This window comes from Castanea sativa, chromosome 1, assembly GCF_040712315.1.
Source record: "Castanea sativa cultivar Marrone di Chiusa Pesio chromosome 1, ASM4071231v1".
In the NCBI taxonomy this organism is placed as follows: Eukaryota; Viridiplantae; Streptophyta; class Magnoliopsida; order Fagales; family Fagaceae; genus Castanea; species Castanea sativa.
The window spans coordinates 38811628-38883716 of record NC_134013.1 but is presented as its reverse complement, the minus strand read 5'-3'; the positions used below and the strand labels follow the sequence as shown (position 1 = coordinate 38883716).

The 72089-nt window shown below is 36.0% G+C and overlaps 4 protein-coding genes across 9 annotated transcripts; 2 read left to right on the top strand and 2 right to left on the bottom strand.

Annotated features, from left to right (window-relative positions):
• The first annotated feature begins 13913 nt into the window (after window positions 1-13913).
• Window positions 13914-19557, top strand: LOC142622478 (putative glutamate carboxypeptidase LAMP1). Of its 3 annotated transcripts, none has more exons than XR_012841915.1 (12): window positions 13914-14962; window positions 15087-15154; window positions 15610-15691; window positions 15772-15864; window positions 15965-16117; window positions 16408-16476; window positions 16744-16831; window positions 18023-18106; window positions 18457-18545; window positions 18663-18779; window positions 18869-19002; window positions 19227-19557. XR_012841915.1 is itself a non-coding variant. In XM_075795951.1 (12 exons), coding segments are annotated over exons 1-12 (1851 nt in total). In that variant the 5' UTR covers window positions 13914-14011; the 3' UTR covers window positions 19228-19557. The 3 variants fall into 3 exon arrangements, 2 of the variants coding, with proteins under 2 accessions (XP_075652066.1, XP_075652065.1); XM_075795951.1 differs by having other exon boundaries at window positions 18947-19002; XM_075795950.1 differs by having other exon boundaries at window positions 18859-19002.
• Window positions 19558-23654: 4097 nt separating this feature from the next.
• Window positions 23655-33893, bottom strand: LOC142613041 (serine/threonine-protein kinase VPS15). The gene is made up of 11 exons (XM_075785225.1): window positions 33473-33893; window positions 33132-33254; window positions 32616-32661; window positions 32355-32515; window positions 30508-30587; window positions 29308-29413; window positions 28878-29054; window positions 25608-28766; window positions 24585-24832; window positions 24407-24506; window positions 23655-24054 (listed from the first exon to the last, which is right to left on the bottom strand). Exons 1-11 carry the CDS (start codon window positions 33743-33745, stop codon window positions 23878-23880), a joined length of 4650 nt encoding a protein of 1549 aa, XP_075641340.1. The 5' UTR covers window positions 33746-33893; the 3' UTR covers window positions 23655-23877.
• Window positions 33894-46141: 12248 nt separating this feature from the next.
• LOC142622488 (arginine--tRNA ligase, chloroplastic/mitochondrial-like) lies at window positions 46142-63341 on the top strand. 4 transcript variants are annotated; one of them, XM_075795964.1, is made up of 18 exons: window positions 46142-46330; window positions 46678-46752; window positions 46907-47034; window positions 47210-47285; window positions 47427-47528; window positions 48216-48431; window positions 49047-49127; window positions 49615-49698; window positions 49854-49958; window positions 50262-50440; window positions 51664-51748; window positions 51961-52147; window positions 52371-52440; window positions 54701-54770; window positions 58174-58263; window positions 62228-62296; window positions 62411-62509; window positions 62770-63341. In XM_075795964.1, the coding sequence occupies exons 2-18, from the start codon at window positions 46744-46746 to the stop codon at window positions 62878-62880; spliced, it is 1761 nt and encodes a 586-aa protein (XP_075652079.1). In that variant the 5' UTR covers window positions 46142-46330; window positions 46678-46743; the 3' UTR covers window positions 62881-63341. The 4 variants fall into 4 exon arrangements, with proteins under 4 accessions (XP_075652079.1, XP_075652080.1, XP_075652078.1 ...); XM_075795962.1 differs by having other exon boundaries at window positions 46151-46330; window positions 46682-46752; XM_075795965.1 differs by lacking the exon at window positions 58174-58263.
• A 2846-nt stretch (window positions 63342-66187) lies between these two features.
• Window positions 66188-67269, bottom strand: LOC142621613 (uncharacterized). Its single transcript, XM_075794910.1, has 2 exons — window positions 66731-67269; window positions 66188-66580 (listed from the first exon to the last, which is right to left on the bottom strand). The coding sequence occupies exons 1-2, from the start codon at window positions 67027-67029 to the stop codon at window positions 66298-66300; spliced, it is 582 nt and encodes a 193-aa protein (XP_075651025.1). The 5' UTR covers window positions 67030-67269; the 3' UTR covers window positions 66188-66297.
• Window positions 67270-72089: the final 4820 nt, after the last annotated feature.

Here is a 72089-nt window from a genome sequence, read left to right as displayed (position 1 = left end):
ATACACTAGATGCACAGTGCGAAAGCACTGTAGCAACATTGCCGCTTTTATTATATATATATATATATAATCCAGTTAATGTATGCCCTTCGAGCATATATTAACAATTTCATTTTTTGAAAAATTTTATCAAGAATGAAAAAATTGTCAAGACTTTTTCAATTTCCAAATCCCGATAAAACTTTTTTTTAAAATGGTATACTATTATGTACCCTTAGGCACACGTTAGTAAAATCCATATATATATATATATATATATATATATATATATATATATATATATATATATATATTAATCTTTAAAGTTTCAAACCGAAATCATTGCAAAATTAAGCTTTTTTTTTTTTTACATTCAACCACTTTAAATTTATTGTAAAAAGATTATAGACATAACATTTCCTTATATATTATATCAATCAGACTTGTGTTGCATGATTTAAGAGCACTCTTATCAGGTGTGCCAAATGCCAAATATTTGGTATTTGGCACACCAAACACTACTATTCAAGCTTCATGAGGTGTTCCAAATATGCTAAAAATTTGCAACATGCTACAGTACCGTCTCAAATATGAGACGGTACAGTACCGTCTCAAATATGAGACGGTACGGACACATGTGCCAAACCAAACAACTAATTTTTTATTCAACCTTTTCTCTCTCCTCTCAATATTTTATTCAACGTTTTCTCTCTCTTTACACTAATTCGTCTCTCTCCAACCCATGTTCTCTCTCTCTTTCTTCTTCAGATCAGATTCCTCACCCTCAAATCAACGGTATGACGGCCTCACCGATCAAGCCGCCGCCATCACTTCTTGTTTGAAGACTCCATCGCCACTGATCTGAAGACGCCATCGTCGCTAGTGAGAAGCCACCATTGCCACCTCGGTCTGGAGCAACCATGTCGCCTTGATCTGAACCCATCTCAGCCACGGCTTGAAGCTGCAGCATTGCTCATCTGATGCGCATCTCAGCCACAGCGCGAAGCTAATCTTAGCCACTACCGCCGATCTAAAGCCACCACCACCAACAAAGAAAGCCACCACTGCCGGATCTCTCTACCTTTCTTACCTGTTTGTTTTTGTTTTTAATCTGATTTGTGGTGGTTATGGTTGTGGATCTGTTGTGGGTATTTGGTTGGAATTTATTTGGTTTGTTTTGAGTTGTGTTTTGGGTTGTGGAGGATGCGGTGGTTGTTGGTTGGTGGCTACCAGTTGTGGCAGTGGTTATTGGTCTTTGGGTGGAGGCACTGCCACTATTTGTGTTTGGTATATTGGTAGAGTTTTGTGTTACAAATATATTATTTTAATATTTGTACACATTATTTTAATGTTTAGAATCAAAGAATAGAAGATGTGATAAATGGTGAATTGTAAAATGGTGTGTTAAAATAATAAAGTAATGTTAAAACGACATTTTTTTTAAAGAAAGCTTATGAGAATGCTCTAAGGGAATAGCACATTCTACTTTCTAGATATATAATAACTCTTCGGGGTGTAACCATCTAGCTCCTACTTTCACGAGAAATATTCTATTTTCTAATTTTCTTGTGTTTATTTTTTTTCCCTGGTATAAGCTTTTTTTTCCCTATCCGTTTTATTAATTCTTGGTATTTACCATCACTATTAATCTCTCTCTCTCTCTCTCTCTCTCTCTCTCTCTCTCTCTCTCTCTCTCTCTGTAACTTATAGATTTATAACACTACCAGTACGAGAGGACCAGAGGTGGCCTCCTTTGGGTGCAGCTAGAGCAGACTAGTGGTCACCAGGGTCTGGGGCAGCAAGGCTGCGGGAGAGTCTGTTTCAGATTTTTTTTTTTTTTAAGACTTTGATATGGAATTTATTTTCTTTTAAACTGACGTGTATTTTAGGTTTATTAAAATCTGACATGAACCATTTTACATCTACACGTTGAAAAAAAATTTGTAAAATAATCTATATATGTAGCATTACTCTATAATATAACTAGCCTCCCAACATTAAACGTTTTCTTTTTCTCCGAACAACGAATTTTTTAGGAATTTTTTAGAAAACTAGGAAAAATTACACTTTTATCACCCTAAACTATGTCCCAGAATATTCTTTGTATCCTATCTATGCTATTATTTAAGGGACTTCTCCTGTTTGGATTCCTCATTTTTTAGTTCAAAAATGTCTCTGCACCCTTATATTTAAGTAGAAACAAAACTAAAGGATAATCTGGTAAAAATGCAATTCTAACTTCCACTAAAATATTACCTAAAAAATAGGACCACTCTCTAGTTAATTTTCAGATTACTTTATCCATTTATAAATTAGATTCACAAAAGAAAAATTATATATAAAAAATAAAAACATAGAGTTTTTTTTCTAAAGAAAAACATTCTCCTTTTAATTTTCAATTTACTTTATCCACTTATAAATTATATTCACAAAATAAAAATTATATATATAATAAAAACACACAGTTTCTCTTTTTCTTTTTTTCTTTTTTTGTGCGATGAGGTTAGTAAACTATGACATTTGTTACACTTTGCTTCCCAAAGTTGAATTATATTGGATGGAAAACTCAATCACGTGACTAACACATTACTATTGCTTAAATAACATCAAGTCAAAAGACCTAAATGCCCTCTTCCAAGTCAAAACTCAAAAGACACGTCTTTTACATAGTCCGGTCTCAGGCATTCCCTCTCACCCATGACTTGGTGTTTTGGGCCTCTTGCATGCACAAATTGATGGAGATGGAAGGGGGTACGATGCCTGGGTCGCAGATGGTAGTGGGTGATGGTGGCTAGGTCCAATTTAGGTTTTGTTTTGGTCACAATTCAAATCTAATTTGGGTTTTGTTTGGGTCCTGATTCAGATCCAATTTGGGTTTTGGCTGTGTATGATTTAGCTTCTCTCTCTCTCTCTCGGCAAATCTTGATGATGGATTGGTTGAGATTTGTGTTTGTGGATCTTCTATGGGTCGGTCTGAATTTGTGTTTGTGATCTAGTTTTTGGTTGTGAGACGGCCGACAGTTTGTGTGTTTTGATTGCAAATCTCATGCCTAAAAATTGGTGGTTGTGCAACGGTGTGTGCGGCCAACAACAGTGGAAGAGTTTGGAGAGAGAAAGTGGCTTGCTGTTGGGTTGGAAGAGGGGCATTTAGGTCTTTGGCCTATGTTCCACTTAAGCAAGAGTCACATGCAACTCATATGACTGAGTTTTCCGTCCAATATAATAGAAAATTTAAATTGGGGTGTAAAAAGTGTAACCAAAGTTAAAGAGTGCAAAGTGTAATTTGAGGTACACTCTAAAGTGCTAAAGTGTAATTTTCTCAAAAAGTTAACAGTCATTTGTATTCCTTTTGGTTTTTAATATTCAATTTAGCCAAAAAGTTTTGAAAAACAAAAACGGCAACTATAAGAATTAAAATGACTAGCTTCTCAAAATAGCACACGCATGTCTCCAAGACATAAAATAATGACCTCAATAATATGGTCCCGTGACCGGTTGGTTGAGAGTTGAGACACGAAACATTACCTAATGCCAGATTGTCAATTCAACAAAACTGGACTAGCGATTCACAAGAATTGTTGAGTATTGGCAATTGTTTACCTTGCACCCATTTTTATTTTAAATACTTTTTATTTGAGCAATATTATGGATATTAAAAAAATTATCTTTTTTTTTCAATTATTAACATAACAAGAAATGATTGGATGTGTCTGGTTATACCTTTTTTTTTAATTGAGTTTTACTAACCTATGACTTTAGGGTATACATTAGTAAATCATTTTTTAAAAATTTTATATAGAAAAATGAAAAGTAGCTAACATTTTGACAACATTTTCAATTTTTAATAAAAACTTTCTTTAAATAAATGATTAATATATGTCATTAACTGAACCCTTTTTTAATTTTGTATCTCAGGAATATACAATATCTCACTCATATATGTGAGTAGAGTGTTGTATAGTTCTAATAAGAACAAAGTTTTAGTCCCAAAATTTTAGATTTGGCTATTCCATCTAAACTCATACTTTCTGTTACTTTTTAATTGACATGTCCTTATTTTATTACTTCTACTAATGTGATTTTAGGTCTTACTCTACATTTTTATTTTTCCGTTTTCTTAACTTAGATAAACTCACTCTTTGTTACCAGTGCACGAGTCACTCTCCTCTGAACATAACCAAACTATATCAAGCAACTCTCCCTCAACAATAAGTATTACACCTATTGTTAAATCAATTGTCTCATTTTGAATATTATCTTTATATTTATTTCCACTTATTCTCATCTTAACATTCTCTTTTCAGCTACACTCATTTTACAAATGTGATGCTTCTTAACAACCCAACATTCAGTACCATAGAGTATAGCTAGGCATACAACGATCTTATAAAATTTTCCATTTTAACTTAGTAGGCATTCAATGAACGCATAATATTCTTAATGCGCTTATCAACTTTATACACCCTACTTTTATCCTATAATTCACATTCTAGGGTGTTATATACTTTCATTATACAAAATTCCACCTCTATATAGACACTCCAAAAATATAAATGATAACTATTATTGGATGGAAATAATGAGGATGATATGCTGTGAAAGAAACACTTTGAAAATAATATTGGTGTCAAGAGAATATATAATCTATTTATCTATTAAAATGTTTTTTTTTTTTTTTTGCTAAAATGCAAAACACACCCTCTAAGTTTCACCATTTTTCATTTTAGTCCTATAAGTTTGGGTTTTGTCATTTCAATCCTCTAAGTTTTATTCCATTCTAATTAAGTCTTTCATTAATGTTCCGTTAATGTACTGCCATTAACTTTTTTTTTTAAATCTTTACTTTTCTTAAAGAAGTTAATTAAAAAAAAAAGATAGAAAGGAAATTTTTTTTTTTTTTAGCAAAATAGAAAGGCAATTAGACTAATGTTCCCTCCCACACCTGAATAATAAAAATGAGAAGGAGAAAGAGGAGGAAGAGAGAGAGTGTGAGAGAGTAGAGGGGGAAAGAAAAGAAAAACAAAAGTGATATTTGTTCATTTAGACCCCTTAAACCAGATTGTTTAATTAACCTAATTAATTAACCAAGCTGATTATTAGGTTTATTATTCAGATCTTAGTTAGACAAGCATATATCATATTATGCATAAAACCGAAAAAGTAAATACATCATGATATGATAACTTAGGAAAACCGATGAAATGAACTGTTTCAAGGTAAAATCCTAGGGAGGATTTTACCTTGACTATCCTCAAGGTAAAGTAAATCCACTATAAGAGAATTGAAGTTTTTACAATCAAATTTAACCCTAAATCTGTTGCTACCTCATGTAGTAACTTACTGATACGACCGTGTGCAAGCTCCGAATTCACGACTCCTTCTCTTCTTAGATTTACACCAACACAAGCACCCTTGCTTGTGACTTTGAGATCTCACTCAAAGGTTTTAGATCACCTTCAATAATAATCTCGATGCAGCAACTATGTACTACCAACGCTTACTTCTGGCTCTGGTAAATTCTTGTGTAGTTAGAATGTACAAAACCTCTCAGATCTCACAAGGAGTAACACACAAGTCTTCCAAAAGTCTGGAAAACGTAGCTAGAGTTTCCCTTTTATATGTGGAGAAGTTGGAATGAAACCCTAAACGTTTTCGTTGGCTTGGGCTTGGTTTAAAAATTCTGTAGAATTTTATTCCTACAATTTTCAATCGACCAAGCCTAATTTCTCGATCGGTCAAACAAGGCAGAAACACATTTCCTTTTTCTACAATCAGCTGGATTTGAACCATGAAACAAACACTTTTAAGCATTCCCTAACACCTAGACTAGACCAGTTTTGTTCTCGGTTTGCCAATACAATAAAAACATGATTCTGAACATTTAAACCTAAATCTTTAGAATCTAACAGGTGACAAAGGTGAAATCGTTCTCATGGATGCTCACGGAAAGTGCCTTCTCACTGTTCACCGAAAGGTGTGGACTTGCTCTAGCTTTTCATGGTTATTATCTTCTTCTTTTCTTCTTGGGACGAGTTGACTCACCGAATCTAGTTTGGGCTTCAGTTTATTAACAAATATTTGTGGAATTTGAGGGAGAAATTAAATTTCTGTTCAGTTTTTCATTTGTATGGATACAGATTTGAATCTCGTTTTCCTTATGCAACTATGCTACATTAGTAAATCATTAACCTTCAAAATTACGAGTCAACTCAGCGAGTCATTGATCCAATCCACTACTTTGCTGAATTCAGTTTAGAAATGTATAAACATGAAATCAACCTAAATGAGTTGTCTCTATTTTATTTTCATATCTTTTATTGGGAACCGATTTGATCTGAGTTTACTCGAGTATTTATTACTCATGTTGGGGAAACGTTCAGGTGTGGGAGGGAACGTTCCTCTAAATGGATTTCTGGTTTTTTTTTTAATTAATTTTTTTTCTAAAATTAAAAAAATAAATAAAAGTTAACGATAAAAACTAACAGCACGTTAACGAAAAAAATTATTAGGAAAGAATGAAATTTAGATGATTAAAATGACAAAACCTAAACTTATAAGACTGAAATGAAAAATTATAAAACTTAAAAAGTGAATTTTGCTTTTTCACCTTTATTTTTTTAAGAGAAAAAATGAAGCCAGACACATTGAAAAAACCCGTGTGTATTTTTCTTGGGGAATACATGAGAGTTGTAATTTGGAGGGCAAAAAAGGAAATTTTGGTAACCTCCTTTGGTCTCCATGAATAGCCTTGCATATATGTTTGGAATACTTGCAACTTGCAAGCCTATGAGAGCACATGATAGGTACACAACGCAATAAATTGACTTACACAAAAGATCTCATTGAGTTATTGAATAAAAGCTCATACGATCTACAATTCTTTTCTTTTTTTGGATAATTAGATAGTTACAATGGAGGGATTTAAACTCTGAATATTTTTGTTGGAAATACCTGGTACTGATTAATCTATCAACTCTTTCTTTATCAGAATTGATACTTTTTTTTTGTTTTGAACTATCTAATTAGCAGACCCAAAAGCTATCTTTCCTCTCTTATAATAGTATCAAACTAAACTAAGCTAGCTTAATCATACCTTATTCAGTGTAAGATCATAACTATTCAATCTCCCATGAAACCCGCTTCTCCATACAATAAGCTTCAAAAAAGCCATTGGCCAAGAATCAATTATGTTGTGACAAGCTAATAAAAGGTGGGTTATTGTGAAACTCACTTTTCGAGCATTCACATCCGGGGATGTAAAAAAACATTTATTTTACACCCTTAAAACCTAGTTTATCTATTTTATCATTCCATTTTATAACTCACCCATCATCCTAGTTTCTATTTTTACATACAACTTATTAAAATAATATAAATTACACCGTCAAATAATCTAAAAAAAAACTCACATCTCTCTCTTCCCTCTCTTCCTCTCTTCCTCCATCAAACCCACACAACTAGCAATCACCACCAAATCCAGCAATCCCACCACCTCCAACAACCACTTGCCACCAAAAACTCAGCCCAACCGCCAAAAGCCATCCATCACCACCACCATTGAAACACCACTCGACTAGGAAAACAAAAACCACCACCGAACAACCCAACTAAACCAACCACCGAACCACAATCAACCATCACCATCACCACCACCACCAAACCCACCACCTATAGCCATTGCACAACACACAAAATCACACCCACCACGACCCACGCCAAACCCAAAACCCACCACCCAAACCCACACATCCCACAACCCACACCCACCATAACCCATGCCACCATGACCCACACCACCACCCCATGACCCACTGGCAACCCATAACCCGTAAAACCCACAAAACCCGAAACCCATTAATGCCTCCACCACTGAAAATGCCGATTTGAAGCCACCCACCCAAGGCGGATCTACAACCAACTAAAGTCTTGAGCAAGAGAAAGAAGCAAGAGTCAACGTGAGAGGAAGAGAGGAGAGAGAGTGAAAGAAAGAAAGAAGAGAAAAGGAAGAAGAGAGAGAGTTTGATTGGTTTTTATGAGAAGAGAGAGAGTTGTTAAAATAATTATTTTTATGTTTATAACCCATGAATAAGAGCATTCTTATCAACCATTGCAAAAAATTTAGGGTATGTTTGGTAACAATTTTTTTTTCTATTTTCAAAAACTTGTTTTTAGAAATATAAAGAAAAAATAATTTTCTTGTATTTTTGAAATCAAAAACATGTTTGGTTAGTTGAAATTAAAAATATAGTTTTTTTAAGAAAAAAATAGAAAATACTAAAATATGTTGTTATTAGGATTTGAACTTTAATGTTAACTCATTAAATAAGACAAATTCATTAAATTAAATATGTGTTTTCATTAACTTTTGAAAATTAGAAACTGAAAACAGCCTTTTGCATATTTTCAGTTTCCTTCACAAATTGAGTTTTGACAACAATTTTTGTTTTTTGCCCATTTTGAGTTGCCAAACAAGTTTTTCAGTCTCAAAAATAAAAAATTGTTTTTGAAAATAGAAAATAAGGAGAAAAAACAGTTACCAAAGCATTTATCAATTCAAAACACTACTTTTTCAATTTTAACACCTCATTTTACAATATACCAAACATCAAAACTTCTTCTTTTTTTACAACTTCATTTAAATATTATTTCTTTATAATTTTTTATTCCTTTTTTGTTTTTATTTTTTTCATCCTCTCTTTCTCTAGTCTCACTGTCTCCCTCTTGGTCTTACTGTCTCTCCCTCTCTCCCTCTGGATGACCCATGCCGATGAGATCGATCAAGTCGACGATCCACGCCGGTCAACTCGACGATCCATGCTGGTCACGTCGATGATCCACAAACGCAAACCCACAAACCCAGACCCATGAACTCAGCCCCACAAACCCAAACCCATAAAATCGCCGGAGCACATCAGACCACGACCCAAAACGTCAAATCCATAACCCAAACAACCACTTCTGAATCTAACATCAAATCACAAACTTAAAAATAAAAAATAAAAAAACCACTGCAATAGAGATCGGCCTGGGTTTCGTCGAAGAGGGAGGCAGAGACGTCGAGCAGAGGGAGTGAGAGAGCAGAGAAATGGGAGCAAGAATGAGAGACGGAAGAAACAGAAATGAGAGAGAGAAAAGAAAGTCTGGAGAACAAAGACAAACAAAGAATATAAAATAATTTTTTGTTTTACAATCTTGCTACAGTGGGTTGCTAGACATAGCAGTCCACTGTAGCTGGATTGCAAAATAAATAAGATTTGAGAGTATTGATGGAGCATGCTTTTTAGTATTTATAGCATTTTGTATGTTAAATTTTAACATTTATAGGATTTGCCCATCTTGATAAGAATGCTCTAATAGGTTGTATATACACAAACTTACTGTTCATGGTTACTACAAAATTTTAGCAACACACACCTGGGTAAAGCTCAATTATTTTACCAGGTGGGTTGCAAAAATAGCAATTTGAGGGGTTTACACCCCCAATGCTAATGCTCTTACATGCCAACCTTTGATTACTTTAATGTCAAATTTATTTGCCAAAAAAGGAGTCACAATGTACAAAAGATAAAAAAGGGAACATGAGAAGAGGAGAAGAGGGAGCAATAGAAAAATTTTAAGGTTCTCACACAACAAAAAACATCCTATGTTCGTTTTACTTCCAAAATCCCTATACCTATTATCCTAATTCAGCTATTCCTATTCCTAAAGTGGTTTTCCATATTGAGCAACACAATACAAGTGTCCTTTCTCTCTCTCCGTCTCCCACCAACCTCTACCATCTTCTTTTTCTTACTTTATATCTCACATGAAGCAATTTCACATTTATTATCATTCTTGTATTATTTGGTTTATGCATCACTAATCTAGCATAATGAAAAAGCAGATACAATCACTCACCATCAAGAGTCTTTTAGTCCAACTAGTTGGTACTTCTTCGTATGCCCATGATATTCACGATTAAAATCTTTCATTTCACTCCCCCTTCCCCTATGTGTGTGTGTGTGTGTGTGTGTGTGTGTTTCTAAAAAAAAAAGTGTTGTTGAGTCGTTCCACATCGGTAAGGTGTGATATTGAGAAGGAGTTTATCACTTGCTCCGCGACACTAACTGCCGCATGCAGTTTTGGTGTTGGCGTGTGAATGTATTCCCTTATCTCATCCCCCTTCCCCTATATGTGTGTGTGTGTGTGTGTGTGTGTGTGTGTGTGTTTCTCAACAAAAAAAAAAAAAAAAAAACTTTCATTTCACCAGTATAAATGCTTGTAGGGTGTGGGAGGCAAGGGTCGGGGTTCAAGTCTCCAGGTAGGAGATTCACACACACATGCACTTAGATTAGGTTAGAGTAAAAATTTTATCTTATATAAAATAAATAAATAAATAAATAACTTTCATTTCTATTGTAATTATCAAATTATAAAATAAATATAAATATATACTTAAATGTGTGTGTGTGTGTGTGTGTATATATATATATATATATAAATTAAAAAATTAAAAAAAATTAAAAAAAAAAGCTTTCCAACCTGAATTTCAACTCTAAAAATCATTACAAATTTACAATTATGTTCAATGTTTACTTGGGCATTGCCGAATATATCAATTTGATCTCACTAAATATATTTATATGTTTCATAGCCTAAACTACATACACATGAGAATTTCTCACTATTTATTTTATTCCTAAGAGGAAACACAATGGGAGCAACTAACATACGATTAATCAGCATGAGGATTGGACTCGACTACGCCAAAGAACCCAAATCTAACCGCTAACTTATCAAAAATGCAATGTATATTACAATAACAAAAAACACGCTAACAAGCAATTACCAATCCCAAACCAATGAAATAGTAGGTAATAAAAAGGGAAAAAAAGAGGGGGTGAGTAATTCTTAAGTACTCCCGGAGCACGGAGAATGGTACTCCCTCCTCTCACATTCATGGTGGGATCCGCTCATTAAATTCATGATGGGGTCCACCATGGATGGAGCCATGTTTGGACTTGGGGGGGCAATGGCCCCCCTCCCTTTTTAAAAAAAAATTATTATTATTATATATATTAGGTACTAATTTTAGCAATTTTGTTTTAGAAAATTACACTTTTGCTCCCTTAAAAATATCATTGATTCTTTTAAGAGTATTGTTATAGTCACAAATTTTTCTATAACATTTTTACAGACGGTTAAGGTAACAAATTCTTATTGATTCGCATTTGGGCTTACCATTTACATTATTAGCAATTTGTAAAAAGGTTTGCAGTTCAAACATTTTCCACATTTTAAAGACCATTAAAAAATATTTATATGTCAAAAATCTAAAAAAGAAATATACAAGTCCAAAAAAATTAGTACAACAACAAAAATTATCAATAGTAAAACTTAAAAAAATAAAAAATTAAGCCTGATCAGCCAATTTTACTTAAAACAAAAAATCTAACCCTTTAAAAAATTTTAAACAACTAGTAACTAAGCGACTAAGTAGCAACAAAGTCGAAGGCCAAAGTTATTGTACACAACCAACAGCAGAGCCGCCCCCCCTAACTCTAAGTTCTGGCTCCGTCCCTGGGGTCCACCATGAATGTGAGAGGAGGGAGCACCATTTTACTATACTCCGGGACTACCTAAGAATTTTCCGAGGTGGCTTAAAATAAGATATTTATGAAGTTATTGTGACAATTTGAAAATTATTTGAGCAGTATGATTACCTCTTTAAATGGAGATTTCACCAATAACAGCTATAATTTACAATATTATTCAGTCATGCGACTCAAACAACCAAATCTAACTGTTTATATTGGATCTGAACAAACGGATTTAATGCACAAGAATCGCCAACGCACAGCAATTTATGGTAACAACTGATGCAAGATTACACATAATTATAATCCTAACCAAGAATAGACATCATTAATGAAGGAAAACACTCAACAAATTTATAATTGATGGTTGCAGTGATAAAACATATAATTGAGGAATAAAAACAGAGGCCATGCTTAGAAAGGACTTGTATTGTTTGTATCCTCTAGTTGCTCCAATGAGATATATAAAGGATTATAAAACAAAAGATTGTAAGAGCATCCACACCAGTTCCTTTAAAATCTTCTAAAAATAAAAAAAATAATAAAAATAAGGTACAAATTTTACACATTTTGAGCAAAAAAATACCCACATTAGTGGGTGTAAAAATGTGTAAAGCTGTGCAAATACACGGTTACTGTAACTCGTGTATCTCTTATTTTATTAATTTCACATTCACTCGTTTTTTTTCTCTCTCTTCTCCGTGCTCAACAGACTGCTTGTCCTCTCCTCATCTTCTTCTTTTTCCTCAGATGCACACAAACACACCCACACACAAACACATCCACACAGACAAATCAACAGAGATACACAAACAGAGATACACAGACGGATCGATGCTTGATCGGAACGATCGGTGCTTGTGGAACGATTGGTGTTTGTGGGTCTTGCTTGATCGGAGCTCGTGGGTCTTGCCTAATCGGAGCTAGGGAGATCTGACCGAGATGGGTCTTGCCTGATCGGAGCTAGGAAGATCTCGGATTTGATCGGTGCTTGTGGATCGGAGCTAGGGAGCGACCGAGACCACCACGAATGCCACATTCCACATGATGTCCAGAGCCACCACGGGCTTCGAGTACCCCCAGTCAACCCTGTGCTCCTCCAGCTGCCATTCCCCCGTCTCCCACACCAGCATGGACAAGTCGTGACGCCCCGTGGCGCGGCCCAAGAGCAAAGCCAGAGTGGTGGGGCATGTGGTCGCGGTGTTGGAGTTGCCCTGTCATGGGTCTGATCTGGTCGGATCTGATCGAGAGAGTTGATCTGAAAAATGGATAGAGATAGGTAAAGAGATGGGTATAGAGAAGGAGCAACAAATCAGAAAAAATGGGTAGAGAGAGAGAAAGCGCGCACATATTAAAGGGGGTAGTTGAGAGAAATAATAAAAAATTTGAGAAAATTGATTATTTAATTAAAAGATGTGATAAAATAGATAAACTGATATGGGTATTTTGTAAAAATTGATGTGTAAAATAGAAAAGGTAGGTTTTTAGTGTAAAAATTAATGTGTAAAATGAAGGAACTGATGTGGTTGCTCTAAGAAGCAAGGACAAAGTCACTAACTTAATAACTACTTTGTTTCTTTTGGTACCCACATCCTTTTGCTGATGATCTGTGCGCAGTTTCATGTCTAAATTGTCTTTTACTAGTAATTTTAAATGGAACTCAGGCACGCAATACTATGTATACTTATTAAAATTAAAGATTCTCAATCAAATATAAGATATAGATAAAGCCAGAAAATAACGGGCAGAATTTAGGTACAATACTTATGTGTTGTTTCTTAGTTTCCCTTTTTAATATTCTGTCATGTGAATTTTTCCTCATAAGATGGAAATGTATTTTTTAGTTAAGTAGCCATATAGCTGAATCTTAAGAAGGAAACCTAAAGAACAACACATAAAATATTTTACCTAAGTTTTGTTGAGAATAATTATAACATCATTGATAATCTTTCTTTATATTTTACAATACCTTCATTGTGGCCTCGGAAAGGAGGATAGGATAAATAAATAAATAATAATAATAATAATAATAATAAGTCTAACTTGGCCAAATGACATAACGTAGTTGGTGCATCATAAAAATGGTAGCAATGATTAAATTATGTGAAAGTGACGTACCACTAATTATTTCAACTAATTATATAAAAAATTATGGTTTAACATTGCTCAAAACGATAAAATATTAAAGGTTGGAATTCGTCTCAATCAGAAATCAATTATGAGGAAGACAAAAACAGAGGACATCATATACTATCTTTAATGATCATGATAATGGAAACATCAGTTATAATACATTTTAAGATTTGATGTTTGATCGTAACGTGATAATATATATATCCAAGTAAATTACTCCACACACATTCGAAATCCCACCTCAAGAAAAGCTCCACAACAACAAAATTTGCACTCACCAAAAGACAATTTCTCTCTCAAAATACAGGGGAAAACAAAGCCCCATGTTGAAAACACCCACCACCATCTTCCTAGGCTTAGCCACCTCTTTCACCTTCCTCCTCATTTCTCCTCCTCCTCCAAAATCTTTCTACCACTCCCTCTACATATCCACCTCTCTATCCGACAACACCTCAATATCACATCATTTACACACCCTCACTCGCCGGCCCCACGTTGCTGGTTCTGAGGCAAACGCAGAGGCTGCAGCCTATGTTTTATCCATCTTCACCTCCAGCAATATCAAATCTCACATAGCATCCTATGAGGTCTCTCTAACCTACCCTTCTTCCCGTTCCTTAACACTAATACCACCACCTCCAGAGACACCCACAACCTTCAATCTTCGTCAAGAAATTTATGATGGTGATCCATATGCAGATGTAGCAGATGAAGTTCAGCCTACTTTCCATGCATATGCAAAGTCAGGCACTGTCTCGGGACTTGTGGTTTATGTGAACTACGGACGCATAGTAGACTACTTGACACTGAAAGAAATGGGTGTGAATATATCAGGTACAATTGTTTTGGCAAGGTATGGAGAAATATACAGAGGAAACATAGTCAAGAATGCGTACGAAGAAGGTGCTATTGGGGCACTGTTGTATACAGATAGGAAAGACTATGGTGGTGGAGGAGGGGATACAAGGTGCTTCCCAGATGAGAAGTGGATGCCACCAAGCGGGGTTCAGGTGGGAACAGTTTATAATGGGATCGGTGACCCTACTACACCTGGATGGGCAAGCACTGGAGACTGTGAAAGGTTATCCGAAGAGGAAGTAGAGAAAGGAGGGGATGTTCCACTTATACCTTCCCTGCCAATATCTGGGGCAGATGGTGAAACAATCTTGAGATCGGTCGGTGGAGATGTTGCCCATGAGGATTGGCAAGGAAGCATAGATGCACCTACTTACAGGGTTGGACCAGGGCCAGGGATTATCAATCTCAGTTACACTGTAAGTTCAAACTAAGATTTGGGTTTTTTTAAGTACCATTCTGTATTCTTGTGCACATTCTGCTAACGTCCAATCCAGCCCTATTACTAAAATCAGACCAGTTACTGAGGGGTGTTTTTTCCAGGGAAATCAAATCATAGGGACTATTCAGAATATCATTGGTATAATTGAAGGAGCAGAAGAGCCTGATCGGTATGTCCAAAAATTTTCATAAACAGAAGATATTAGCTCATTCTTGCACTTCAATTTCAATATGCATCGCTCTAAAGAAAACGTGCATAGTGCTCATGATTAGTAACTCATCAAGACAGAACAGGACAAATTGACAACTACCTTCTTATTAGGTATACTTTTCATTTGTGGTACAGTTTCCACCCCTTGCCTGTCTTTGGTCCAAAAGAAGAAAATCTTCATGAATCGGTTGTGTTCACCAATGTTTGCAATATAGCTTGTTCCACAAAAGGATTAACTGCATCTCAAACGTTTCAGATCTATTTACTATTTCACTTAACTTTGAATGACATTTGAAAGTTAATTGCAAAATTAGAGCGGTAAAACATATTAACTTGTTTTAATCAATATCTCGAGGGGGTAATGAAGCCTAACTTGCAATGGCTAAAAGTCACAAATGTTACGATTATCTGTAGATTTATCATTCTGGGTAATCATCGGGATGCATGGACATTTGGAGCTGTTGATCCCAATAGTGGCACTGCAGCATTGCTAGAGGTACAAAATGTCCTTATCCAGTATCTACTAATGAGGAATAATCACCAAAACAGCACCACCTGATTTTGATACAACCGTAGGTTGCTGAAAGACTGGGGAAGCTGCAAAAAAAAGGATGGAAACCTCGAAGAACAATTGTCTTATGCAATTGGGATGCTGAAGAATATGGCCTGGTCATTCTCTCTCTCTCTCTCTCTCTCTCTCTCTCTCTCTCTCTCTCTCTCTCTCAGACACACACACACAACAGAAATTTAACCGAAGCACCATATCCAGGTAGGATCCACTGAATGGGTAGAAGAGAACAGAGAAATGCTAGCTTCAAGGGCTGTTGCTTATTTGAATGTTGACTGTGGAGTAGCTGGACCAGGATTCCATGCCTCTGCAACTCCCCAGCTTGATGAACTGCTCAAACGAGCAACTCAACAGGTATCTCAAAAGTAGTAATACTAGGAAAACCAGCAACAGTAAGCATAAGCCAATTTTGAATGCAGCAATTACAGAATCCATACCAAGAGTTGATACTTCTGATATCACAACTCCTGGCCATACAGATGGGCATTAGCAGCTGCAGAACATATAAGATGCCAGTCAAATCTATAGAGAATAGCATTAATCTAGATTTAAATCTTTTCTCCTGCTTCAGGTCAAAAGAAATCTTCTCTCTGTTGCAGCTATTATCTCACTTATCTCTATTGAACTTGTAATTTGATTTGAAGGTTCAAGACCCAGAGAACTCATCACAAACTATTTACGATTCATGGGTTGATTCCAGCAATTCTCCCCCGGTAAGCAAAATACAAATGCCTTACACCACCACCTTGACTTCAAGATTTCATATTAATTTTTTATGAAATGAACTGAATTGCATTGCAGTGGCCCTTAAAAACTGCAACTTACTTTGTTTCCAGCCATCCAATTTTGATAAATAATTCCCAAGTCTAGCATCATATTACCACGCAGATAGATCACGCATAGGAGACAACTTTCATCAAACCTTGAAACATATCTAGTTAAATAATTGGTGCTCATTAACCTGTACTTTCTATACAAAGATTGGAAGGTTAGGAGATGGAGGATCAGACTTTGCAGCTTTTGTGCAACATGTAGGAATTCCAGCAGCTGCAATGTTTTTTGGAGGAGGTAACAAGCACGATTTTTTTTTTTTTTTTAATATGTAAAGAAAAATGTTAATGAAAAAAGATTACTTCATGTACAATGAAAACAAAGAAGTCTAAAGAATTACAATGAAAAAGTATTATGTACAAGCACAATATTTTTAATCTTTGGACATCATCCTTTAGTTTGTAAGGTGATGCATGCACACATGCACATATGCACATATAGACCATTTTTATTCTAAAGGAAGCAACTATGAATATACTTCTTAGAAAACACAATGACATAAAGAAATCGATAATTGAAAGGTTCAAATTTAAAAGTTCTTTCACCAAGTAAGGCAAAACAAACAAAACAAAGCATTAATTTCAAAATCAAGTATGATATGACGAAAATCCAGCGACGGTATCCAACCAATTCGTAACAACCACCAGCTAAAACAAGCAAAGAGATGCTAAATACAGTGTGAAGGCAAATATAACACTTTGTAACATTCATCACAATGTAACCAAAACCTCCCACAAATACTGTTAGCAGAACGACTTAACCTAACCAAAGATATGACAGAAGTACTCCATCAAATGTTTTTAATCTCTCATAGTCAATAAAAATATTACTTTCGCTATAGTCTTTTTTTTTTTTTTGGATAATTACAATGGGGGAAGGGGGATTTGAACCCTGGATATCTTAGTTGACAGTTTTTTTTTTTTAAATATAATTTATGGTTCATCCCTTAACTACCACCATCCCATTAAATTTGTCACACATTTTAGTCTGAGAATGGAATTTTGGTTACTAATCCAATTAGCTCATACTACTTGAAGTTCTTGTTGCTTTGAATAGAGGGAAATGAAAGCATGCTTGGCAGCCTGTGGGTGGAAGGAATGGAAAACTATCTTATGACATGAATGAACTAATGATTCTCCTTGTAAAAGGAGACAACTTATAAATCACAAGTCAAAACTAACATTGAACTAACGTGCAACCATAATCTTATCACATTAACTTACCAATGATGTTCACTACTGTAGTAAGAGACTAAAAACATTTATTTAGCAACCAAAAAAAAAAGAAAAAAAAGAGACTAGAGACTGTTACTTTAGTAAGCTTCAAAATGGCAGAACATTTTATCCTTACATAATATAACATGGCAGTGTGCCTTTTGGAACTTTCATGGCTTACCAATGAATTGTTGTTACTTGTTCCCAAATGCAGGATACCCTGTATACCACTCAATGTACGATGACTTTGTCTGGATGGAAAAATTTGGGGATCCAATGTTTCATAGACATGTTGCAGGTAAGCCATAAAGTTGTTATTTACCAGCACCCAAACCAATTTGGATTTCCTTCCCAAGCCAAAAAATTGCATTTGAAGCACTCTTTAATGATTGCCTATTGAGTCTGGAAAATTCCATTATACACCAAGAGGAGTGAAAACAAACAAAAAGGCACTCAAGAGTGTTAGCAAAACACAATAATAGTCAGTTTTTCCAATTCATAATTTAGTTTTTACTACTTCAGTTCTCACTAAGCCATTTCATGTTCAATGAATGAGAATTTGCATTGAATTCTGGATCAACTAACAACATCTATATCTTAAATCCAAGAGCCTAAAGCTTTATTTTCTATCAAATTTATGAAAAACAGTGGGAAGTGTTTGGGGTTTAGTAGCTCTTTGGTTAGCAGATGAGGAGTTTTTGCCTTTCAACTATCTCTCCTATGCAAAGGAGCTCCAGGTATCACAATGTTAAATGGGAAGAAAATCATTACATGCAGTGTTATGGAATACAATTGATTATCATAGAGATTTAGGGGCAGACATAAACACAATGAATTTAATCCTGAACTAACAGAAAAGCACAAAGGACTTGAAAGATGAGATCTCAGAAACAGACATAAGCCTAAATCCTCTTTTCAAGTCCATAGACGAGCTCCATAAAGCAGCCACCACGATGAACAACCAGAGAAAGGTATAAACTTGCATTTGTGCATATTGCATTTAATAATAACATTCCACATTTATCAGAAACATGAACTATGATTCTCTAGGAAATATTAGAAAGAAAAGGTTGGGCATCAATGTGGAATAAAGATCATTTGAAGGTGAGAGAGTTGAATGATAGACTAATGATGGCAGAGCGCGCATTTACAGACCAAGATGGACTCTTTGGAAGGTCCTGGTATAAGCATTTGGTATGTTTCTCTTAATCAATATATGAATCCTAAACCAAACTTGCTTCCATAGTTCTTTAGTTGGCTTTATTACTACGTCTTTCACGATAACTATATTTTTCAAAAACTCAACATAAAAGTAATTTCCCCAGATATGAAATTGAAAAGATTCGACCCGAGTGAATATCTTGCATTAATGTTATAATTACAGAACGTGACCAAATTTATTATTTTGCATTTTACAGATTTATGGGCCCTCAAAGCACGATGACTATGGATCTAAAACCTTCCCTGGGATAGATGATGCAATAGAGAAGGCAAAGAACCTAAATACTGCAGATTCATGGCGTGCAGTACAACATGAAGTTTGGCGAGTCTCTCGAGCTGTTAAACATGCTTCACTAGTCCTCAATGGTGAACTAACATGAATATGTACTGATATATTCAGTCCTTAGGGTCGTGCACGTCATGTATAGTAATAAAACTCAAAGGAGGCAAATATCCTTGTCATTTATTAATTTTATTATTAGAATAATGGTTAAATGATTAAATTAATCATTTCTGAACAGCCTAAAATTCTGTGACAACTGGTAACTTATCATGGTATCAGAACGGGTGGTCTTGAGTTCAAACCCTATTCTCCACTCTCCCATTATTTAAATTTAAAATAAAACGGTTAAAAATCCCACATGTTGGGTCCCTATATTAAGGGGAAATATGGGCCCTACGTGAGGGAGAATGTTAGAATAATAGTTAAATGATTAAATTCACCATTTGCTAATGCTTTCGGGACAACTAGTGATTTATCACTGATCATATTATTGTTTCTCCAAATCTTGCTATAGATAATCCATCACTACTGCAAGTCCTAATTCAAAAAATATTTTTTTAGAATAAAAAAAAATGAAGTTTCATGTAAATTCTCTAGCATGGCCTAGTTTTATTTCAAGACTTGATCAGTACCAATCCCAAGTTTCATCAAAATTTATCTAGTACTACACACTTGGTCATATGCTATCAGGTCTCATCTTACTGCCTCAACCCCCATTCTTTTTGGCCTTCATGCTTCTTCCATGCATATAAGCATAAGTATTATGTTGCACACAAGCAAATCATCTTAAATGAATCTCACGTCATGTTCTCATTTAGTGGTACCTTAATGCACTTAATTGAATTGAAGCCAACTTATAAATCTCCACTAACTATTGTTGTTTTCTGAAGCTCCTAATGAACAATGAAACCAACATTGAAATTCAACCCTATATCCCAAGCTCCAAATGAATTCTCTCAACTGCATGAATCAAAACATGATACATAACCATATAGGGATAATTTTATTTTTAAATCAGTCTTCCTCTTGTCCGTGTAGCTCCTTGCACTTTCATGATATAATTTTCTGGTACAACAGGGGAAAATCAAAATAATTCCTTTTATCAGATGCATTCCTCAGTCTAATGTTGCACGTGACCAAAGCATCTAAGATGATTGCACCATACTCTCACTTAGTGGTACCTCTAGTTTCTTATTATTGCATTATTTCTAACTCATCTTCTGTACCAATCACAATCTCAACACCCTCATCTTAGCCACAACAGTCTTAGATCAGGGTTGATGTGGGGCCGTGTGGGGAATCACCCAAAGAACACAACACAGCCAGAAGAACTTCACATGGCTCACTTGAACTCAACCTTAAATCCCAAGTTCCTAACGCATTGCCTCAACTGCACGAATCAAAATGTGCCACTCCATATGGAGCTAATTTATTTTTATCATAGATTACCATGGTTTTTCTTACCACCTTTCACTGAGATTCTCATCAGCCTTCCTCTTTTCCATGTAGTTCCTTCCACTTTCATGATATACTTTCCTTCTACAACTGGGGGAAATCAAAATAATTCCTTTTAGATGCATCCCTTGTTGTCTTTGCTTTCCTCAGTCTTATTCTTATGTTGCACATGACCAGAGCATCTAAGATGATTCCATCATACTCTCAGTTAGGTGGTTCCTCTAGGGGGAGATAGAGAGAAGAAACGAAAAATCCAAAGAACACAACACAGCCAGAAGAACTTAACATCACTCACTTAGCATCTAGGTTAATTCCACATCAAGGGGTTAGCACAATCAACTGGGGATCAAATCTCCCCTTTCCCCTCCCCTAGGAACCAAAATAACTTATATTTAAAAGAAAAAGAAAAAGATCTTAGGCTACTTTTACTTGAAACCTTAAGAAAATTTAACCAGGCCAAAATGGGGTTTTATCCCTTTCAAAAAAACTTTTCCGCATTTTGCCCCATTTCTTAAACTATTTAGGGAAATGCACCTGTTTTGAAACTCAATTTTTAGAAAATCGAGTTTCAAATGTAAAAGTTGATTTTTGGACAATCGAGTTATAGCAAAATTGGACTTAGAGAAAAAAAAACACTTTTCTGGAACTCGAGTTCATGAACTCAAGTTCTTTGAATGGAACTCGAGTTCATGGAACTCAAGTTCCTTGAATGGAACTCAAGTTCCACAATTTTTTTTTTTTTTTTTTCAGTTTGCTATAACTCGATTGTCCAAAATTCGAGTTCTAAATTGGGACTTGATCTTTAGAAAATCGAGTTTCAAAACAGGGGCATTTCCCTAAATAATTTCACACGGGGCATTTTGTTAGATATTTAAAAATAAAAATAAAAAGGGCAAAAGCCCATTTTCTCCAACTTAACTAGCTTTATGGAGATTATTTGACCGTTCACATATTATTAATCCCACAGATGACACGGCCAAAGCAAAAGGCCAACAAGAGTGGCTCAAAATTCTCAAGGTCCCCCTTCTTACAACAGGCACACACTTCCAAAAAGATGCATCTCCTACATTGGGAACAAAACACATTGCTCAACTTTGGGCACAATATATATTCCCATTCTAATGTCTTCTTTTGAAAGAGTTGCATAAAAAACCACCTATTAAATAAGAGACAGACAGAAACTGGCAAGAAATAGCAAAACAAAAACCATAATAGGAGTTTCTTAAGTTCTAAAAATCAAAATATATAAATATAGGAGCTCAAAATTTCAAACATTCTCTTAATAGTTTCTAAAACCACAAAGCTTTTCTTCTTCTTTTTTTCTTTTTCTTCTTTTTTTTTAGGGGTTAGGAAACTGACCACCTTCAATAAAGCCTTACAAGGAAAATGGCTTTGGCATTTTGGGGTCGAGGAGACTTAGCTTTGGAGGAGGGTTGTAGCTGCTAAATTTGGGGAAGAATGGGGTGGGGGGGTGGACTTCCAAGTTGGGAAGAGGTGTCCACATGTGTGGCTTGTGGAGAAGTATCCGCATGGGTTGGGATGCTTTTAGCAAAAACATCCAGTTTAGGGTTGGGGTGGAGAATAGAGTGAAATTTTGGACAGATTGGTGGTGTGGGGATCTTCCTCTCCATTTGGCTTTTCCGGTCTTATACAATTTTGCTACTAACAAAGCAGCCTCTGTTGACTCTTCTTTGATAAGGCAAGGAGCTCGGGATAGGAGAAGTTGGGATGTTAATTTCATTCAGGGTCCTAATGATTGGGAGGTGGTATTGGTGGATGATTTCTTTCGTTTCATGGCAGAAAATTTACCTTCAACGGATGATGGTGATCATATGAGATGGAAGTTGATGAAGAATGGGAATTTCAATATCCGTTCATTTTTTCATAAGTTGCATGGTTCTTCTTCCATTGTTTTTCCCTGGAAAGGTATTTGGAAAGTTAAGGCACTCCGATGTGTCTCTTTCTTTGTTTGGCCAGTAGTTTGGGATAGAATTCTCACAGGTGATAATTTGCAAAGAAGAGGTTTTGATTTCGTTAACTGGTGCATCATGTGTCACTGATGTGGGGAGATAGCGGATCATTTGTTGCTACATTGTGAAAAGGCTCATTGTTTGTGGAGTTTTGTCTTTAGAACTTTTGAGATTTCATGGGTTCTCTCAAGATCAGTTGCAAATTTCATTTTTGATTGGTGGAATTGGTTGGGGATGCATTCATTTAACATTTGGAATTTAGTTCCGTTGTGTTTGATATGGTGTATTTGGAGGGAACGCAACCGGCGGACTTTTGAGGACTTTAGATCCGATGACCAGTTGCTTACCTTCTTTACAAGTTCCCTTTTTTATTGGTCTAGGGCTTGGAGACTCACATCTAGTGAATCTCTCCCTTTGTTTCTCAGTTCTCTTTTTCTTTGTAATTAGTTTCTTTTCTTTGTTTTTGCTTTTCTCTCTTTTCTATAATCTTTATGCTTTGTGCTTCTTTGCATAGAGTAGTTTTTTGAATATACATCTTTCTTACTAATCAAAAAAAAAAAAGTAATTGTCTTAGGCAGACAAGTAACTACGCCAAACCCTAAGGTTAAAGCACATCTCCAACATGGCAATTCAATGTATAATTTTTTCCAGGTCAAAACTGTGGTCTTGCATACTTATATGCCAATAAAGAATATCATGCAAACCCCATCTTTCCAAATGCTATAATTTTTTTTTTTTAATGAAGGAAGGAAGCACAGCATTGTAATTTAGACAATCCATAATTTCTCAGATTACTAAGATAAACAAAGCTCAAGTCAACAGACCAGGAGATATCATGGCAATTGAACTTTCCATATAAAAGCAAAAGGTAAAATTGAATCAGGATAAATATCTTACGGAAGCTGATAATGACACCATTTTAACTTGAAGCATTTAAATTAAAATATCATAACAACAAAAGAAAGCCGTCGTCAAACAACAAAAACTGCTAACTAATCCTACATGATATACAAATCAGACAGGTATAATTTGAATTATATGCAAGAGAATCCATGCTTTTAGTCTTAGAATACAATGTACAATTTCAACTAGCATTGGCTCTAAATATGTACAAAAACTCACTATGTGTGCTTAAGTCATTTACTTCCAAACCTTGACAGCCCCATCTCTACAGCTCGATATTAAAAATCTCTGATTCAACTTGACAGAAGCTAGAGAGAGAACGGAGTCACGATGGCAACCAGCAGAGTCGGTGGCAGCTGCTGCAAGAACTGCTTTTGCTGTCAACTTACTAGTTAGCGGTCGTCTCCTTGTCTCCTATATACCCAAAGAAAAGCACTAAGTTTAGCATCACAAGCTATAATTTCATGAGTTGCATAAAATTAAGAAAACTTTCAATTTCCTGATAAACAAGTTAAGGAATTGAAAGCAACAAACACTTCACAAGAAATGAGCATAGTTTGATTCACAATTGTCATAAAACAGGCACCTAGAAGGTAGGACGATAAGAGAATCATAGGGTGGAGATGCAAATAAAAAAGTTTGACTAGATTCTGGCCCAAAAAAAAGAGGCAAAGCACAAGCTATTTCCTAAATCCGAAAAAGGAAACATACCATATTAGTCAAATATTAATTTCATTACACAATTGAACAGAAACATAAAACTTACCTGCACAACTTGCACACCAAAACTCGATCTTGCTTCATAGAAATCATCATTCCCAACTCCATTCAAGTTCGGCCCACAGATACAGTAACTTCGGTCAGGACTGTAACATCAACAATAAAAGTCAATTCAATCACAGAAATCTCATGAAAACGAAGAAGATCAGAAGTTATTTACAAACCTGTGATGATCCCATCGACGTATCTTCAAGTCAGTACCACCAGTTAACAAATCACCCCCAGGTAAGGGAAGCAATGAACGGATACCAGGAAGACGAGGGGGAGGTTCATTCAGCTCATCAACTCGGTACCTCGGATTAACATTTCGTCTGAGATCTGGTCTAGAATTTGACTTACTAGATGGTCTAGCCAAGGCCCAAGGCCCATCATACATTTCCGCATCACTATCATAGTTTGCCACCCGCAGTACCTAAAACAAAAGTTGAATATTGTGAAAACCAAATTTAACTAGGTAAAGATTGATCAAATCAATAAGTCAATAATACAATAGATAGTAATCCAGAGTATTTTACGCCACTATAAGCAGTGAAAACCAAGAGCCCCTATAATGAAACATGAATATGCACCTTCATCATCCTTAAAGCAAGAGGTACTTCATAGTTCCATCAATATATAGTCAACTTTGTCATTCGTACATTATTTTTAAGTAAAACTTCACACAATTATTAAGTCAAGGAGGTTGCACATGCTATGCTCATCTTCTTTATCTTGCCAAAATTACTGCCTTTTAGCATATCCACTTGTAACTTAACAAGGTCACTGAAGTAAATTCAATGAGTAAAGGACTCTAGTCCCAGACTTGTGAAGAGTTGGCAAATTTTAGTTTATATGGAATTACCAACTACTCAAAATAGTTGAAGAAAAGATGGACTATGTATTGATGATTCACTTTTTGGGGGGAATCCATGCTCCCTCCTAGAGAAAGCATACAGGATATTATCAATCAATTTTGGTTGAACTTGAGATCTCCAACAATTCAACTTAGCTTTTCCACCAAAACTACACTATTGCTTTTATCTTTACTTGAATCTTTCATTCTCTTTTTCTTTTTTGGTTGGGGGAGAAACAGATTTGTTCTATAGTTACCATGTGAGCCCCTATAGGAGATTATGGGAACTCCTGACTCATGCAATGCAATCACACTTTTTTTTAATAAACAATTATTAGAAATAAAGCCCATGTACCTGGTGGCAGCTCCCATTTTCTGCATTCCAAAGAGAAACTTCATTGCAACCAGCAGCAACATAAATAAGGGGTCTTGCAGTAGTAGATGCAGAGGAATTTGGAGGAGGTACAAAGAGACACATCTTCTCAATGGGGCATGGAAGAGAATACTGCCATGAATTCACAGGTATAAGGAACCTCAGATCCCAAAGTGTAAGCACACCTCTTGAAGATCCTGAAACAAACCAATTCCCACAAGGATCTGTTACCAAAGAAGACACATAGCCCTCCTCCGGAGTTGCTTTTAATGTCCATGAGCTGGAGTTTTTTCTTGTATCCCACAGATGGATCCCGCAATTTTGTGTGCTAAACATAACCATCTGACTGAAACTACTATCAGCAGAGTAGTTAAGAAGGCTGAGTATAGCACCTTCCTTGATATCCTTCTTTTTTATGTCAGCAATACCAGAGTACTTCTCAACAACATTACCAAGGCCTCTAGAAATGTAATCAACAGAAAACATATGTATCGTGCCATCACATGCTCCAACAACAACTTGAGCAGAGCCCCGAAGCATTGCACTGCACAGTGCTCGGCTTCCCTCCAAGTGATAAGTTAGCCTCGACCTAAATGAGATGTCCTTTTCCAATTTTCTTGAATCCCAAACCTTGACAGTGGAATCATCAGATGCACTCACAAAAAAACTATGATCAGTTGATATGGCTATATCATTAACCGCGGAACGATGCTCCTGGAGGTGCGCAACTAGCACCCCTCTTGGCCTCCAACCTGAATCTGGAATTGATGATGTTCGTGCAAAAGTTGGCAATCCTGTTAGATCAGTTGAAGTGGAGGCATCTTCCACAGTAATAGAACTGCCTTTTATTATGCTAGATGATCCAATCTCTTGAAATTTGCTATTGACATAAGCCACTTGATCATTTTCTCTGCCTTCTGGTTCATGTACCACTCTGTGGAACTGTTTTGAGCCGCTGCTGATGCTGTATGAGCCTGAAACAAGCTTAGGTGCTGGAACTGAACTAGCCAAGCTAAATGATTTATTTACAGGATCCATCCAAGGCATTGATGATGAACCAAATCCTGGGGAATCTACTTGTAATGGAGAATCAGACCCAGCAGGAGGAATTCCAACCGCCCGCCTGTCCAAGCTAAAGGAGTACAGCGGTATGCCTTCTGATGATTTATCACATATAAAACTACTCACACCACTAACCTGTGGTGACATAAAGCCTGAAAATTTCAACTTTTCTGAGGATAGGGGATCTCGAACATCAACTGTGCTACAAGCATTACTCATAAAATTTCCCATGCCTCTAGAATTAGCCTCACCATCATCAGATTCAGTCAGTTCTGGCTGTTGCAATGCATTGCCTACAGGTTTTAGACCATCAGGACTTTGTTGATTATTGGGCCAGCTCTTCCCTGACCCTCTCTTGAGTATATCCATGCTTTCCCACTGTTTAGAATGAGGTGATGAATTATACCAAATTTTTCTTTGTCTCTCCAACATATCTGAACTCCTGGCATTTTCTAAAACTTGATAACACACTTGTCTTGCAACTGGAGGGTTTAAACATAAAAGGAGAGCCTTGTCAGAAGCCAAAGATGCTGGTTGTCTACGGAGGAAAGGCCGAATAAGTGGAGCAAGGAAAACATAGGAATCTACTGCACCTAAGGTCTCACTGCTAGCAGCAATGAAAGTGACGGCCGACCTTCGTACCCATTGACTGGGATAACATAACAACGGAAAGGCACGCTCTATCATCTCAAGTAGTATCCTCTTCCGCAAGAAACCACTTCTACATAGAATGGCCAAGCAATCCAAAGCATTAACAATTACAGCTTCTGTTGCATCACTTAAAGCCTGCTCAATGTAAGGTAAAAGATATTCCTCCACACTTCTTTGGCCTACAAAGAAGCATACGTACACAATTTGCCCATAGAAAACTGCCCGTAGTTGCTCATCTCGATCATTTAGAAAGGCAGGTAGGATGGGCAACAGAAAGTCATTACTTTGCCTCTGGCCAAAGAAGCAGCATAGATTGCCAATGTCCCGAAGGAGCGCTCTCCTGATATTTGGTGTCTGCTTTGGACCCATAACTAGTTCTTGAACGACCTCTGCAATGGACTTCCTCAGCTGTGCTAATTGTGCATCGCTATTTATCCTTTGTAGTCGTCCAGATGCCTCATTAGACGATGCCAATGGCTTCTCTGTTAATGTCAATTCATCAAGAACCCCTGCCTCACTCATGCTTATTGAGTGAATCAAGAAACCATAAGCAGTTAGTGCCAGCTTAGCAATATTGCTGGCATAACATATCCTCACACTTTCCTCTGGATCATCAGGAAGCATGGAAAGCATTGGAAGAATGTACTCTGGAAAAATTTTTGCATCACTTGGGGGGAAATCTCGAACTAAAGGCAGAATATCGCACAAAGTCTCCAAGGAAGCACAACGAACAATTGCTGCTTGATCTGAAAGCATTGCAATAACATATGGAAGCACTCGCTGCAACCGATCTTCATCATCAATATATAGTGCAGAAGACTTGAGTAAGAGTACAGCTGCCCTCCTCAAATGAGGTAACTTGACGTTTCGTATGCAGGAGCAAAGAAGAGAGGCAATCAGAACCATACCCTCACATCTCATACTATCTTCAGGCAATGGTAAAAAGGGCATTCCAAAGGTATCTGATTGGCTGTCATACTCAGACATCAACGTATTCAAATTGTTCATCGTAATCTTTTTCAGAAAGGGATGATCATTTCTCCTAAATGCATTGGACATAGTCTGAAGCAGGTCACCGGAAGATTGCATCCCACAAGTTTTAAGATTTTGGGACAACAAAGAATTGGGCGCATCCTCAAGCATCAGCTTGGCACCAGGGTAATGGTTATTCTGTTTAACATCCCTGAGCAGCGTATTGAGATCACCAAGAAGTTCAAATTGATCACGAGTTAAGCCTTTCTCTGTCTCCTCTCTCTTTCTAAATGAGTCCTTTGTCAAATTGACATTTTGTTTTGCAACCATCTCTTGCGACAGCTTACCACTAGTACTGTTAGAAGGTGTACAGAGTCCACTACCAGTCTCCTCAGATGACCTGGTGTCCATCATTTGCTTAAGTATCTCTGGGAAAACTCTCTGGCACAATGCAACCTACATATAATAATTACATGGAAGCAAGGGCACCATATGTGAGTTGCAATAAGTAGCAAAAGGTTGAGATCTTAAAATTCATTTTACATGTTATATTTAATAGTTGTTTACCCTCATATCAGAATGAAGAGGATTCCAGTAGCAGTAGAAATTATGCAGGAACGGCGAGAAGTAGCTTGGAAACACAACATCCGCATATTCCTGCAGGTAGCTTTCAGCAGAAAGTCGTGACTCTGGTTCCAGCTGAATCATATGTAGTATCATCTTGCGGATTCCAGAATCAGGGATCTGCACAGACAACAAATGGCTAATCATTGAGCATGAAGGGCAAACAACATAAAGAAGGTAAGAGAAACATGACCATAGATATACAGACACCAGTAAGGAGTGACATTGATCAACTCTAATGCAATATTAGAATGAAGGCAAGGCTAAAAAATAAAGGTTGAGGCTAGAGGTACAACATGATAATATAAAATAAAAAATTATGGCTCCAAAATAAAGTATAAATTAGACAAGGGGGGAGAGAGAGAGAGAGTACCTTCTCAAGATGTTGGCTAGGATCATATTGACCTCTGCGATAAGCAAGAAGTTGGGAGAGTTCAAATGGTGGTTGACCCTCAAGGAAAAGCTCTGCAATGACACACCTGAAATAGTAATTCGATAAGTGCAGCTCAGAAAAGAGAGAGAGAGAAGAGTGGAAGATCTCATGTTATTCACACCAAGAAAAAGATCTGAAAAAACAGGATATATCATTTTCGCATTCATGTGGCCAAAACAAAAATAAACTTCATTCATTAGTGTGTAAATTGTAAGAACAGCCATCCAAATCTCCTATTTTGTAATGTTGAAGAAATAGAGACACAAAGGAAAACTCCCATCCCCCCAATAAAGAAGAAGTGAATGAAACTTGTGGAACCAAAAAAAATAGTTGTGTTTTAGTTTATCCTAACTAGTGGTAAGAAAATTTTCAAACAAGAAATCTAGTGCAACTCTCTAACAGTCATTATAAGCTTTCATTATCAAATACATATAAATGCTTGCTCATCAAGCTCAACCTCTGAATGCGAGAAGGTAAGAAGGTGATTACTATACCATTATTATTAAGCTGCAAGTTCATCATTGTAGGCTTTCACACACACTTCGCGTGAGTTCAAAGGCTCTTCTTTTTCAATTCTAAGTCGTAACTGCAAGCAGTTACAGTTTAAGTGTAAAACGTGTGCCCTAATTTATGAAATTCGAATTTGTTTTTACTATTACTTTTACCTTTTTCTCAAAAAAAAAAAAAAAAATTTCTATCCATTATTTTATTTTGAGAATGTTGCTTATTTATGCAGGCATCCGTGTGAGGTTGTTACTGGGAGGAGAATTTGGTGAATAATTTTAAATTTCTCAATTTAACTTTGTTTCCTTAATCTGACTTATTGTTAAATCACTTTCAATTCAGTAATAGGGTTAATTTTGGAAGTATAAAAATGTGGACATTAAAAATGTTCTATTCCAATTATATATACAGATATTATTATAACTGCTTGTAATCACTATTGACATTTAATTCACCTACTATAAATAAATAACCTTATGCTACAAGCAAATTCATGGATATGTATAACTTTCTCAATAAATTTTACATTGATATATCTAATAATAAAAGTTTACATTTGTGATCTCAGCATTTCTTCTGCTGTCAAAATTGAAATTTTCAAAAATTGTAGAGATGCTCAAGACAGAGAATTCTCACCCTACAGCAAAAATATCCATAGATGGCCTTAAAGGTGCATCTTGTGCAACCTGCATCTCACCTCCATGCTCATAAAATCTCTGAAAATTGAGCAAGATTGGAAACCATCAATTATCCGATCATCTTATTCAGAATTGAAGACTGGATAAAACTTCATTGGCAAACTTCTATTACAGGAAATTAGCAAAATGACTGCCAGCAAACAGCAATTAATTGCACTAACACAAACAAGTTTCTATAAAATGCCAACATCAGAAAGACAACCTGATCTTGCAATTGGATCCAACCTAACACACAATCAAATGGGACCTACAGAAGTAAATTGAGTTATAATATAATCTTCTTTTCTTTTCTTTTATGGTTATTATTTTTGAAAGTTTTCATCATATGGCTGTAGTGCCTTATTCAAGTTTCTATAATTTTCCCCTTTTTAGAATTTCTAGGTATTTCAACAAATAGTATAATGATCCAAATAATCTTTTTTTACTATAAAAAAAAAATATCCTATTAACTTGATATATCAGTTGGCATTCTACGTGGCTTATTTATGTATCTAGGGATTTATTAAGCCAATAAATAACACTTTATTGTGACCAAAAAAAAAAAGGATAAATGGATGACAATTGATAGAAATTTGAAGAAGAGTTTTTTCTCTTTTTCTCAACCTTGTCTTATACCTTTAGGACCCCCCAGCCCTAAATTGTTTTATTGTATAATGATCCATTTGTTTTGGCAGAAAATGTTTTTTTGAAAAACAACTAGTGTTCTTGAAACATAAGTTTGAAAAACTAACTTGTTTTCCTATTTGGTTGCAACCTTAAAAATGAGTTAGAAAACATTTTTCAATATTTGGCACACATAGCAAATCAATAATATTTTCTTGCAATTCTAAATACTAATAACACAATCAAATTGGTTCTTTAGTAAATTTACACTCACCGAACCAACACAAAAAACCAGTCCTGCATAAAATTTACACTCAAAGAAAAACCCCACAATTATATTCAACAACTCAACACCCAGATCCAAAAACCAACATACCCAAAACAAACTACACAAATTATTAGGAACATGCAGAGTGATATTTCCTTTGGCAAAAAGTTAAACAAATTGATTTTCAAATTCCACAGATCAGCGTGGGGCCTCTGTGATGAGAGATATTAGAGAGAGAGAGAGTCGTGATAGAATGGGCCTCTCTCTCTCTCTTCCCCCTCCCCCCCTTATTTTAACCCTTGACAAAGGAGGACCAAAGGAGATGGGGGAGGCAGAGAGACAAAGGACTTCAAATTAATGGGGGGAGGGGGAAGAGAGAGAGAGAGAGAGAGAGAGAAGGGTTATTTTAACCGTTGTGATTCTGCAAATATTTTCTGCTCTTATTTTGATACAAAAAGGCATAGTTTTTCGTTGACCATGTTTTCCTAAACTGTAAACATCGGAAGACGTTTTCCAGAAAATGTTTTTTTCGAAACAAACGGGGCCTGTATTTCTCTTTTCTCTTTATTTCATTCTTCCTTCTCTCATTTATGTCCTTTTCTTTTTTATTTTAATAAGCATAGTTGTCTCCTTTATCTCTTTAACCCTCTTTCTTCAAAGAAAACCATACACTCAAAAGTAATACCACCTTAGTTTTATCAAGCAGCAATATATCAAAATAAAAAGAGACATAACAATAAAGCCATACAAAGTTGCTAAACCACAGCATATGACAATCATAGATGATGGCTCATTAGTCATTACAAGTGACTGAACATGAATCATAGTATCAAGTCAAAAATCAATCAGCATATAGCATTTTGAGGAGCAAAACAACACAGAATGAGTACAAACATAAATGAATAAGAACCAACCTCAGGTGCAAGATAACAAAGTCTTCTTCCTCCAGTGTCAAAGAAAAAGGAGAAATCCGAAGGGTCATCATAGGGAATGTAAGTTGGTTTGAAGGATGCAAAGTCAGCAAGGTAAAGCCAATTCCAAGAAGTGACCAGCACATTCTCACACTTAATGTCACCTATGACGATAAACAAAATTAACAGATATAAAACTAACATATGATCACGAAAACAACATAACATTGTACTTCATGTGGATTCCTTCAACAAACAACTCACCATGGCAAACTCCTTTCTCATGGCTCTGTTTAACAGCAAGAAGTAACTGCACACCCAAGGAAATAAAATTGCTGAGACGAATTGGATCCATTAAAAATTTATATATATACATATATATATATATATGCACGGAACTCAAGATGTTTCGAAGGGAAGGAACGGTCTATTTCAGAATTTAAATCTCTTCTTCTTCACACCTTGCTGGAGTGGAGTTCTTCCTTTAATCTTTTTCCTTGTTCTAATTTTTTAGAAATGCTTGATCTTTGTAATTTATGTGTTTGGCGTACTGTTATCCATGTACACCCCCGGTGTACCTGGACTTTTGATTAATACAATTTCGTTATTTATAATAAATACATATATATATATATATATATACACACACACAAACCAATCAGTTCTTTTTTGGCGTAGGCGGCATTCAATCCCAGGTCCCTTATTCAAGGACATTGAGCTAACCGAACCCACATAAACACTTAGAATGCAATGTTTGAGTGTGAGGGAAAAAAAAAAAACCTGAAAAGCCAACCACTTCTTCTCGACGAGACTGAGGAACGGCCGAGTACTTAATCGATCATGCAAATTATTGAAGAAGTATTGCCTCAATAGATAAGCTGCTTTATCTGTTTCTTGCCAAAACTGCAATAGAACACTACCATTTTGAGTTTCAAACAATAATGCTGCTAATAATATTTCAAAATTCTTCACAGCTCAACCTCCAAAACCTTTTTTTTTTAAAAATAAAAATCCTACAATTCCAATTATCTAATCCAAACTGAAGTAAGCAGCAGAACTCTGTTTTCAATAATTAGGTGTGAATTGAAAAGAAATTTTTAGAGAGAGAGAGAATTTAGGACCTGGAAAGGCCAAACGTGAGGGTGGTCAAGGGCACGGAAAATCTCTTTGATCTGAAGGAGACGGCGTTCGTAGTCTGTGAGATCGATGAAATCGCCGCGCTTGAAATAGACCTTGACGAGGACTAGGCCTTCGTCGTGCTTGCAGAGAATGGACTTAAAGAACCGGCCTCGGCCCAACACCTCCTTCAGGACTAGATTGTACGACGACGGCAGGTCGTGTAGGTAGTATTCCGACGCCGATACTTGTGTCGTCCGCGCGATCTTGTTGCCCATAACTTTATGGTTACTCTCGTTTTACTTGTTTTTCATGCTTTTTCTGCTTCTGTTGTCCTGTCGTTCCACTTCCGGGGGCGGAGCAGAGCGGAGAATTGGCTTTTGCCTTTTATTGATATTGTTTCCGCGAAACGAATTTGTGAAAAAAGTATTCACGTTTCGAATTCGGATATTTTAATTTTGAGTTGGCTTGCTCACGTGGCGTGTGGGGATGGGTTTTCCAAGCATCCACGTACAATCTTTCTCGTTGGATTTTTTTTTTTTTTTTTTGGTTGTCCATTAATCAAGAAACATGATGCGAGTGAAATTGAGTTAACAAAGCCTCCTCATAGTTTTAGACGTTTAGTCTTAATAAAAAACCTTGTATATAAAATACTTAAAAAATATTTTTTTTGATAATATAATCAAATCTAATAAAATAGCAAAAATATTTTTAAAATTAAGTTACATTGAAACTGAATATTATGTAAGTTTTTTTTTTTACAAAAAAAGTATATTATAAAATATTTTTAAAAAGTATGGCAAGTTTTAAATTTCTAAAAGTTATATATACATGTATGTATGTATGGCACTTAAAAATCTTTCCATTATACTTGCTAACATGTATATAGTAGCTGAAGTGCTAATCATATATAAATTTCTTGTATATATGACCAAAAACAAATTCCATAAATTACAAAAATGTAAGTATTTAGGCTGCAGTGTAAATGTTTACCTATAAATTATCAGTTATAACCATTTTTATCAGTTATAACCATTTTTATGTTGTCATAAGATATTATACATACATGTATATATAATTTTTAGCCATTGCCCCCCTAGTCCATGAATGGCTCCGTCCATGCTCATCGGTATCAAAGTCATTAATATATATAGATAAGAACAATGCATTGTATTTGTATGAGTAAAGATCAATGATTTAACCCGTGTGATGCATGGAAAAATTATTGACTCTAAAAAAAAAAATCTAACAATGAGTAAATAGGCATTTTGCTAATTAGTATTTTTTTTTTTTAAATAATTGATGAAATATTTAACTTCTATAATTTTCCATAGTTTAGCAGTGTTGTAACATTGAACATTATTGAGTTGCAAGTGCATGGTTACCGAAACCTACAAAATAATTTACAGTTCTTAAATTAATAAAGCAAAATTCCTAATAGTTATATATATACACACTCAAAACTAATATAAACTGTAAATATATAAACAAAGACCATGATATGAGAAAGACACACCAAGTTTCAAATTTGAGTAGCAATATGAATTTCTCGTAGTAATAACAATATAGACAATTCAAAATATGGAATAATATCAAAATTATAATACCTAATTCCATTATCTTTTATGTTGAATTCAAACAAATAATTAATTGAAATTAATCCAAACAAATAATTTATCAACCAAAAATCATAACTTTCAATAAGAAAACAAAAAATCACATGAACCTAAATAAAATCATTTAAGGTGAAGAATTAAAATCAACCTACAGAGACGCAAATACCAAAAACTCCAAGACTTAAAACTTCAAAATTTGTAGAATCCCCAAATTATACTTCAGAATCAAATCAAATTCAACAAATTTATATATAACATACCAAATAAAAATTTATCGTTTCTTAGGTTGGAAGACATAGGTTGCATATTTGATTTTTCTCCAAAAAAATAGAGATGTTTTATCTGTCATGTATAATATAAAAAAATAATTAATAGAAATTTCAACCCAAAAACCAAACCCACAATTATCAACGTGCGTCTTTTTTTTTTTCAACGTTAGTCTTTTTTTTTTAGTGCTATCATAATTTTTGTTTTTACATAGATTATTAACGTTTGAGTTTAAGTTTAAGTTGGACTTGTTAGAGAGATAGAGTTTCACTCCTTGTAAGTTTTTATCAAGCAAAAATAATTTTATTTGAAAAAAATGATAATGATGAGTTTGAGTTTAAGTTTAAGTTGGACTTGTTAGAGAGATAGAGTTTCACTCCTAGTTAAGTTTAAATTAAACAAAATAAATTTTATTTAAATATTGTGCTGACGTGAAAATTTGTGAAAGTTTCAGAGGTTTCGATTTTAAATTTTGTGCTGACGTGGAAAATTGTGAAAGCCATGACTTAATCAAGAATCATGTGTGTAAGTGCACAATTGCACCTGGACCCAAGAACAGTTATGGGCTCAGGCCCAATAAGCCTTAAACAATATGAATTTGTAGAGTGTGGGCTTGAAACCCAGGTTAGAAGTGTATGAGGATGAAATGACAAACTAAAGATTGCAAGTACTTGGAAACAAAAAAGGAGTAATGTGAATAGGCCTCCTCGGACGTAAGCCGAGAGCTGTTCTTATATTATATATCTCTCTCTCTTTTTCTTTTTCTTTTTAGGTTACAAAAAGTTCCGTCCCGTTTCTGTCCTCTGTCCCTCCTTAAATACTCCTCTTTTTAATACTTTATCCACGTGTTGCCCCCAATTCCTCCCTTAGCCTAGATATTTCTTTTCTTAGTGCCTTTGAACAGTAACTAGAAGTTTCCCTTCCACTGTTTAAGTGTCACTTCCTCATTAATGCGGTCAGGGTGGTAGGTGCAGGGTCTTTAATGTGGAGGTAGCAGCCTTTACCTTTGATATTCTTCCAACATCGGCGCTTCTAGGACATTCAAGGGTTCTCTCCCTTTAACCATTGGTCTTGACCGTGTCATTCCCTAACCTTTACCATGAAGTCTCAGGTTCTTTGATATCAGTCCGAGGGGAAAACCATCCTCGGCTGGATCCTCGGATCCTCGGCGTATAGGCCGACCCATAGCACCAACAATCTCTAACCCCAGGGTCAGGTCGGCCTTCCTTAACAAGGCCCAAAAGGCCCACGTTCCCACCAGGATCCTTTTGCCCCACACAATGTGTAAATTAATGAAAATATTTAAATTAATTAAAATTAAATATATAATAAAAATAAAGTAATCTTTTACTCTCTTTTTTTTTTTAAAAAGTAACCTTTTACTTTAAATTATATAATGAATGCAAATGGTGAAAGATTAAGTTTTTATAAAGAAATTTTAAAAAAAAATCATATATAGGTCCAAAATTAATTGAATGGAATATGGTACATAATTATGCAACTAATATAAAAGGACTACATATATGATATATCTAGAAGAATTGTGCACTATATTTTGATTTAGTAAAAATTACCTGAATCATAAAAGGAAGTAGTTGATATGAGGTAAAAGAAGTTTACGTAAAAATTAAATAGGAAAACACAAATTGCTAGTACTTTATCCACAAAAAAAAAAAAAAAAAGTTGATAAGAATGAAATTTAAGATATATTTTATAAACTTAGAAATTATAGGAAAAGAAAAATATATATTTTAAAAATCTAAAAAAAATTCTTCAATATGGTGAAGCCACTTGGAGCAACGACAACTTTAAAGCCCAACTTTTATTATATAGTATATGATATATATATATAACCAAAACTTCTAAAACTTTTACAATTTTTCACATTATCATTTTAATTTATAAAAAAAATTAATTTTTTAAACTAAATAGTGAGTGAGTCCTAACAAGATTCTCTATCTCTTTTTTCTTTAATCCTAATTTTTTTTACATGAGCTTTTTTTTAAAAAAAACCTAAAGTGAGTCCTTTTAAAAAAAATTCCAACGTGTTGTCTTTTTTGAAACTAAATAGTGATAGAGTCCTTGCAGGAGTCTCTCTCTATTTTTTCCTTAATCCTAAAATTTTTTTTTTTACGTCAGTTTTTTAAAAAAAAACCTAAAGTAAGTCCTTTTAAAAAAAAATCTAATGTGAGGTCTAATTAGAAAAAATTACAATTATTTTTCTAATCCTAATTCTAACGTATGTCTCTCAAAAAATCAAAAAATTTGGTTTTATATTATATATATATAGATAATAATAATGATGTGGCAAACTCTAAGGATATGAGCGCTCCATTTGTTTTGATGTAAAATATTTTCATATTTTATGATGTTTGTTTTGCTGTAAACATTTAGTCAATGGTAAAATATTTTCAGTCAAACAATACAACCAAGGCAAATAAGTGTGAAATGTTTTACACTTGAAAAAATGGTAAAATATTTTACATTTGTTGTTGTCTCTTCAACAGTCCCGATCAGCCCCTCTCTCACTCTCTCACGCTCTTCTAGTCTCTCCACCACCCAACCCACCTTCATTCCTCTCCCTCCCATCAATGGCTCTACCTTCTCTAGCAATCCCTTGGGACTTTTGACTCTTGGCATCAATGTTCCCGACGTGAGCAAGGGCGGTGCAGATCGACGATCACTACCCCTTTTGTGGTGCAAATCAATGATAAGGTTGGTAGTGGGGTGGCTCGTCATGAAATCTAAGTGTCAGTGTCTCTCTCTCGATGATGGGGTGGGTCATCGGTGATGGGTTTTGGTAGGCTGGGTTTAGTGTTTTCAGGTTTGGTTTTGAGTTTGGCAATTGGTTTTTGGTGGCCGGAACTGCTATAGTTGTGGCGGTTTGTGGGTTTTGATTGTGGCTGAATAAGGGTGGGTTTCATTGATTTTTTTTATTTTGGAATTTTTCTTTTCATTTGGTATTGTTGCTTCCTATTGGTGATTGTTGTTGTGGTGGTGTGGCCGTGTGAATGGTGGTGATTAGTCACTAGATTTTGGTGGCAGCAGGGCTGTGGTGGCTATTTTTTATTTTTTTCCTTTTTCCAATTTGGATTTTGGGTGGTTGGTGCATGTATTTGGTGGCAAGTGGTTGTTTACATTTTCAAATGTCTAATCTTGCCAAACACTTGAAAAGGTTTTCAATAAAAATATTTTACAGTAAAATTTTTTACATGTAAAAAATTTTACATTTGAAAATATTTTAGATCAAATCAAACAGAGTGGAGAATGCAATTTGTAGATCTACTATTAAGATAACATAGATTAGATTGGTGGTGGATAGTAGATTTAATTGCAGTTGAGTATTATGTGAAGTCATCACCACAGAATAGCCCACGCCAGAATGTATTATGTGGAACTGATGATATGAAATAAAAAGAATTTTTCTAAACCATTATATTGAACAAAAAAAATACTTATTTTCATGCATTTTCAAGTTATACATTTTTTTAAGTTAAGTCATAAACCTTTAAGCAAAATAAGTACTTTTAATTTTTTTATTTAACTATCTCGTGCATCACACAGGTTAGCGACTAGTTAGTAATATAATATATCTTTTTTGCCCACATATAAAACATCTGGATTCAAATAAAGGAGTAGTTTTGGACTTATATTCAATATCGCACTGCGTGGTACGTTTTACCTAAATCCATATCTGCGGTACCTTATTTTAATAAATGAGTAATGCTACATTAATATTACATTTTTCTCTTTTACAAACTATTACGTTTTACACAAACTATTTTACAATATTTTTACAAAATGTTGATACGGCTAACCTCTTATTAGTTTTCATCTAGGCTCGCCATTAATATTACATTTTTATTTACCAATAATCACTCACCACATCAGCAGTTTGTAAAATAATTTAAATTTCTAGTGTTATTCTTAATATATTGGTCACTGTGCTATATAACATGCGGTATGGTCTGGTAGATTTTCATATATATTAAAATTATTAAATATAAAATAAATTTTATATATAATACAATAAATGTAGTACATTTTTTATAGTTTTTTGAAAGAGCCCTCATTGGATAAAGATAGATTGTAAAACTCATGTTTTACACATCCAATAATAGATTCACACATCGGTTTTTTACTTTAAAAAAAAAAAATACATCCTACAATACCAAACAACATCTCAATAAACTCCCCCTTTCATCAACATCTTCGATTTCAAAACAAACTTAAACCCAAATCTCATCATTTTAACATCAACGGTCACATACGTTGCTAGAGGGAATGATAGATCTTTCGTGACAGTGGTTTCGTGACCTCAAGGATTGTTTTCTTTTTTTTTTTTCCCAAAATGGATTTCGAGATTTCTCTTAGATTTGGGAAGCACCCAATCGTCTCCTACGCCACACATGCAGTTGGACTTACTGTCGAATCTAGGAAGCACTCAAGGTTTATTTATTTGATTTTTTTTTTTGTTGAGATATTGACTTTCATGTAATTTTACAAATTTTCTTTTAACCTTGGTCATTTATATATCTACTTTGTTGTGTTACGAGAGTAGATAGATCTTCATAAAGTTCTATTGGTTTAATGGACATAGCTTTGTTCTGTAAAATGTTAATTTGGTTTTCCAAGTTGATTATTTGAGTTCTTCCAATCTTTTCATTTGTTGTGTGTATATTGCTCTTGATCTATTGCAATTTTGAGTTCTGTGAAGTAGGGATGACAATTTATATCTAACCCGCGGATACCCAGCTCGACCTAGCCTGACCCTAATAGGTCGGATTTTACCCGGCTCGATAAATTATATGGTTGGGTATAGGTTAAAAAAAAACCCAAAGTGGGTCCTAGTTTTTGCAAAAACCCAGCCCGAACCCAGACCCAACCCAACCCGTATATATATATGTGTTAAAATACTAAAATACCCCCATATATATATATATATATATATATATGACGAAATAGTAACAGGTGAAGAAATAAATGAACGAGAATGGAAGAGTTATCATAAAATAGATGTAAAACAAAATATGGGGAATGTGAGATATATCCATGAAAATAATTCAAAGTAATAATAATGCTCAAAATAACTTGGATAACTATGGCGGCAATGCCGACCAACTTGATTGAATAATAAAATATAACTTACAACTTTGACCGGGCCAACTTGGCTCTGATACCAAAAGGGGGGGGTAAGTTACAAACTAAGGCCGACTAAGGCCATATGCAGAAAATAAAGATAAAGGCCGACTGAGGCCATGGGTTTACAATTGTGAAAACCGTTTAAGGTGTGACTAGTGTAGAGGGGTGCCATCTGATTACAAGTATTGGGTTGTAAAGAAGAGGCAAAGCTGAGGTATTTTGGAACTCTTCCTAAATTTGAACCTCTAAGGTATTCTGGAATTTTTCCTAGAATTGAGCCTGCTTCAGAATTGAGTCTTAGCTGTCTTATATAGACTGAGGGAGCCTTGGAGTCTTCTAAAGATTGTTGGAATCACGAAAGGTGAATTGCTTTTACTAAGATGAAAACACTTTCCACCGAAAGCAAACAGTGCTTTTGGATGATTGTGTTTGTGAACAGTAACTGTTACTGTTCATGAATAGTGACTTGTCCCCCTTACTTTTCCGGAGTACTGTTCATCTGTAATGGCTACTACTGTTAGATGAATAGTAGTCTGTCGGGGAAATTGCTGAGTGCGAGTATTATTCAAAACAGTGACTGGTGCTACTTTTTGAATAATAACCGGATTGGAATCTTATCCTGAGTAGTGACCGGTGCTAGTCAAAATAATCCAATTTCTATCTAGATGGTTTAATCCGTGAAGGCCGCATCAGATGGATACCCATCATAAGGAGTCCAGGGAGGATCATCATTTTGGTCGTGCACATGGTGGGTGGCATATTGGTTGCATAATCCACAGTATATCAATGGCTCATAGTCTGGTTCCATTGTGATGAATTGACTGAGATTAATATAACCATTCCTCTTGTGGAGATCTGGGATTGCTGTGGAGTAAGGTTTGGTAGTAAACACATAAATTCCTCCTGTATTCCCTACATGATGATAATCTTTCTAGAGGCTTTGGACTGTATCAAGGATGTCATTGGTGAAGTAATTCCTCCAACAATTTGCAAGAGTCTGTAGATCATCGTAAGATAAGTAAGAGTTTCCTTCATACCAAGGTCCTTGGTGAGTGTACTCATTGATGAGTACTAGATGGGTGGAAGGCTGGACTGTCATCTAATTATTTTTGTCCCACTGTGGGATTGTGCTCCAGCATCTGATAGAAACAAAAGGACTTTTGATCTATTTGACAACCTGTTGGATGATCTGTGGGAATTGGTTGATCTGAAAATGGCTTGATAGCTTAATCATTCTGATGAAGCCATATTCAAACATTGTTAAGAGCCAGCTAGGATCCCATTCCACATCATTAGACCCATCTTCATAGTTGATGAGGAGTCCCGGAAAATGATGCTTTTGCTCATATAATCTGAGACTGCTCTCAAAGAAATCTTCCCATTCTGCCTGAACGAAGACGTCATCAGTATCATCTGATATGTCTCTATAAACTGGGAAAGTAGTAGTGACCAATGTTTTGAAATGTTCAAATCATTTGTCAGATGATTCAAACATTGCCTTAGATCCTAAAATACTATTTTGTATCTCAGGAAGCAAGTTGGCAATAGCACTTCTTAAGGTAGACTGAGTCTTAAGACTAAGCCTTGCGTGATCAGTGTCCATAATAGTCTTTTTATCCATGGAATGGATATCCTCTTTGGCAAAGAGTTGACTAGGGATGGATTGATTTCCTGCCTTAAGGTTAACTAGGTGGATTTCTAGTGCTTTGAGGGTTCTTTGGAAAAGCTTATTGCGATTTTGGGTAAAGGCCATTTGAAGGTTATCAAGGATAAATTTAATGGAGGCTGGTAAATCTGTATAGGTTCCATTATTGAATTGATATTTCCTGGATAAAACTTCCTGCAAAATAATAGTCATATCACCACTGGAATATATCACCTTTGCCGGGACAAATTTTTGAAGGGATGTTGATCCTCCTTGGTTTTCCTTAGAGGATGCACCTTCATGCATTACAAAAGACTGTCCCGCTGGTAGTCTTTTGTCTTTAGGATAGCCCCTTGCTGCTGCTTTCCCCTTGTTCTTCTTCTCTGCCGAAGAAGTCATTATCCACTTATTAATGGTATTAAATATTGCTTTCTCTTTATCCTGCCAAGAAAGATCTGGGTTGGCTGAGATTTTCAAATAATTATTTAAAAACCTATTATCTTTGAAAACAACGGATACAGAGATGCGAATATTTTTATGATGGATGCATGATGATATCTAGGACTGATTGGGGTCAAAAGAATCATTTGCTGGAATGAATGAATGAATGTTTTCAGCTTGATCATCTAGGATGGTGAGAAAATCAAGACTTTGGGCTTGATTGGTACCATGAGACGGAAGGGTGACAGTACAAAGAGTTTTGGAGACAAAAGCTTTCTAGAGAGTGCTTACCTCCAAAGGTTCAGGGCTCCTAATGAACTCAAACTTGACTGACTGGCCAAAGGGATAGGCATTGATTCCTTCACTATCTGTGGTGAAAGGGTATAACAAACACAAGAAAGGGTTTCCTAGGATGACCTTATCTGTCATGTTCCCGACAAGGACAAATGTTGTCTTGAAACATATGCCATCTTGGCAAACATGGGCTTGTGGGAGTTTGAATTCAATCTGTATTTTTCTGCCATTTGCAGATGTTAATCGCTCTTTGGTTTTTTTGAAATACTTGGAGGGAATGACACCTTCTTGAATGTAGTTGAGATCAGCGCCTGAGTCTATTAGGGCTATACCTCGAATTCAAAATCTTTGCTAATGACAATCCTGACTTTGGAATGCCATTTCTGGAAGTTAATCCTATTGATGGTATCTAAGAACTTCTCACCGGATGGTTCTTGGATCACATCAGCTGTAGGGTTAACTGTTTCATCTTATTCATTATCAGAAAGTGTTCTGAAATAAGGGACCTTCCTCATTGCCTTGATGAGAAGTGTTTTCCAACTGTTGGATTCTATGGCTAAGGAGATTAAAATCAACCTTAAGAACTGTTAGTTCCTGCTTTAGGGTTCCAATTTCAAATTTATTCTCCTTGGCTTCCTTTTAAAGGTCGCTGACCGTAACTTCATTCTTGGACTTGGTGAACCTATTGTAGATTTTTTTCTAAATCTACTTTGGGCTGTTGGATCCTTAGTTCAGGTTTACTGGTTCCCTTTACTAAGGTCTGGTGGAGTTGGGTAAGCCTCTGAGCTTTGATGACCGGGTCTTCTATTGCCTTTATTAGGTCTAGAAGAAGCTCTTCTTGCTTATTGAGGACATTGATAGTTTTGTTCCTACAACAACTATCTTTGCATGGTGTAGGTTCATCCTGGCCACTAGAGGTATTGGTTCTAGAGGGTTCAGAGGATGATTGGTATATCTGTTGGAGTTCTCAGTCACTAACACTACTGAATGACTCACTATCGGAGCTCAGGCGAGAATGGGGATCCCAAGAAAATTGTTTAGGAATCCTTGAGAGTTTTTCCCTTTCTTGCTCCAACAAGGCACTAACATCTACCAGTGTTAGGTACTGGGGGTTGGCTCCCTCTTCTACTGCTGACCCTCCTTCTGGTTGGGCCCTGTCCTGGTTGACCACAGAGGGAACATTATCCCTGATTTCCTGTGTCCTGCCTTCTTTAAGGAGGCGAATCTCTTGCTGCAAATCCTTCAGCATCTTTGTCATTTGAGCTATGGGGTCTGGCTCCTGTCCTGCGTGCCTTTGTCCTGATACAACCTCCTGTTCTACTAGAGGCACCTCGTTCCTCTGTTTGGAGGCCACTTCGTTTTCTCTTGCTGGTTCAAATGTCGCAGGTGGCACATTGGTACCTTTGTTGTTCCTTGCTCTTGGAGCCATGCTTTGCGAAGGGACTGCTTCTTCCCTCTTCTTTTCCCAGTCCCCAGTGAAGTCGCCAAAATGTGAAGGTTAATTTTTGGACAGTATCCAGGCCCAAACTTAAACAAGGACCCTGGACCCTTTAGTTGTAGTTTGAAGGGACTAGACTTGGTTTATCGCAGCTAAATGGGCTGTTTACAAACCAAGTGGTACACAAGGCAAGACTCCTACAATACGTATACACTAGCAAGCGAGAATATATGTATTGATCAACAAGAAAATAGCAAATAAAGACAAATTTAATAAAGAAACACAAAAATAATTGCTCGGGGTCCTCAAATCAATAAGAAATACTCCATTAGTTTTCTTAATTATGGATTACAATGTACTCACGAAGACGTAATACAAAGTTCAAATAAGCTCAAAAATTACAAATTTAGATAACTATCTAAGCCTCGAAGACTTGCAAAGTTTGAATCCTTTTGAATCCAAGTATGTACTGTAGTGGCTGTTTCTAGGATACCGGGAGATATTTCCTTACTTTCTTTGAGTTTTACAAAGTTTTCTCAATGATTCTATATGATTTCACTATTGCTGATTGCCTTTCAACATTGGCTGCTTCTCCCTTTTATAGTGTCACTTTAGGATTTTGGGGTACCACTGATTCTTCCCCCTTGGCTCCCTAGGTACCAAAGCCCTTATTTGTTCCAGCTCTTCTAATGATTGATTCTTTCCTTGTTTCCCATAGTTCTCTTCTTTTGGTATTTTTTTTCTTCAAAAGTGCCTTGTTGACCTTCAGTTCTGAGGTGCTTTTGGGGGAGCTGACCTTTAACTTCGCTTCCTCCAAGTTTTTCTCTATCTTCTCTTTTCAGGCTTAGCCCCCTTTTAGCTGCCCCTCCTTTTTTGTCATTTTTCCCAATAAGCCAAGTCCTTCTCTGCCAAGTCGAAGGTTTCCCCAGCTATTTCCTTTCATGGGTCTCTTTTCTGGGTTTCCTTACGTACCGGCTGCTTGCTTTTGAGTTGTTGCTCTCTAAACCCTCTGGCTTTGTGTTGCATCGCTGAGTGCTTGAGAATGACCTATCTGCCTTTCATTCCTGGTGCCTTTTGATTTCCCTTTGAGATGTCTTAATCCCACCTTGGCCGTGTTGCACACCCCAGAGGTCCTAGGTAGTCTCTAGGATCCTAGCCCAGCCCCTTTCTTCTGGACTTTCTTTGGGTTCTCTGATCCTGACGGGCTGATTGCTTTCCTTCCTCCTTTTGTTTTATGGACTCTAAACCTTGCCTCTTCACGGATCCTGGGCCTTAAGTCCATCGGCCCTAGCATCCTTTTTTCTTTTGTAAGCCTAATCCTTTTTTCCTCAATTTTTTACTTCCCATAGGTTGGCCCAATGTGCCATTTCTTTGGGCCATTTATCATGATTTTTTAGACCTCAACAGCGGTCAGCTCATTATGTGAGTAAGGCCTGATTCAAAGTAGTGTCCAAAAAGTTATTGAAGTCATGAGACTGGAACTGTGTTGGTTTGCTGTGTGGGAGGTGTCTCACACTCATTGAGGCTGTAACTTCGCGGCTCATATTCTGGCAAGACATGCCAAGTTTGTACATGACTTAGTAATATGGGTGGAGGATACCCCACCTATGATTGTGGATCAAGTGCTAAATGATGTAAATTGTATGGCTTCCATTTTAGTTTAACGAAGTAATATGTTTTGAGAATTAAAAAAAGAAAAAGGAAAAGGAAAAAAAAGAAAGAAAACAAGTCCATGTGTTCTGTGGACCCCGAGCCATCCTTATCGCTGACATGTATTAATTTCATTGGTAAAAGAAGAGGAAAAAGAAAAAGCCAAAAACCCTAATAAAGTAAAGGAAGCAGAGTGAGTTAACACAGATTAGCGTTGGGCTGGGCGGGTAGAGAATCTAGAGATAGTGTAATATGTTGGGGTGCTTAACCCTATTTGTAGCGCCATCTTCCTCCTCTTCCCCATTTGTCTCCTTCAACTTCAATCGCCTCTCTCACTTTCGACCCTCTATATCTCTCCCTTCCACTACTGGTACGCTCATTTCTCTTGTCTCTCTCTTAAGAAAGAATTTACTTACTGTGTATTTGTTTTGCCTTTACTTTTTTACCCTCAAATTTATACCTCCTGTTAAGTTTCCTAGTATTCACATGAATATACATACAATCTTCGGTTTATATGTTTATTTATTATGTCCGTCTCCGTGTGTGTGCGCGCTCTTTAATGCAAAGTTTCATTTTCATGCAAAAATTGAAAGCTTTTTGGATTCTATTTACTCCAATTTCACCAGTGCTTTCTCAAGTTTTTTTTTTTTTTTTTGAGATTTTAAAAATTGGTCTTGGAATTTGTATTAATTTTAATGTTGTTTGATGCGAAACTAGGCAGACTTGTTGAGAACAACATCTAGGAGGCTCATTTTGGCAACAAAGAAACGGTCTGTCTCAACAATGGCAAATGTAAGTTAATTCAAATGGTTATTTATTTATAATTTTCTCCCATTTGGGTGCGTTTTGTTGGCGAAAATAATGTATTATTTTAGTGCCTGCCAAGTGCTTTGCTCATTTTAAGAACGCAGTTGTTTCCTAAAAGTAAAATGAACTCTTGCCACAGGAAGAAGAAAATGTGAAGCGAAAGTTAGCAAAACTCTTTGAGGTGGCACTGAAGGTGACGGTGCCCAGTGTTGTGGATGTAGAGCCTTTGGTTGCTGCTTGCACTGGAAAATTTGGAGATTACCAATGGTATCCCACTTGCTTGTGAAATGACATATATGTGAATTGTGGTTATGGGATTTGGTTGGAAGTGTTGTATTATCTATTTTTAGTACCAGCACTAGAAATATTATAGCAATGTTGTCTGTGGATTCCATAGGAGTTCTTTTTGGATGCTAAACTTGGATTTTGTTCTTTGATGCAGTAACAATGCCATGGGCCTATGGTCTAAAATAAAAGGAAAGGAAACTGAGTTTAAGGGCCCCCCAGCTGTTGGGCAGGTGTTGACATTGACATTCTTTCTATTTTTTTTTTCCTGTGTTCTACCTTTACTTATTTGGTTATGGAAGGTTGTGAATTCTGTAGTAAACTTTAAATTGATAGTGTTGGACACTTATCCCCATCTTTTTTGGTATTTGTAGGCCATCATGCGAAACCTCCCACAATCTGACATAATAGAATCCTGTTCTGTAGCTGGGCCAGGATTTGTGAATGTCAAATTATCGAGGAATTGGATGGCTCAGGTGCATGCTTGTTTCTAACTTTTGTTTTTTGAGTGAAGAGACATCTCTTTTACTTGTTATAATATATGTCTTATTTAGAAGGGAAAACAATAAGAAGAGAGAAGGAAGAGAAGGCTTTACGTTATTGCTAAGACGCATGGGTACGGGGAAACAGTGTTTCTTGAAAAACTTGGGGTACAATACGTCGGGGATAAGTGTATTAAAAATGCTTATTAAATATATTTTTTATATATTGTTAAGCATTTATTTATTTTTATATATTGTTAAGCATATATCAATTTAAAAACAATGTTGAGTAATAAAGTGAATCTATGACGATTAAATGCTGTGTAGAATACAAACCAAGATCCAAAAGAGTAAATAAAACATAATTAGATAAGTATTCAACATCGAAACCAATATATAAAGCATATAAATAAAAATTCTTACAAGTTTGGGCTATCTCTCACTATTGGGTTTGGGTTACAACGGTATCTAATTCGTATCACAGATGCATCCTAGATGTATTGCACTTTAAAATTTTTTTTTTTGATTGGCCATGTATCTTAGAGGGATCCGGTATGATACCGGTACAATATGTATCGGATACGAGTACATGAGTAAAAAAGGAGTACTCGTGTATCCTTGTTTATTGTAATTGATATAGCATATTTCTATGTTTGTTTGACTTCAAATATGCTGATGCAGAGTATTCAAAGAATGCTAATTGATGGTATCGATGCATGGGCACCACGACTTCCAGTCAGAAGGGCTGTGGTTGATTTTTCTTCACCTAATATAGCAAAAGAAATGCATGTAGGCCATTTAAGATCTACCATTATTGGGGACACAATAGCCCGTATGCTCGAGTTTTCACGTGTTGAAGTTCTTCGGCGAAATCATGTTGGTGACTGGGGAACACAGGTATATGCAGTTTATGAAAACATATGTTTATTGCATAGAAGCTGTTTGAACTTGATAAGGGCCTTTTGTGTCTTTGCCTGTCTTTGTTACGACCATAGTTTCTTGCTTTATGTATGAACTTGTAATTTTGTTCTTTTTTTCCTCTGTTGAAATCAAATCCATTAGCTTGTAGCTATATACTTCAAACTCTAATTGATTTCTTAATGGACAATGGTGGAATTTTTTTTTTCTCTGTCAAACATTGCCATCATCTAACACGTTTTAAAAATAGATCTTTTTAATTGGAGAAAGGCAGCATTTGTGTGCTTTCTTGCTACCTTCATATTGCCACTGTAATCTTATAGCGACATATACCTTTGGAGATTAGTTAATAAAATGAGATTCAATGCTCTGATGTTGTATACTTCAGAAACTAGACCTCTCATGTTCATTGTGATAGTCTGATGTCATGTTGTTTATAGTTGAAATGATTTGATCATGCACGGGTAAATAGCTGCTTTTGTTCAAGCTTTAGAGGTATTAATTATCATGTATTCTATCTTGTAGAGAAATTCTTTTCCTTTTTTCATCAGTACCATTACCATAAGGCTGAAAATTTTCCCATTTGTGTTGCAGTTTGGTATGCTGATTGAATTCCTCTTTGAAAAGTTTTCAAATTGGGAAGATGCTAATGAAGCAGCTATTGGAGATCTACAGGTAAATGAAACCATTAAAGCTGTGGATTGTTGTTGGATCTTTCCTTATTATTTCACTAACCTCATGTTGCACTTTGGCCAATGTGTTCTAGCACATATGGCATCTCCCCTCCTTGTAAGAATAGGGTGGAGTGTTGAGGTTGTGGGTTCAAGACCCATTGGATTTGTGTATAATTACCAATATTAGAATTATTTATTCTACTAGAAGGTGATATTAGGGAGATGGTGAGGTCAGACGGAATTGATTTGTTAGGAAATTTACCTAATCGCCTTCAGTTGCAGTTCCTGCAAAGTGAAACTTGGAGTAAGATATCGTCAAGAAAGAATTACCTTCATTTTAATATGACTGTGTTTTTCACTGTGTGATTCTTATACTTTTGAGTTCTTTTGTTCGTTAGGGCATTTTATAATGAATGATTTTGTGACTCATTTCAAAAATGAAAAATTAAATGATGAAATGTGATTCTAACTTGAATGGTACTTGTTAGGAATTCTATAAAGAATCAAAAAAGAGATTCGACAGTGATCCTGATTTTAAGGAGAGGGCACAGAAGGCAGTGGTTCGCCTCCAGGTTATTTGTTTACTTTTGTAGCTTATGGACTGAGGTTAATCTCTCAGATAATGCAATATCTTAGGTCACTATTAAAATTTTTTGAATATCTAAGCTTCGCATTATATTTGTTGAGTTTCTCTTTTACAAATTTGTTGTGGCTCAACTTTCTACAGGGTGGGGAACAGAAGTATCGTAAGGCATGGACACAGATTTGTGAAATCAGTCGAAATGAATTTAACAGGGTTTATCAACGCCTTGGAGTTCAGTTAGAGGAAAAGGTATATGAATGTTCAATATCTTATATATATATATATATATATAAATATTTTTTTTTTTGGGATTAAATTTCTACTTCTAGTGTTGCAATTCAATAAAATGAAAATAAGGACATGAGGACATATTAGATTTCATTAAAGTTGCATGAAATGCAGATGGTCCTTGCTGCATATAGACTGCAAAGATCTTTGTTTATAGTGAGGTTTCCTGAAAAGTAGGCCACTAACTGATAGTAATACTTACATGTATATATATTTTCTGACATATCAAAAAAAAAAAATGTATATACATTTTCTTGCTGACAGGGGGAAAGCTTCTACAATCCATATATTCCTGCGGTTTTGGAGGAGTTGACTAGTAAAAATTTAGTTGAGGACAGTCAGGGGGCTCGTGTGATCTTTCTTGAAGGGTTTAATATACCCCTTATTGTTGTGAAGAGTGATGGTGGTTACAATTATGCTTCAACTGATCTAGCAGCTATTTGGTTAGTAGTTTTTGCTACTATTATCCTAGTTGTAATAAACTTTGAAGTTGATGATTCCTTAGTTGGTAGTTTTATGATCATTTAGCTGTTCTCATATTTGCATTTCTTCTGCCTATTTCCTGTAGACTTTGATATGCATAATTTACCGAGGCTTCTTAAATATTAGTACTGCCAAAAGAATAAAACTGACATTATAGTTTCCATTATCATCTACTAAAAATTATTACTTTAATGCAGGAGTTGTTTTTTTTTTTGTTTTTTTGTTTTTTGTATGCATGTATGTGTTCCAATGTAGTTAATACCATACAGGAGGCTATTTCAGTTTTGTTAGGGAAAAAAAATATTTCGATATCAGTTACTGGTATACTGTTTTGGGATCATAGCTAATTGTATAGATAGATAAATAAGTAAAGATATTTATTTATTTACATGTTAATTAGTCAAAAGCGATAGGTCGCAAGTTCGAGTCTGGGAATCAGTCTCTCCAAAATAAATTGGGGCGAAAAGTAGGAGCTTTGTGCACTGGCTATGACCTTTTTATCTAAATGTTCATTAGTCAAAACCCATGAAATTTGTCAAAAATATTCTAACCTTATAAGTCCATATATAATATGCTAATCTATAGCTTAAATGTCAGCTCCTTAATAAAAATAGACAATTGTTGTACTTAGATGATGATGGTGATGGTACTAATAATAAGCATAAAAGCACACCAAGTTGTTTCCATGTTTGGCAGGTGGCAGTGGTACAAAAATTGAATTAAGTTGAATTGTGCAATCAATTCACTTTGGTTTCAGTCAGGGGCAGGCACACTCAAAAAAAGACATGAAGCAAAATTTAAAAAATGAAAAAAAAAGAGTTGCGGTGAAGAAGTAGGGCTGGGGGAGGGGGGGGGGTTGGGGACGATCAGCCAGAAAATTGGTATCGATGGCAGTAATGTTTGCTATTTTTTCCCCTCTGGCTGTTGTATGATATTATCTCTGGTATTGCTGGAGTGACCCAGTGTATGGAATGGCAGAATGCATGTGTTTCTGTACTGGCCTAGGTATCTGTACAGCATATAACCTGCTGTTACAGTACGAAATTGACTCCTTTGATGTGTACAGTCTTTTCCATAATCATCTAATAATTGCTTAATGCTTTAAGGCTTATGTTTTGGATATTTTTAATAGATTCTTGTCTATGCATTTATGATTGTTGAAAGTTCTGATTACAACGTATAGGTATCGTCTTAATGAAGAGAAAGCTGAGTGGATGATATATGTTACTGATGTTGGTCAGCAGCAGCACTTTGATATGGTGTTTAAGGTATGGATTCAAAGTCAGATCTTGTATCCCATTTTATGCCAATTCATGCATGTTGTTTGTCATTGAAATTTTTTTGTTTACATCAATGTTCATAACTGGTTATTGAAAACAATTTGAATTAATATACCTACTGTATAAGTCATGGGATAGTACTACTGCAAATTTGCCGTCAGAAGCATAAAACCAGAGATACTTTTGCTTTTGTATTTCAGGCTGCCAAACGTGCAGGTTGGCTTTCTACTGATGATAATGCTTACCCTAAAGCTAGCCATGTGGGTTTTGGTCTTGTTCTTGGAGATGACAAGAAGCGCTTTCGAACTCGCAGCAGTGAAGTGGTTCGGTTAGCTGATTTACTGGATGAAGCCAAGAGTCGCTGTAAAACAACACTTATTGAACGTGGTATGATACTGAATGACCTGTCTTTTGTTTTATTTGTCTTAAATGTCGTTCTCTCTCTCTTTTTGTTTCTTATGTTTGTAATTATGTCTATGAGGCAGCATCTATTTTTCTGCTGTAATACCTAAAACTCTTAATTGTCTTTTATGTTTCTTTTTATAACAAGACCATAACTAGGAAGCTTTTAAACTTATGGAATGCTTATTAGTTCTCCAATGTTGGGTAGGTAAGGGGGATGAATGGACTGAAGAAGAGCTTGAGCAAACTGCTGAGGCAATAGGTTATGGTGCTGTCAAGTAAGTTATACTGTTATCTACATCAGTAATATACATAATAATTCTATAAATACTTGCAGAATCAGTGCCAATTAGTATTTTTTATATTGGTAATTACTCATTCACCTATTGGATGTTGAATACCCCCACCTTGTTCTTACAAGGAGAGATGTCATTTGATCTAAAACTCACCGGTTAGACATCAAATCTCTACATGTATTATGAAGTTATTTTATCTTGCCAGCTCATGGTTTTATTTTTGTAGTTTATTTCATTACCGAAGTAATGATTATATCAAGTTCTAATTCCTCTGAAATTTCATGATAATCATGATATCCTGCAGATATTTCCATAAAGTTCGTAATTCTCATTCAGTAGTTTATCAAATGTTTTTTACATTGGGAGAGTTTATTTTTTTTTTGATAAGTAATCAGAAAGCTTATATAAATGAGATAAAGAAAGTCATACAAGAAGTTCATGATGATGAACAATCAAGAGAATAAGAAAAACTACTAGGGAACAAAGCTAAGAGAGGACATAAACACTGAGAGAGAAGAACAATAAGTAAACCCCCAACACCGAGACCACTCTAATAGACTACGCTGGCATAAAAGATTTAGCTCAAACAAGGTCTTCTCTTTGTCCTCAAAGGAACGGCGATTCCGCTCCAACCACACAGTCCACATTAAGCACCCTGGAATCAAATTCCATATGTCCGACTTATCCTTTCCATGCCACTGATGCCAGCAAGAGATCAAATCCGCCACTGATCCTGACATAACCCAAGGAATCCCAAAGGCCTGAAGCATCGAAGACCATAGAGAGTGGGTAACGGCAGGAGAAGGTGGTTAACCGACTCCCCATCCATGCAACACATACAACACCTATTAACCAAAGGCCTACCCTTAAGCATGAGGTTATCCAAGGTGAGAATCCGGCTATGAGCAGCAGACCACAGAAAGAACGCCACCCGCTTAGGGATCTTAGGTTTCCAAACCCCCTTCCAAGGAAGCCAAGAATCCGAAGCACCCCGGATCGCGAGGTAATAAGACCGAGCATCAAACATACCATCCCCTTTAAGCCTCCAATAGAGGATGTCTCTCCTACTACCCTGAGGGATACGAGCTTGGATAAGCCGGAGAAGAGAATACGAAGCCGCCAACTCCCAATCCTCAAAAGCTCTATAAAACGTTATATTCCACACTCTAACAGTACCCCCTTCTGGAATCCACAAAACTTCTGAGATACAGGCATCCTTGACCGATGAACACTCATAAAGCTCAGGATAGAGAACTTTTAGAGTAGCATCACCAACCCACCTGTCATGCCAAAAGCGGATACGAGTGCCTTCCCCCACTACAAATGAAAGATGCTTAGAAAAGTTCTCCCAACCTTCGTTAATGCTTCTCCAAAGGCCGCACCCATGGGACCTCCCGCAAGCCCTAGTCCTCCACCCCCTAGCCCCTCGCCATATTTAGAAGAAATAACACGACGCCACGGTGGGTATCTTCGTGGCCATATCTCCACAACCACTTCCCTAATAAAGCCCGATTAAACGACACCACCTTTCTTAACCCCAAACCACCCTTCTCGACGGGAATACACACCTTATCCCAGTGCCACCAAAGGATATTTGAATCCCCCCTCCGAAGACCCCCAAAGGAACTTCCTCTGAATATATTCCAATCTAGCCGCCACAGCTTTAGGAATAGTAAAGAGAGATATAAAGTAAGTCGGGAGACATGAGAGAGTACTCTTAATTAACATGAGCCTCCCACCCTTAGATAAATAGAGACGCTTCCACCCAGCGAGCCTCTTCTCCATCTTTTCCAAAATAGGATTCCAGATCAAGGGGGACTTAAAAGAAGAACCCAAAGGCATCCCCAAATACTTCATAGGCAATTTGCCTACTCTACATTGCAGCACATTAGCCAAAGCATCAAGATTATTCACCTCCCCCACGGGGACAATCTCGCTTTTCCCCACATTGACCTTCAAACCCGTGAACGCCTGAAAATGGGAGAGTTTATGTGATGCCTATTCTTATATTTTTTAGCTAGCAGATGGTATTTGTCAGGTAGAAAATATGTTAGCGAAGATAGTTTCTTAGTTAGAATATTACTTTTTGCTCTTCCTGGAAAATTTCCCAACTTATACAACAATTTTCTGTAACACATTGTGATTACAAATTCATGCCTGGCATTTTTATTTTAGTGGCATGAGCATGCATTTTCCTATTTTAGTGTTAGTACTCTGATATTTTTCACAATGGTTTTGGCAGGTATGCTGACTTGAAGAGCAACAGATTGACCAATTACACGTTTAGTTTTGATCAAATGCTGAACGATAAGGTGCTTTTACCGTTCACTGGTATTGTTAGGTTTTTGTCATCTATTTACTCTCTCTATGCATGCTTTAGTGACTGTTGTAGCCAATGGCGGAGCCAGGGTTTGAATTCAGGGGGAGACAAATTTATAACCAATAGTCTAATATACGTCTCCATACACCCGTGGCATACATAGATTTATACATATTATGAACAGAAGCATCGCATATGCACACACATTATATATATATGTATGTATGTATGTATGTATGTATGTATACACGAACACTACTATTTAAGGAGCTTCCCCTATTTGGGATGGACATTTCAGCTATCCCAAAATGCCCTTAAATGCAACTTTTGAAAAGGTTTCAACAATAGGGTCAACAAAGTAAATTAATAGTTTTCAAAATCCTAAATTTTAGCCTCTTTTATATCTCCCTTTAAAAAAAAAAAAAACTATGTTCAACGCTTTCAAATTTCAAACCCACGTTCACCTATGTCATTTCCTTATTTGAGTTTAAATGTGAGTTCTTATCCATAAGGAGTTGTTCTTAGAAAAAACAACCACTCGTCCTTATCTCCTCCGATCCAGATTTTAAAAAACTTTCCCACTATCAATTTTGAAGATATTCACAAATTGTCAGACACCACCATTCAACACTCCAATGAAATTAAAGTCAGCAGTTATTCTACAAATCTCAAAGAGATATGCCCAGGGCAGCGTGTGCCAGAGGCGGCAGCTTCCTTTCAAGACAACTGAAGGTATTAATCTTTGTTGTCGACCATTATGCCTCTCGAATCTTAATAGTGTTTCTGCGTTCTCTCTCTCAAAACCAAAACAGTTCAACACAAATGACCTGACAAAGACAAAGAGGATCCTGGAGTTCACAGTAAAAGGGCACTCAAGACTCAACTAACAAGGTTCTAATATTTCTTGGACAGTGTTGAAAATTACATGGGCAAGCCCAATAATATTTCTTGGTTGGTTGACTCTTGACAGTTATTCATCATGTATGTTTTGAAGATATTCATGAATATCCACCCCTTTTTTTAGAAGATGTGATTTTCTTTTGCACTTCCTATCTCTAATGTGTTTGGATTTTGATGGAATGTCACATTGTCATAAGTGTTAAGTATTATCTTTTGAGAAGTTGTAGTTCGCAAAATATGTACACCGCAAATGGAAAATTATGACATTGAACTCAAAAAAGAAAAGAAAAAAAGATTGGATAAACACCCAAAAGCTTCTAATTAAAATAGAAATTCTATTCTCTTCAAAAAAAAAAAAAGAAAAGAAAAAGGTATCCCATTACAAACAAATAATCTCCCCACCCCACATGTCACAAACTTCCCACTACAAACAAAAACTCTTCCCTGCATCTCACAAATTTCCCACTACAAACAAAAACTCTTCCCAAATAGGTGAACGTCTCACAAATCAGGGTTACATTTTCCAATCAGAAAAATACCTAGGGGTGTAATGAGGGTTATGCGTTTGTGGGTGAAATAATTTATTTATATATAAATCTCATCACACCCCTAAGAATTTTTGTGATTGGAAAATGTAACAACCCTGATATATGACGAAAAAAAAAAAACTAACCTTTACAAAAAAATAAAAGAGCCTTTGAGCACGCATTCATAGCCTTTGAGCACGCTTGTGAATGCGTGCTCAAAGGCTAGTGTGTCTATATATTATACACACACACATATACATATACATATACATATACATATACATATACATATATATACACACACACACACGTATACATGTACATATGACAAATCTATAGAATGAAATGTCACTCGTGATTATTAAGTGTTATTTTTTTGATAAGTGATTATTAAGTGTTATTTTAATGTTAGAAAACCCATAAAAAAGGGTAGGTGCATCATATTCTATTTATTTGCTTTGTATTTTTTTTTTAATATCTGAATTAGTTGTGTGGTACTATTTTTTCTTTTTGATAGGCAAGAAAAAGTTTATTAAAGACACTACATTGTGCAGGAAAAGCACATAGTAGTCAAAAAGTACAAAAATAGGAAAGAAAAGACAATAAACTAATTACAAAAAAGAAGAGAGCTAATGAACAAAGGAATGAAGTCACAAGATGTGAGGCCCCAAGCCCGAGAACAATCAAAACCAATAACCACAAAAAGAAGCAAGCAACTGATAATCAAAACTATTCACATCCTCAAACGTACAACGATTACGTTCCCTCCATATGCACCACAACAAGCACAACGGCACTAAATTCCAAATGTCTGACAAGTGTTTCCCTAGCCAATTTCTCCAACCAAACAGAAAATCAAACACTGTTTTTGGTAAGATCCAAGAAACCCCAAAATATACAAAACACCATAACTGTTGAGCCTTCTTACAATGAATCAACAATTGATCCATGGTCTTCCCACAACATCGACACATGAAAACACCAATCAACAAAATCAAACCCCTTATTCTTCATATTATCGCTAGTTGGTATCTTATTCAAAGTCGCAATCCAGACAAAAAAAGAAACTCGCCTAGGTGCCTTCACTCCCCAAATACCTTTCCAAGGGAAATTGATAGAAGAAGAGCCTCATAAAGTATTATAATGTGAAAGAATGTCAAAGCTCCCATTCTTCCTTAAAGTCCATCTCAATTGGTCCCCATTTTTAGTTAAAGGGGTATTATTCTCCAAAAATGAAGAAAATCCACCATAGGACCCACCTCCAAATCATTTGAAACCCGGGTGAACCTCACATCCGAAGTCCTCCTCTCCCCTTCTCTCTGCTTAGTTAAGGATAAAGCAACAGACTAGCTCATACAAAACTGGAAATGTCATTATCTTCCCCAAACTTCATAGCTATCCCCCTCCTCCAAAGTTGATTCTCCTCTAACCCAAAGCGCCATAGCCATTTTCTTAATAAAGCTTTATTGAAGGTAGTCAACTTCCTTAAACCATATAGTAAATATTTGTGCATCTAAAACTTTAGAGTTAAACTTGAAAACAATACCAATTTATGAAGTTTATTATATAATTATTTCCAATTTTTAATACTTGCATACATTTTTATGAAAAACAATAAGTTATTATATATAGAATTTAAGCTCAAAACACTTTTGAAAGGTAACAATATTTTTTGTACTTTTTTTTACTCATGAATTAAAACTTTTGCTCTTTTAATTTTTTTCCTATCCTTATTATTATATGTAACTTTTGAACCCTTAAAACATTGATATAATAGAAATTGTTTTATTTATTTATGAAACTTGAGATATAAAAAGAGATATCTCTATATATAAACACAAAGAATCTGGTATTGGTGGGGCCAGTGGGGCAATTCCCCCCCCCCCCCCCCTCCCACTTGGTTGCAGCTACTGCTTTATTACCACTACTAATATTTGTTTCTAACTTTCCTAAAATTGATGTGAGCAGGGGAATACTGCTGTATACTTGCAGTATGCTCATGCTCGGATCTGTTCAATCATCAGGAAATCTGGTAAAGACATAGAGGAGTTGAAGAGTGTAAGTTCCTATAGCTGAATGTTTAATGTTGCACTTGTGTTTGTATGCAACTAAGTTTCAGTAGCCCCTAGTTTGACCTGAATTGGTGTCATGAGGACTGAAAATTGACTAGAATGGTAAAGGTACTTTTTTTTTTAAGGATAGATAATTAAACTTGAATTAAAGATCACAAAAAAGGGTTAGCTTTTCCAGTATACAGGCAATAAACAAGAGTTCAAACATCATAAATACATCTTTTCTTTTTTCTTTTTCTTTGTTTTCCAAATGCAATCATGTACAATAGGTTCATGTTGATAATAAGTTAATTACTGTAATTAAACTTTCGTTATTTGTTTGGCTCCTAAAAGGCCTTAACTTTAGGACATGTAAAGAGGTGTCTCATGTGAATGTTGAGAGGGGTCTCATGTGGGATGAGTTAGTGGGAGTTCAACAGTGTTGGAGGATTCCGTGGTGCTGCTTTGGGGACTTTAATATAGTTCGCTTTCCTAGCGAGCGTAGGAGCGAGACCTGTTTGTCCACGGCTATGGAAAAATTTTCTGAATTTGTTGAGGATCTTAACTTGGTTGATTTGCCTTTGGAAGGAGGTAGCTTTACTTGGTCCAGTGGTTCTGATCAACCAATGATGTCTAGGATTGACAGAGCTTTGGTCACTCTAGATTGGGAGGATCATTTCTTAGATGTTACTCAAAGGATTTTACCCCGTACTGTCTCAGACCACAGTCCAATTCTCTTGGAGGTAGGGGGAATGGCAAGGGGGAAAAGCCCATTCAGATTTGTAAATATGTGGTTGAAGTCGGAGGGATTTGTGGATAGATTTCAAACCTGGTGGAATCGACATTCCTTTGTAGGTACACCTAGTTTTGTGCTTGCGAAAAAATTAAAGGCTCTGAAACAGGACATTATGCAATGGAATCACCGAGAGTTTGGTAACATAGCGCGTCAAAAGAAGCAATTACGAGAGGAGTTGATAACATTAGACGCTAAGGAGGGGGATTTTGGTCTCTCTAATGGGGAGAAAGTTCATAGGGTTGGTTTGAGGTCCCAGGTGGAGCATCTTCTTTCCTTAGAAGAAATTTCCTAGAGACAAAAATCTAGGATGTTATGTATCAAGGAAGGGGATAATAACACCAAGTTTTTTCACAAAATGGCTAACTCCCATAGAAGGTCTAATCATCTAAGGACCTTGGAGGTGGATGGGGTGGTTTTTGAGGAGGCCTCCAAGGTAACTTATCAAGTTGTGCAATTTTATAAAAATTTGTACAAGGAGACTGAGGAGTGGAGGCCTTTTGTGGAGGGTTTGGAATTTGATCGTATTGAGAATATGGAGAGGGTTTGGCTTGAAAGGAAGTTTGAGAGAGAGGAGATTCTTCAAGTTGTTAGGGATTTGGAAGGGGACAAAGCTCCAGGTCCGGATGAGTTTACTATGGTGTTCTATCATCATTGTTGGAAGGTAGTGGAGAAGATGTCCTAGCGGTCTTTGAAGAGTTTTTCCATCATTGCAAGTTTGAAAAATCCCTTAATGCGACCTTCATTGCTTTAATTCCTAAAAAGAATGAGGCCTCCAATATTAGAGATTTTCGACCTATTAGTTTGGTGGGGAGTGTGTATAAAATCTTGGCTAAGGTCTTGGCAAATTGCTTGAGAGTGGTTTTAGATCAGTTGATTTCTGAGAATCAGAATAGCTTTGTGGGTGGGAGACAAATCCTTGACTCGGTTCTCATTGCGAATGAGTGTGTGGATAGTCGTGAGAAGAGTAGGGTTCCTAGAGTCATTTGTAAGCTCGATATGGAGAAAGCCTACGATCATGGGAATTGGGAGGCTTTGTTGTATCTGCTGAATAGAATGGGTTTTGGAGTGAAGTGGTGTAAGTGGATTCGTTCTTGTATATCCACAATTCAGTTCTTTGTTTTGATTAATGGGTCTCCAGCTGATTTCTTTGGTAGCTCAAGGGGTTTAAGACAAGGAGATCCGCTATCTCCTATGCTGTTTTTGATCTTGATGGAGGTGTTTAGTAGGATGTTGAGAAGAATGGAGGGAGCTGGCTTGATTCGTGGTTTTAATCTTGAGGGTAGGAGGGACGGTGGGGAATGTGTTTCACATCTATTATTTGCAGATGATACTATCCTCTTTTGTGATGCAGATGTGGAGCAAATTCTTCATATTTGGTTGTTCCTCCTTAGTTTTCAGGCGGTAACAGGTTTGAAGGTCAATGTGCATAAGAGCGAAATGGTTCCTATAGGGGAGGTTGGTGATGTGCATGCTCTGGCTGATATCTTGGGCTGCAGAGTTGGATCTTTACCTATGTTGTACCTTGGCATGCCGCTGGGGGCTTCTCACAATTCCCCTTCAATTTGGAATACAATTTTGGAAAATATTAAGCGGAAATTATCTGGGTGGAAGAAGTTGTACCTGTCTAAGGGGGGTCGATTGATGTTACTCAAGAGTACGCTTTCTAGTCTTCCGACTTACTTTCTATCATTATTCACAATTCCTACTCATGTGGCTAATAAAATTGAAAAGTTGCAAAGGGATTTCCTATGGGGAGATAGTAAGATTCATTTGGTAGGGTGGGACAAAGTTTGTGCGCCTATAGCCAATGGTGGCTTAGGGATAAGGAAACTCACTACCTTTAATAAGGCTTTATTGGGGAAATGGTTGTGGCGGTTTGGAAAGGAAGAGGGTCGGTTATGGAGGCGGGTAGTAGCTTCAAAATATGGGGAAGATTGGGGGTGGGATGGACCTCAAAGCTGGGTAGGGGAGCTCATGAGTGTGGTTTGTGAAGAAGTATTCGCATAGGTTGGGAGGATTTCAGCAAAAATTGTCAGTTTGTGGTTGGGTTGGGGAATAGGGTGAGGTTTTGGCAGGATGGGTGGTATGGGGATCATCCTTTTCAATTGGCTTTTCCAAGGCTGTATGGCATTGCCATTGATAAGGAGGCTTCTATTGAAACTTCTTTGCATAGGCAGGGGTGGAGGATAGAAGATTTTGGAATGTTTGTTTTAGCAGATTTTTTAATGATTGGGAGATGGATGAAGGGCTGCAGTTTCTTCGTATATTGGGTGCTATAACCCCTCCTATGGATGTTGGAGACCGGATGAGATGGAAATTGAAGCCTAATGGGGCTTTTGACATCCGGTCGTACTATTACAAATTAAGAAACTCTCCTTCAACTATCTTTCCTTGGAAAGCTATTTGGAGAGTAAAGGCCCCTAGGCGAGTTTCTTTTTTTGTTTGGTGTGTAGCTTGGAATAAGATTCTAACGGGAGACAATTTGAGATTGAGGAGATTGGATTTTGTGGATTGGTGTATTATGTGCCGTCATTGTGGAGAGACGGTAGATCACTTACTTCTTCATTGTGAGGTGGCCTATCGGTTATGAAGCTTTGTTTTTATAATTTTTGGCTTGGCTTGGGTTATGCCTAGATCGATTCCAGACTTGCTTTTTGGATGGTGGAATTGTCTGGGGAAGCATTCGTCTCAGATCTAGAATTTAGTCCCGTTGTGCATCCTATGGTGTATTTGGAAGGAGCGAAATCGGAGGACTTTTGAGGATTTGGATAGCTCTAGCGATCAGTTGCTTGCTTCTATTAGGGGAACTCTTTTTGATTGATCTCGGGCGTGGGGACTCACATCTAGTGATTCCCTCCCTTCTTTTCTTTGCTCCCTTTTCCTATTGTAATTTCTTTGTTGTTTGGTTTTCTCTCTTGTTTCTCTTTGTTTTATTCTTCTTGTAATTTCTGGGTTGCTCTGTGTTTTTCAGGCATAGAGTAGCATTTTGTATATATATCATTCTTACTTATAAAAAAAAAAAAAAAAAAAGGCTTCTGTCTCATCCCTGTGGCTGTTTGTGGTTTTATGGACTTTTATTTTGGAGATCATCTTGGCAGCTTGATAATTCTGGGTGATGAGGCTCAACTAGTCAACTTGTTGAAGTCTAATGTTGTTTTTTGTTTGTTTGAGATAGATGGGAGCAATAGTTTTGGATCACGCAGATGAGCGTGCATTAGGGCTTCATCTGCTACAATTTTCTGAGGTAAGATCTTTTTAGAATTTGTTGCTCTCATGTTTCTTGACCTTGGGATGAATGCAACTTGACTAGCTAGCATGATGTGTGGATCTGATTGCTGTCTGCCAATTCACTTTTTAGGTTGTTGAGGAGGCCTGCACCAATCTATTGCCAAATGTGTTGTGTGAATACCTCTATAATTTGTCGGAATTCTTTACGACGTTCTATTCCAACTGTCAGGTATGGTTCACGTGTGTTCAGTCTTATGCTTTATGAGAATGTTTTATTTTGTAGGACAATGAAACAATGATGGATTAGCCATCTTTGCCTCTATTCCCCTGTGAGATGAAAGATATGTTGGTGGATTACCCAATTTATGAGATTTCATAAACAAATTTCTATTTCTAGTGGGTTATCCAATTTCTGAGATGCAAGTGAATTCATGGGTTAGTCAAATTCATATTTCTGAATTAACTTTGTTATATTGAAACCTTGATTAGGTCGTTGGTTCAGCTGAGGAAACGAGCAGACTCTTGCTATGCGAAGCAACTGCAACTGTGATGAGGAAATGCTTTTATCTCCTCGGGATCGTACCCGTTTACAAGATATGATATTATACAATAACGCGTATAACCCATTTAAAGGGTTCAAAATGTTTCCAATGTGTGCCGACTCATTGAGTACGCTGTACAGATAGCGTTTGGGATGCAAGATTTGGTGAAAATTTTGGCCATGCAATGGCATAGTTTCGATATCTAGTTGTTAATTACTTTTTTCTTTATTGTTGACTTTTATTATTTTCTTTTGGCTAAACGTACTTAACATTGGACTCTACACGAAAGAAGCAATCATATGAGAATGTAAGGAGCCCTGGCTGATCTCGTGGTTCCTACAAATCAAGTTCACAAATTCTTGCATCTGTGTAGTCGAAAGTGCAAAAGCCTTTGCCATTGAACTATGTTAATATTGGGTCAAATCATATTGGCAAAACAACACTATTGATTCCTCAAATTTATCTTGTGGGTGTAATTGGTCTTTCAAGTTTTAGAATGAATGTTAGTTATTTTGTTAATTTTCATTAGTGATATTGCTTACATTGCTAACTAAATAGGGACTTAGTAATTTTTTAATGAAAAAAATTACAAAAATTATTATACACGTAAGAAGCAAACTAACACTTCCCAAAATCAAATCTTAATCCTAACTACTTCAAATAAAAAAATCATTAAGCTGTTTTTCATAGATAAATACATAGTTGTTAGTATCATGCGGTATGTTTCTCTTAATTAGATGGCGTTAATTAGGCAAGGTGATGAATAAAAATTATTATTTTGGCCCAAATATCAAGTATTATCAAAGTTCAATCAATTTGAATGTTTTTGTTTTTTGGAGGGAGAGTTTCAAGGGAATATTTACCCTCTAGCATCATATATAGAAATTATATTGTTAGTAAGCAAGGCTTTTGAAACTATCAAGTAAATTAACATCTCAAGTCTATGATGCTTGAGTTTAGTGAAGAAACTCAAGCCTCATAGGCTCGAGTTTTGATTGCTAATATGGAGATTTTTGCCACATGGAATTTGAGTTTCTAAGACTCGAGTTCCATAAAAGAATCTGAAGAAGAAGAAGAAGATTTGAAGAAAAAAGAACCCATAGTTTGAAAATTTTGAAAAAGATAGATAAACCTAAGAGTCATCAATGGACCGGGTCGGGCTGGCCTGACCCATTTTTACTTGGTCCAGGAGCATAATAGGCTAGGCATAATGGGCTATTAACTAGTTAACGGGCCGGGTCGGGTTGGGCCGAAAAAGAAAACCTTAGCCTATGACCCTGCCCATAGGCAATGCCCATTTTGTCTTTAGCGAGCTGGACTATCGAGTTGGGCCTAATGGGCTACTCATAAGCTTGTGTTAGCATATTATTTTATTATTTTTATAAGGAAATAATCAATTTTTTTAAGAGAATAATCAATCTATTTTTTTAAAGGAAAGAAATAAAGAATTTAATACTTAATTACAAATTTTTTTACATTCAAATCTATTTAATTTTTTGTTTTTTTTGATGGAAACCTATTTAATTTTTTTATTAAGGCTTTAAATAGTTTTTTATTTTATCTTTAATAAAAAAAATGTCAAATGGTTAATTCAAATTTGCTAGATTACTAGAAAAATATATATTTAGTAAACTAAGTTCAGCACAATTATTTTGAGTAACTTAGTGGTTGAGGGGGATCTCTTAAGAAATCCCTCTATAATATCTCAAGATCAATCCTTCATATACTTCCTATATTTTGTTATGAATTATGAGTTATTGGGCAGGGCCAATGGGCTGGGCAACGGGTTGGGCTACTGGGCAAGCTCACCAGGTATCTATGGACATAAAAACTAGCCCACGGCCTAACCCATTGGGCTAGTGGGCTACCCATGAGCCTTAATAACAACGGGCCGGGCCGCTCATTAGCCCAGTGGGCCGTCGGGTTTCTGGGTCGGGCTGTGGGCCGTGGGTTATTTGATGACCCTTAGATGAACCCACATGAGCTTTGAAGAAGAAGAACCCATGGTCTAAAGAATTCAAAGAAGAAAAAAGAACCACGAGAAGAGAAGAACCCACAGAAAGAGAAGAAGCCACTGGAAGGGAAGAACCCACAGATGGAGGATGAAGTAGAATAGAGGAAGAAGTAGAACCCATGGAGGAAGAAGATGAACAAAGGACATATTAGGTGAACCCAGGAACTCAAGTTTTAAATGCTCGAGTTCCATGTGGATTTATTTCCACAACAAATTGCCATCACATGCAACTCAAGACTTAAATACTCAAGTTCTATCTTTGAACTCGAGTTTTAGAGTCTTGAGATGCTAATTTGCCACATAGTTTTGCAAAACTGACAACTAATTAAAATGTTTAAAAAATAAAGGAAAATGCAAAAAAAATTCTAGTTTCAACCTAGGTGGGATCGAATCCCATATCTCTTATTTGACGATAAGAGGTTTTATCAACTGAGTTAACTGGGACCCACTAACAAATTTGAATATGTATATTATAAAGAAATGTTAATTTGATTTATTTAGTTTTGTTCAATATTAGGGTAAATTGCAAACTATATTCATGAAATTTGGGGTTGTTTGGATTTTACACCTTAAAGTTTAGTTCCCTTCTATTAGGAGAAATTATTAGGTCCACTAGGAAGACCGCTGAAATGGTCTTCTCAACCAATAAAATGATGTTATCTATGCAGATGTGTGAGTCAGCTTTCTAATCAACACAAGAAAAAAAAAAAAAATAAAAAATCATCAAATGTGTACTTTGCAATTTATCCTAAATATTATTGCATAAATGATGATTAAATTTTTCATTAGTTGAATATGTTCTTAATTTAGTTTCTAATCAACACAACTAATTTCTAATTATAAAAGGATGAAATTCCACAATGGAAAGACTAGACATGTGATTGGAGATGAAAACAACAAAACTAAACTCTTGGATAGATGAAAATCGGTTTCCTGAGGTACACACAGGTAATTTAAGGGAAAATACAAGTTCTCTCTCTTGTTCTTCCTCAATTTTTCTGGTTCTTGTTGGCCTCCTCCTCCCTTTATACTCCCTCCCCTCCCCTTCCAGCTGTACCTCTCTTAGTTGGATTTTGAGAAAACTAGTTCTATGAGCACCTCGTCCTATTATTTCTTGATCATGAAGATAAGCTTTTGAGATGTTCTCAGTATTCAGGCTAGTCATTCCTCGGAAAGATGACCAAAGCGTTATGCTCGGTAAGCCAATTGGTTGCTTCTCGGCTGGGCTGTAATAGGAGTTTTGAAGAATTTTGAAGAAGCGGGTACTTTTAAGAAGGCAAATTCAATAAAAACTATTAACCTTGATTCAAAATCCTTGACGGTGCTCCCTAGAGATTTACAAGTAGCACGGTACGAAAAAGTACGCAGAACATAAATTGATTGTCAAAAATCTCAACATGTAAAATACAATTTATTGACTTTGTTATGGAATTCCGTGCAAAGTTCTAATGGGTTTGCACATTAGGAGTTTTTCTCTACAGGGAATGAAGTCCTAGAATTACCCAATAAACTACCTCTCTTATCCATTGAAGACCAACAAGACCCTCTTGAAGCTTTCTTTGATATAGTAGCCTTAGGAGAAGTTCGTGCTTTATGACCATCTAAACCCCCTCCATAGCTCTTGCATGACTTCATTTTCTTTCTATGAGGCGGTGTCCTCTTCGCAAGATCTTCTAAGCTCTTCACACTTGCTAGAGATGTAAAAGACTGTGACTTCCATTGGTAATGCTTAGAAAGCCCTCTCCTGCACCCAGATCAACACTCTTCAATCCACCAACTTAATTAGAAACTTCATAATATATAATATAAAAAAAGAATCACAAAATGAAAAAAAGAAAAAAGAAAAAAATTGTGAACCTGGTTCATTAACAATATGTTACATAGATTTGCTTACTTCATAGGCAGATGGACCATGAGCTCAGATAATCCATATAAAGGCCCATTTTGATGTGGTGATGATGAAGATGAAGATGATGTTGATGTTGATGAGGATGAGGATGCATCCTCTACCAATTCTGATGAAGATAATGATACTACAGAATTTAAGGAATTTATTGAGGACCCAATGGATATTATTGAGTCACAAATATCATCACCGCCTTCCATGACTATCCAATTTTTGTGCCAAGCTTCATTATCACCAATTTCCTTCAAATTGGGATCATCAAATATTTGGTTAGCTTGTCCACCCATATGGATTTTTTGTTGTTGTTGTTGAACAAGAAGAAGATCTTAGACTAGTTTTGGGAACTTGCTGTATGATATCCAACAGGTTGTCTGTGGGTAAGCATATATATATAAAACACGTTACACACTTGATAGCAATTTTAAATAATTTATAGTGGATGTCAATAATATAAGGATAAAAAAATTGGTGGAATGTAAGGTTTATTAATGCAGAGAATTGGATAAACGTTGAACAGTTTTTTTTTTTTTGTTTTGGGATAGAAACTTTGAACAGCTTATTGTTTATTAAAAGTGTTTCTTTCTTATAACGCTTTAATTTATCCCCAATTTGTCATTATCGTTACCTTATGGCCTAAATTTATCAGCTTTCCCATACTACTAGGAAAGGGGATAAGGCCTAAATTTTGAAGGCATCCATATCCGAGTCATCATCAGGGCTACCATGCCTCATAAAGCAATGACTTATAATTTGTATATTATTTCAACATACATTTCCAGGCATAGTTTATTCCAAAAAATGAGAAATTAAAAAATAAAAAAAACACGCTAGGTATCCAAAGCAGTTCTTTTTGCCAAGGACGAACAATTCTCTAGATTTGACAGAAATGAGAAACCTTTCGATAATGTCTAGGGGTAGGGATCAATTAATTTTTGTGTGGATATGAGTATATTTTTCCGCCAATTAACCATGTTTAACTTAACCTTAGCAAGATAAAGTCCCAAGAGGAGTTTAATTTGTCTTCTTTTTCCCTATTTTTGAAGTGAGCACAAAATTACAAATCCTTAGATATCTTTGACACAGCTTTTAATTCGATGTTTTTCGTGTTGGTACAATTTTTTTTTTTTTTGGGTCAAAATGTGAGTTGGGACACTGCTGGGTCTTCTTCTTGATATATTTCTTTCTACTTTGTCCTTACTTTTTTCTCCCAAAAAAAAAAAAAAAAACTTTGTCCTTACTTAGTAATAGTGTAATACCAATAGCAAAGATCAGTTTAAGTAAATATTAGAGCGATTGTAAAGAGTAATTAAATCAAATCATAATAATCATTGTGCGTGTGTTGATTTATCTTGATAATCGTCTAGTCTAGTGGGGTTGATGGTAAAATGACCATCAGAAGCAGAGTAAACATCACATCATCTTATCTCTAAATAGCAAATAGAAAAAGAATTAACGTTAAGTATATTTCAATGGTCATTAATTAGGTCAAGACGCTCTGTTGCTTTATGGTGAGGACAGCATTAATATGTAAGTAACCAATACGTTCTTCGTATAACAAAACATTTGAATTGATAATATGCGTTTCTTGGAGGACATGATTTTTTTTTTTGAGAAGAGGATGACAAGATTTTTTTATAACTATCTTTCATCTTGTAAATTATGAATCATTGTCAAATAATAAATTTTTTTTAATAATAAAATATTTATTTAATAGTGTGGGGGCCTTTTTATGCTGATGGACCTGAGCCTGTCTGCTATACCAATGCCTATGACTTAGTGGGTAAGGGAGTCAAGACTGGCCCTTTGGGATTAATACCGCAGGCCAGCTTTTGTGCAAATCAGGCATGCCCAATGTTGAGACAACTCGGGAATGGTATGGCAGGCTTGACAAATCAGGTATAGTTGTGGTAAAATAACTGCCGCATCTAGCGCAACAAAGAATACTACATCAAAATGACTTCTATAATAAAGTATACCAAATGAAGCTACAACAAAATAACTAATACTGCAGATAAAATAAAAGGGGTTATAGCAGAACAACTGAAATAGCAAATAGACATAAGGAAATCACGGCAGAACAACTAGAAAGACATAAAACAGTCCAACAAAATGAATAACTTTGAGAACGTCAAGCAAGTTAAAAGGTGTCACTACAGAGTGGTAATGATGATTCTAAGTAAGGATGGTTGGCACCCCAAGTCTTGGGTTAAATCGTTTAGCAGGAACGGGTCCAAAAAGGGAACCAAACGCCAACACAGGCAATCTTGTTACAGGTTTCCGCCGTTGAAATTACTCGTGCTGGAGAAATGGCCTAAATGGTTTTGGATCTGATTGATAGAGTTTCAGAAAGTGGGAATGTCAAGAAAGAGAGAAAAGATGGTCTACTGATGCATGCCTTTATTTTTGTTGTATTTTCTCTCTTCCCTTTTTTTTTTTTACCACTTAGTTTTTTTCTTCTTCTTTTGTTCTCTGGTTCTTAGTTCTTTCTTACTCTTTTCTCTCTCTCCCCTCCGTCCTTTTTCATGGTTACCTCTCTTCCTTTTTATATTGCTTGATTCTATGGGATTTCTCCCTTTTGTCCCTAAGGCTCCACCAATTGATTTTGGTTTTTTATAGGTATCTCTCTAGGATTGCCCATCAACCCCTTGGTTGCCCGGCCACTACCTCTGCTTAGAGTGTGCTTGCTGCACCACTCCCTATCTTCAGACAAAATTCCTTGTTTTGTTTCCCTCCTCTCTCCATTTCTGCTGCTCTCAATGGATAAGGATTAAGTTACCTCACCACCTTCCTCTATGGTATGCATCAAGTGGCCCCAACCCTTTGCATGCCTCTTTTGGGTGAAATGCCATCCTATTAAGGCAATTCCCAAAAAGAAGCCTCGACAGAAACCCCAAAATAGACCCTCTTTTCTACCTACCACCAAATCACACCCTCTGAATTCTTTGGCTGATGGCCCACCTCCCTTGTATTGGTTGGGTACAAGTAAATGGTGCTCCAGCCCTTGTGTGAACTCCACTATCCTCTGCGTTTATCTTCTTTTACTCCCACGCAACTCCTACCGTTTTTGCCTTGTCTCGTTTTGCTACGCGTGCTGGGTTTGTGCTTATCTCCCATAGCGTGAAGGGTGCGTGGGCTTTTGGGCTGTATTGCTTCCCTTCCCTTCCTCATGGATTAGGTATTATCAGGATAGAAGTTTCTGCCTTTCCATCCCACTGGGCTTTTATTTCTGCTATTCTTTTTCCTGCCATACCTATAAGCCTATTGATTGTCATTCCTGCCATATTAGCCCATTGAATTTATTACCTCCTCTCTTGGGCTTCCTCGACCAATTTATTTTACCTTTACCTCTTATTGCACTATAAGCCTATTGATTGTCATTCCTGCCATGTTGGCCCATTGAGTTTATTTAGCTCTTCCCTTGGGCTTCTCCAGCTCATTTACTTTACCTTTATCTCTTATGATGTTCATGGTCCTGCTAGCTGTTATTCCTGCCATGTTGGCCCATTAGGTTTATTATTTCTTCCATTAGGCTTTCCTGACCCACTTTCTTTACCTTTACCTCTTATTGTGTTCATGGACTTGCTAACTGTTATTCCTACCATGTTGGTCCATTGAATTTATTTCCTTACTTTTACCACTTATACACATTTTCCCTCTCATTTATCTTATTGTTGGGCTTCTTCTGCCATTGGGCCTTTTGTCAAAAAAAGGCATCAACAAATAGTATGTAAGTAATGAAAGTATAAAAGAACTATTTGATATTACAAGTTTTTTGAAGGATAAAATTTATGTCAACAATGGTCGACTTCCTTGCTCGAATCCCACATATGGTAATCCCATTAAAAAAATTTACTAATAAAAAATAATTTAGGATAAATTATCTTTAAATCCTATATTTTAGGATATACAAATTAAACTCTGAAAATTAAGACGGTTACAAATCAAACCTCATAGTTTGCTAGTTTCAAATTGAATTTTAAAATTGTTACACATTTTAGGGTTTAAAATATGCATAAAATTTTAAAACTATAGGGTTTAATTTAAAACAATTTCTAAAATATAGGATTTAAAATAGTAATTTTACAAAATTTTATGTCAATGGTCTTCCATGTTAAAATTTGTTATGCGGTAAATTATAAATCCTACCCTATGAGGAGAATCATTTAATTGTAAGATTTATTATATATTTATTTGTTCTAAAAATATTGAACAATCCAAAAATATAGGATTACTAAAATATAGTTTGTTGAAAAAATGATTTTTCAATTGTTTGGATGGCTATTTTTGAGCCAAAATAAATGTAAAACTTGTATGTCAAATCTAAGTTGGGATGTATTCTTCTATGTGAAGATATCAACGTTATGGGATCACTTGCCCAAAACTATTAAGGAGTGAAAGAAAAATTGACTCTTGTGTGAGCCTTTTTTGCAAATGTTGGGCTGGGCCGCCTCCTGCTGCATTAGGCCCAAAGTTTTTTGGATCAGGGAGTTGGGACCAATCCAATAGCAACCCTCCTTGGTCCGGCTTGTGCGCAAACGATGAGTCCAAGTCCTAGGGAAGACGCTGCAAAGTGGGTTTATTCCTTGTTTCTGCCGCAGGAGGAACTTTTCTCCTGCTTCTGCCGCAGGTATAACTTCTCTGCTGTGTAGTAAAACTGTCTGCTGCGCGATAAAGTTTTCTGCCGTGCAATTAAGCTTTTTGCTGTGCTGATAAAACTGTCTGCTGATAAAACTGTCTGCTGAGCATTAAAGCTGTCTGTTATGAAGCTGTCTGCTGTAAAGCCTTCTGCTATGCAATAGAGCTGTCTGTTGTGCATTACAGTCGTCAGCTGAGCATTAAAGCTGTTTGTTGTGAAGCTGTCTGCTGTGAAGCTGTCTGCTGTAAAGTTGTCTGCTGTAAAGCCTTCTGCCATACAGTAAAGCCTTATGAAATATGAATGACTACTCTTCGTTTTTTACTGCAGAAATATTTTTCTACTTCCTGCACGTAAATAAATCTAAAACCCAAAGAAAATACCAATCAAGCAAGTGTTAGTTTACATGGGTTAGCATATTCTCAAATATATACATAAACATATTCAAAAATATACTTATACATATGCATAGAACGTGAGAAACAAAATATATGTATATATATACTTATGGCAGGATAATGGGTCAAAGGTAAAGCACGTAACAACAAATAAAGAAGAAAGCTTCGGCAGGAAGGGTATAGATAATACGGTAAATACAATAAAAAAAGTGTTACAACAGAATAACTAGTACAGCAGGTAAAAATACCACAACAGGACAACTGATGCAGCAGACATGATAAAAAAAAAGTGCTACGGCAGGATAACTAAATACAA

Coding starts and splice junctions, on each gene's coding strand:
- LOC142622478 (XM_075795950.1), top strand. CDS start 14,012: ATGTTGAAAACACCCACCACCATCTTCCTAGGCTTAGCCACCTCTTTC. Junction 16,118..16,407: donor TCAAACGAGCAACTCAACAG/GTATCTCAAAAG, acceptor TTTGATTTGAAG/GTTCAAGACCCAGAGAACTC. Junction 18,780..18,858: donor CGATGAACAACCAGAGAAAG/GTATAAACTTGC, acceptor ATGATTCTCTAG/GAAATATTAGAAAGAAAAGG.
- LOC142613041 (XM_075785225.1), bottom strand. CDS start 33,745: ATGGGCAACAAGATCGCGCGGACGACACAAGTATCGGCGTCGGAATAC. Junction 28,767..28,877: donor CTCTTCATTCTGATATGAGG/GTAAACAACTAT, acceptor TATTATATGTAG/GTTGCATTGTGCCAGAGAGT. Junction 24,833..25,607: donor AAAATGGGAGCTGCCACCAG/GTACATGGGCTT, acceptor CTTTTGTTTTAG/GTACTGCGGGTGGCAAACTA.
- LOC142622488 (XM_075795962.1), top strand. CDS start 46,213: ATGTTGGGGTGCTTAACCCTATTTGTAGCGCCATCTTCCTCCTCTTCC. Junction 46,331..46,681: donor ATCTCTCCCTTCCACTACTG/GTACGCTCATTT, acceptor GAAACTAGGCAG/ACTTGTTGAGAACAACATCT. Junction 47,529..48,215: donor CGAGGAATTGGATGGCTCAG/GTGCATGCTTGT, acceptor ATGCTGATGCAG/AGTATTCAAAGAATGCTAAT.
- LOC142621613 (XM_075794910.1), bottom strand. CDS start 67,029: ATGGGTGGACAAGCTAACCAAATATTTGATGATCCCAATTTGAAGGAA. Junction 66,581..66,730: donor ATGGTCCATCTGCCTATGAA/GTAAGCAAATCT, acceptor ATCTGGGTGCAG/GAGAGGGCTTTCTAAGCATT.